The sequence below is a fragment of the Panicum virgatum genome, chromosome 2N (assembly GCF_016808335.1).
Source record: "Panicum virgatum strain AP13 chromosome 2N, P.virgatum_v5, whole genome shotgun sequence".
Lineage (NCBI taxonomy): Eukaryota > Viridiplantae > Streptophyta > Magnoliopsida > Poales > Poaceae > Panicum > Panicum virgatum.
This window is the reverse complement of record NC_053146.1, coordinates 2,144,499-2,214,383: the sequence shown is the minus strand read 5'-3', so window position 1 is coordinate 2,214,383 and position 69,885 is coordinate 2,144,499. Positions and strand designations below refer to the sequence as shown.

Here is a 69,885-nt window from a genome sequence, read left to right as displayed (position 1 = left end):
TTTACAACCAGTGAACTTTGCCCTTGCAATTTCTTTATCTTTCACCATAGGTGCTAAGCACAAGCATGAGTAATTCCATCAAGTTCTCCCAACAAAGCATGAGTAGTGCTATTTACTTGTATTGAAACATTACCATCTACGGTACAACATCTGTTTTTTGTTCTATTTTTTAACAAATCTATGCACTATTCTTCTATGATACAACATTAATCTGAATGATGATATGCAGGTAACTTATTCAGAAAGAAGCACTCGATGGTCAAACGGTGATTCCTTTTCAAACCTGAACACAGTTGAGATGGCAAATAAATTAGCTATGACTGTCACATATTGATATATATCCTAATCAGTCTGAACTTGCTACCATTTCATCTATCTCTTAATTTACAAAGCTGATATCCATGGGTTCGCTCCAACGGAGCGCGCGGCGCGGCAAAGCCGCGCGTATATTTCTAGTTTTCTTTAAACTACGTTCAGTTATTTTCCTGCATAGTTGATGTTCACATTTCAAATTCAGTCTGTTCTAGCACATAGTTCATCAGTGTGGAACGTTGAGTTTGACAATTATTCAAGAGGTCTGTGCACGGTATCTTTGTGGATCATTGCACATTGTTATTGAGCAAGACACTATGATCATTTGGGATTTTGTTGTTGAACTCATCTTAATCATACTGTCTAAAAGTTGTGTTTCAGTTTAGCATATCCGAAATATCTAAGTTACTGCTTGGTTAATACTCAATTCAGCTAATTGGAACTAAAATTATATTCAATCTATGTCATTTCTGTTTCCTGAAATTTTAATATGACTTCCATTGTTATTGTTGTCTTCAAAAGGCCTGCCAAGCAGCACTGTCAGACTTGCAATTTAGTTCCACCTTAAAATGCTTATCATTTGTAAATTGATTGGAAAACCTCTTCTAGCTGGTGTGAAACTTCGAAAGTTTACTAAAAACTTTGGAAAATGATGTTAAGATTGTGCATTGTAGTCATAAAAAAACACCTCTTGATAGAGTTTAAATCCACAGCTCACACCTGCGCTTGTATCTGTACCCACCATCCAAAGTGCAAAACTACCACACTCCCATTCCCACTACCTCTTCCAAAAACACTCCAACTTGAGCAGTTATACATTCAGACTCTGCTGTGCCTCAAGCATGGTTATTCTTCAGAATAGTTTCATCTGCGCCACAATTTAACGTTCACTTTCCATCTATACCATCATTTGATGCCTTAAAACCTTGTGCTATTAGTCCAAGGGAAGCAGGATCAAGTTGATTGGTTGAATAGTTGATGTTGTTGTTGATGATGAAGCATGAAATGGCTGCTATGCAAAAATGGAGATTGCTACTTTTTTTTGAGGGTCAACGGGAGGGAAGAGAATCCCCTACCTGATTATATTGATAGGGCTGTTTTCAAGCCAAAGCTTACATCTTACAAGTTCAGCAAGGAAAACTAGCAAGGGATTACAGTTTTAAGCTGGCAGCTGTACTACATGGCACACAATTCTTGGCACCAGGCTTCAGCAACGGGGCGATATGTAGCAATTGGGGATTGCTACATATTTGAGCAAACTTGTTGATCTAATATTGTGTAGTTGCCTTGCGTTACATAATGTTTGTTTGTAGTTGATCTAATATTACTGCCTTTGGAACTATTTCTAAATGTGGCTCATCAAATTGTAAATTCAGATTTGGGCAGTTGGTTATGAGTTTTGTGCATGGCATCTTTTCAGATCGTGGAAGATTGTTGTCGCTGGCTTGGACTCACTGATCTCTAACGTGGCGCTCCACTCAACAGTGATACATCGCAAAATGGACAAATCCATCATCTTGAGTCTGCTGCTGTTGGCTTCTTCTGGACTACTACTGTCAAGTTGTTTTATTTTTCTGTGGAGCAGTTTCAAGTCATTATGATCCATTGGTGTTGTTCTTGTTCAATTCATCCTACTCATGTTGCCAGGAAATTGTGCTTCAGTTTAGTATCTCTGGTTTCTTATCAGTTGGTAGTAGTATAAGTACAATCGGTACAAGTGATCAGGTTCAACGGTTCCCCCTGATCATGTCGACGACAAACTGTATTTCTGTTCGAGATGCTAGGAATATTTTAGTTACTGTTTGGTTAATGCTTGACTTAGATTCATGGGACTAATATGAACTCCAGATCATTCCATTTTCTGAAGAATTGTTGAAGCATTAACTTGTCTCGAGGAAGGTCGTCGAGTATATAGTTGTCCAACGGGCCGAGCCCGGCCCGACCCGGCACGGGCCCGACCCGGCCCGGCACGATTAGGCCCAGCACGATTAGCCCGGATAACTAATCGTGCCGGGCCGGGCCGGCCCACGTGTCGAGCGCTGTGCACGAGCACGGCACGGGGGCCTCTTTGGCGTGCCGGGGCGGCCCGATATGCCAGACGGGCTTCGTGGGCCGTGCCAGCCCGAGCCCGGCTAGGCATCTACACCAGACCGTCACTCCCTCAACTCAGAATGATTTCGAGATTTCAAATCTAAGATTCAAATTCACAAATAGATCACAAAACAGAAGCACATTTCATGATAACAAATTTATTAAATTGAGCTGTTTTGGGTGCTGCCTCGTTAAAAACCTTTGTAGGTAAAACCGCACACCTCGTGAGGACAAAACCCTACAAAGGAAAAGAGTACAGCCAGCTCTAAATGTTCAAATGTTCATCACAAGTTCAAGTCCATAGTCCACAGTTCACACTACATAGTTATACAGATTCAACATCTAGATATAAGTTTTCAAATGATTCTTCAAGTTCTTCATCCTCTATGAGATGCTGAAATCTTGCATCGGCTTGCTCCCAGTCCTTGATCAGAGCCAACATCTCCACGACCTCAGGGCCCAGACTCCGTCGTCGCTCCTCGATAATCCTGCTAGTCATACTAAATGCAGATTCTGATGATATTGTTGAAACAGGAACAGTCATTACATCTCTAGCTAGAATTGAAAAAACAGGATATGATAGCTTATGCTCATGCCACCAGTTCAAGATATTGAAATCATCATCATACTGGTTAACAGTATCACTGTCCATGTAGGCAGACAATTCAGAACCAGATGATAGAGAAGCACCAGAAGTTGCAGCTTGCAACAGAGCACTAGCAGAGGTTCTTCTATGCAAGGAGGAAGTAGAACCAGAACCAAGACTAGTAACAGAACCAAGAGTAGTACCAGACAAACTAGAACCAGAAGAAGAAGACTCACCACCAAAGATTCTTCCCCAAGCAGTTTTTCTCTTACCTGTAGGGCCTGGTTGGGCAGCCCTTTGCAACCTTACACCACCAAACTTCTCATCATACTTAGCAAAAATAACAGACAGCTCAGCCCTTACCTCAGTCAAGTAGCATGAGTAATCATTACCATTAAGCTGAGACAGAAGTCTAAGAACATTGGTGAAACCTTTCAGCTTAGCCCTAGGGTCTAGTATAAAAGCAAAGGAGTAGAGCATGGGTATGTCACACCAGTATTGCAAGAACTTATATTTCATAGAAATCACAACTGATCTTAAAGTCTCTATCATTTTCATAATTATTTAGATGGCTAGCTATCTCAAGAACATGATGCAATATTAATGGAGATGTGGGGTAATAAGCACCAAACATAACAACAGTGGAATCATAGAACTGTTCAAAGAATTCAAAAAAAAATTCAGCAACATACCAGTGCTGGTCTGTCAGGAGTGGCTGGCCATCAACTAAAGGATGCTGAGTAGTGATGAAAACAGAGAATGTGGCCTTATGGGGCAGGAGATGTTTTAACATAAGATAAGTAGAATTCCATCTCACATCCATATCCAAGCCAAACTTGCGAGGCCTTTCACCAACAGCAATGCAATATGACTTGTATGCAGCAATGCGCTGGTTAGATGAGTTTAGAAATGATATAGCAGATCTAAATGCACCAAGCATTGGCTTAAACACTTCAAGACCAGCCTTAATAATAAGATTTATGATATGACAAGCACATCTTTGATGCAGGAACAAACTACCAACATAACAAGACAAAACAGGATTAAGTTGATTAATAGCCCTAGTGTTAGCAGCAGCATTGTCCAGTGTAACAGCAAAGATTTTATCAGTTAACCCATAATCAGCAATAACAGAAGTAATACGCTCAGCAATATTCTCAGCATTGTGAGACACATCAATCAACCTGAGACCTAAGATCTTTTTCTCTAGTTGCCGATCAGCATTCACAAAATGAGCAACCACACTAAGGTAATCCTCCTTAGCATTGCCAGACCAGATATCAGAAGTAAGAGCAACAGAGGATACAGACTTCAAGCACTCAACAAGCTGAGCACGACGTTCAGTGAAGTACTTGGCAAAATCTCTAGTGGTTGTTTGCCTAGACACCTTAGCAAATTTAGGATTATGAGCAGTAGTAATGTACTCTTCAAAAGCATCAGACTCACCAATGCAAATAGGCAGGTCAAGACGAGCAATTAACCTACACAACTCAGTACGAGCTACTTCTGGTTTGTCCTCCCAAAGGTGCACAGAGCCATCAGGATTAAACTTAAATTGAGTTTGAGTCATGGCATTACGAGATTTCAAAACAGGGCATATAGTAATGTGTCGCTTCAAGTGACCAGTACCATGGGTTGATTTACCAGTGAGGTTTTTCTTGCAATGCTTGCATCTAGCACCAGTTCAACATTCCTTACCATCAATTACCTCATAGATCTCATCAAAGTCTTTCCAGACCTTGGAGGTGGACGCCCTCCTCTTCCTGGTCGCGCCAGAATCAGTGGCAGCGGCGGTGCTCGCGCTGCCAGTGCCAGATCCAGCGGCGGTCCCCTGAGGAAGGCCTTCTGGATCCAGGTCGATGGCAGCATTACTGCCAAATAGCTCAGCGGCATCCGCAGACAGGTCATCCTCATCATCTCCGCGAAAGTCCATCGACCGCAACTCATTGTTGTAGGAGTCGGTGGCGGCCATCGCCGGTCTTCGGTCCCTCACGGCCTGCACAAGGAGGAACATCTGTGAGGGGGATTCGTGAGGAAGAAGGAGAAGAAAGGCGAGTTCTGCCTTACCTTTGGCCGGAGCACCGAAGACCGAAGTTGCCGTCGACGCCCTCACCGGAGTTGTAGGCCACACAAACTCGCAAAGAGGGGAGAGGAGGATTCGTGAGGAAGAAGTAGAAGAAAGGAGAGGGGAGGAGGTGAGGGCCTGAGGGGAGCGGCAGATCTGGCCGAGCAGAGTCGGAGGAGGTCCACTGGAGCGGTGGATCTGGCCGAGGAGAGGCGGAGGAGGTCGGAGAGCGGCGGATCTACACCGGAGAGGTGGGGTGCAGGTCAGGGTGGAGCGGATCTGGCGAGGAGCGGGGGAGACGGAGAGGCGGAGGAGACGAGGCGGCGGCCAGGCGGGCGGGAATGGAGGGGGCTAGGGTTACCGGCGATCCGCGCGACAGGAGGAGGTCGGAGAGCAGCGGATCTACGCGTGGAGAGGTGGGGTGGAGGTCGGGGACTCGGGGTGGAGCGGATCTGGCGAGGAGCGCGGGAGGCGGAGAGGCGGAGCGCGGAGCCGCGGAGGAGACGAGGCGGAGGAGCTAGGTGGGCAGGGAAGGGAGGGGGGCTAGGGTTACCGGCGCCCGTCCCCTCCCCCTTATATGTGGCCGGCCGGCTCGGGCTGGCGGGCTACATGGGCTTCGTGCTCACGGGCCGGCCCACGTGCCGAGTCGGGCCGACCGCTAACCGTGCCGGGCTGGGCCGGCCCACGTGCCTGAGGCGCGGCCCAGGCACAGCACAATGCCCGTGTCGGGCCGGCCCGGGCCCGTTTACCTTCGTGCCGGGCCGGGCCGTGTACCGGGCCCAATTCTCGTGCTTTGGGCCGGCCCACAGGCCTCGGGCCTGATGGAAAACTATAGTCGAGTAGCAGGGAAGCCTTATTGGACACATGCTCTCATAAGAAGCTTCTCCTATTTGTTCGGACGTTTCTTGTTTGATTCAATACTCAAGTCTAGTTGTGGAACAATCATTGGGATGCAAGACCATCCGTTGAATAGTTGATGGTTACACTTTTTTTTGCGAAAGGGAAATTTTATTAAGTCAGCATACAGTACATCCCTGCTTTTTTGCAGGAAACACCCCGGTACAAAGAGTATTCATGCACGCATCCGGCAATGTCTCTGACATCGTCTCCGGCGACTTCCACAAATGGAAGTCCGGCAAGATCCTCCTTCCGCCGTTGTTGAGGACCCCAAGAGCTCAATAAGAGCTGCCAGTACCTTGGATCATCCCCGGTGCCATAACGAACAGAAGAGAAAAGGAAGTCCTCCTTCCGCCATGCTTGAGGACCCCAAGGGCTTGGTAGTAGCTGCCAGCACGTCGGAGCATCCCCTGCACGAGTACGGACAGAAGAGGAAAGAAGTCCACCCCGGCGACCAACGAACCACCGGTCGGACAAAGCAGCCGTCGTCGCCGGCCACGCCAGCAACCTGGCATCCTCCTCCGCCTCCCGCCGGACGAGCTGGAGCACCTCTTCCGCGCTGCCCTCGTCTGCAAGCCCTGGCTCCGCACCCTCTGCGACCCGGACTTCCTCCGCCGGTACCGCGCCTTCCACGGAGCCCCTCCCCTTCTCGGCCTCCTCCACGGGCGCCAGGTCGTCGAGGGGGACCCCGACGCCCACTTTCCCTCCACCACATCGATGCCCGACTTCCCCCACCCGGCCTCCGACGGCCGCCGCACGCAACCCCTCGAATGCCGCCACGGCCGCGTCCTCGTCCACATGCTGGAGGACCGGGCTGTGGATCTCCTCGTCTGGGACCCCGTCACCGGCAACCGCCATGGCCTGCGCAAGCCGTACATTAACTGGATGACCTACAGCGGCGCAGTGTTCTGCACCGCTGACGGCTGCGACTACCTCGACTGCCATGGCGGGCCCTTCGGGGTTGTCTTCGTTAGCAACAACGACGCGCTGGATTTAATATGGAGGGCGAGCGTATACTCTTCTGAGACGGGGGCATGGAACCCGCCAACTTCTATATGCAAAGGGTGTGGATGTCATCTTCGTGAGCACAGATGTTGGCTTATTCGCGATGGAGCTCTGTAACGAACATGGCACCTTTTATGCCATTTTGAGTGATTTTGGTGATCGAATGACAACACAACACTTGGACTAATATGATTGTTAAGATGACCATTCTCAGTCTTTTAGGTTCAAGTGATGACAAAGAGAAAGAGAAGATAGGCGTAGTAAGGCCCGAAGGGCCGCCCCTACGGGGGTTCCGACAACACAACACTTCGGATCAGGAGCACCGGAAGAACCGATGCCTAAGCATCGGTGCATCCGACGCTTGTCGGAAGAACCGACGCTATGAAGTTTGGTGCAGAAAGGAATCGAAGCCAAGTCAGCCTATAGGCACCGGTTGAACCGACGGTCCAAGAAAGGGCATCGGTGCATTGGGCGTACTGTGTACCAGAGATGATGTCAAGTGTCCAGGAGAAGTTTCTTCAGCACCGGTTCAACCGACGGTGCATCGGAGTATTGCGTCGGTGCAATGACGTCAGCGCCCAAGAGAAGATCCTTAAGCACCGGATGAACCGGTGATGCATCGGTACAAAGCATCGGTTCAACCGGTGGTCACTGCGTCATCTGTCAGAAGTTCAACGGCTACTTCGTGCTTAGAGTGACCGGATGAACCGACGCTACCCATGCCAGAGGCATCGGTTCATCCGGTGATACGCAGATTTTCTGCTGACCGTTGGAGCAACGGCTACATGACTTGGTGGCCTATATATACGCCTCACCCCGGCCATTTGAAGAATGCTGGAGTTGCTGGACATCCCACACACACCCAAGAACATCTCCAAGCCATACAAAAGCATCAAGATCATATCCTTAGCCCTTAGCACACTTTGAGAGTGTTATGTAAAAGTTAGCTCTTAGTGAGTGTGATTGCAAGGCTTTGAGCCTTTGTGCTGTGGTTCTCTAGTGAACCAAAACAAGAGCTTGGTGCGCTGGCACCTTGGAGCTTTGAAGCTCGCCGGCAACGTCATCGACCCTCCGACTTGGTGTAGAGCGGCGACGACACTTTGTGCGGGGGACGTGGAGACCCCCATCCTTTGTGGAGAAGCTCCTTAGTGGAACCCGGGGCCAAGGTGACCGTGATTGTGTTCACGGAAGAGACTTGGTGGCCGAGTAGCAATACTCTTAGTGAGTGCTACAACAACGTGGATGTAGGTGTGCCTTTGTGGCTAACCGAACCACGGGATAAACACCCACGTCAAGAGTTTGCTATCTCCTATCCCGCTCATTAAGCTTCCGCATTTTTTTCTAGCAATTTGTGTGCCTTTACTTTCATAGAATAGTCTCTTGATAGGAAAGGCTATATGTTGCTAAACTCTTTTGGGATAGGGGTTTCACCTAGAACAACCTAGTTGCACATCTAGATAGCTTGTTTCAGTTTTAGTTTTGTGCAAACTAGTTGGAGCCATAGGTCTAAGTTTTATTAGTGCCTAATTCACCCCCTCCCCCTCTTAGGTTAGAGCACCCGATCACTTTCAAGCTCAAATCTGGACGCGTGAGGAAGGTTGAGAAACCTGGGGGTCTACTACTACTATTCCGTCTTACTGTACATGAGCTTCTACACTCCTGGTATGGTACTAGCCCTTGCTTCTTTGTCCTGCATTTTACAGCTTCCATATGTCCCTGGTAAGGACCAGGACCATGCATTGGTCAAATTATAAAATATGAATTGAAACTTGTTCTGGTATTATCTAGTTATCTTTCTTCAGACTTTCTTGATACAGAATTCTGCTATTCTCTGGGATAGCCGAAGCTCACATCTCAAGCTCACTCTTGTAACCTTCGAAGTATGGTACAACCAAGTCATTTAGTTTCTGTATGTGGTTGTCTTGTTGAATTTATCTTGATCATAATGTTGAAAAGTAAACTCCGCCTATGCTGACTGGAAGACTCTCTCTCCTGAGTCGTCTCAACATAGCCGGTCCCAAGCCCGGGTAAAGGAGGAGGGTTGCGTTAGGTTTTGGCAAACCAGCATAAAAAATGCCACTCTAATGGATTTGAAACCCACAAGAAACTCGTTGGGGCGTAACCCTCTTAGCGACGCGCTACATCGGAACCCGGGTGTGGTGATAAATGGGCAAGGGCCGGGTCGCCATCCCCCCAAGGGCGCGTCGTATCATGACCTGGGTACGATGATATGTGAGCAAGGGTCGGGTCGTCACCTGAATGGCGCGCTACATCTACGCCCGGGTGTAGTGAAAAATGAGCAAGGGTCTTCGCACTTCCCTCAACGGGTGCGAAGGGTAAGGAAGCTAGCCGAGCCAACTAGGATTCGTATAGGTAGCTGGAACGTAGGGTCCCTAACGGGTAAGTTGCGAGAGCTAGTTGATGTAGCAATTAGGAGGCGTGTAAATATTCTATGCGTTCAGGAGACTAAATGGAAGGGCTAGAAGGCGAAGGAGGTTGAGGATACTGGCTTCAAGCTTTGGTACACGGGAGCAACTCCGGGTAGGAATGGTGTAGGCATCTTGATTGATAGGAGCCTTAAGGATGGAGTCGTTGAGGTTAGAAGGCAAGACGACCGGATTATCCTAATCCGGTTGGTAGCTGGAGATTCGGTTTTGAATGTGATCAGTGCCTATGCCCCTCAGGTAGGCCTTAGTGAGAGCACCAAGATGCAGTTCTGGGAAGATCTAGATAGCATGGTTAGTACCGTGCCTACCAGCGAGAAACTCTTCATAGGAGGAGATCTCAACGGCCATGTGGGTGCGACTAATGTAGGGTTCGAGCGAGTGCACGGGGGTTTTGGGTATGGTAGCAGGAGTCAAGAGGGGGAGGATGTGTTGAACTTCGCGTTAAGCTACGACTTGTTGATAGCGAATACCGTGTTTAAGAAGAGGGAATCCCATCTTGTGACGTTTCGTAGTGGACAACACTCGAGCCAGATCGACTTTATCCTTACTAGGAGGGAGGATAGACGTGATTGCTTAGATTGTAAGGTGATACCTGGGGAGTGTGTTGTCCCTCAACACAAGCTTGTGGTGGCGGATTTTCGTCTTCGGGTACGTGTCCACCGGGACAAATGTGCCAGGATTGCGAGAACAAAGTGGTGGAAGCTTAGAGGGGAAGCGGCACAAGCGTTTAAGGAAAGGATGTTAGGTGAGGGGCCTTGGGAAGAAGGAGAAGACGCAGATGACATGTGGCTAAAGATGGCAACATGTGTTCGGAAGGTGGCCTCAGAGGTGTTTGGCGTGAGTAGGGGAGGCAAACAGGAGGGGAAAGACACCTGGTGGTGGAACGACGAGGTGCAAAGGGCTATTAAGGAGAAGAAAGAGTGTTTCAAGCGCCTCCATCTTGACAAGAGTGCAGCCAACATCGAGGGCTATAAATTAGCGAAGAGGGTTGCAAAGCGAGCTGTGAGTGTAGCAAAGGGTAAGGCGTATGATGACCTGTATCAGCGGCTAGGCACGAAAGAAGGGGAGAAGGACATTTATAGGATGGCTAGGATCCGCGAGCGGAAGACAAGGGACATCAACCAAATCAAATGCATTAAGGATGGGACAGATCGACTGCTAGTGAAGGATGATGAGATCATGGATAGATGGAGAGAGTACTTCGACAAGTTGTTCAATGGGGAGAGTGAGAGCCCTACCCTTGAGTTAGATGACTCTTTTGACGATACCAACAGACGTTTTGTGAGGAGAATTCAGGAGGCAGAGATCGGGGAGGCTTTGAAGAGGATGAAGAGAGGTAAAGCGATGGGCCCTGATGGTATTCCCATTGAGGTGTGGAGATGCCTAGGAGATAGAGCAATAGTATGGTTAACTAAGCTTTTTAATCTCATTTTTCGGTCAAACAAGATGCCTAAAGAATGGAGGAGAAGTATATTAGTACCTATCTTCAAAAACAAGGGCGATGTTCAAAGTTGTACTAACTACCGTGGGATTAAGCTGATGAGCCATACGATGAAGCTTTGGGAGAGGGTTATCGAGCATCGCCTAAAAAGAGTGACAAGTGTGACCCAAAACCAATTTGGGTTCATGCCTGGAAGGTCAACCATGGAGGCAATTTTCTTAATACGACAATTGATGGAGAGATATAGGGAGCAGAAGAAGGACTTGCACATGGTCTTCATTGACCTTGAGAAGGCATATGACAAGGTACCGAGAAATGTCATGTGGTGGGCTTTGGAGAAGCACAAAGTCCCAACTAAGTACATTACCCTCATTAAGGATATGTACAAGGATGCGACGACGTTTGTCCGAACATGTGATAGCAACACCACTGACTTTCCTATTAACATAGGCCTACACTAGGGGTCAGCATTGAGCCCTTATTTATTTGCTTTAGTGATGGATGAGGTCACAAGGGATATCCAAGGTGAGATCCCTTGGTGTATGCTCTTTGCTGATGATGTGGTGCTAGTTGACGAGAGTAGGGCAGGGGTTAATAGTAAGTTAGAGCTGTGGAGACGCACGTTAGAGTCGAAAGGGTTCAGACTTAGTAGGACCAAGACCGAGTACATGATGTGCGATTTCAGCGCGACTAGGCATGAGGGGGGAGACGTTAGTCTAGATGGGCAAGTGGTGGTCCAAAAGGATACTTTTCGGTATTTAGGATCGGTGCTACAAAAGGATGGCGACATTGATGAAGATGTTAGGCATAGAATTTCAGCTGGCTGGTTGAAATGGCGGCAAGCTTCTGGCATCCTTTGTGACAAGAGGGTGCCACAAAAGCTAAAAGGCAAATTCTATAGGACAGCAATTCGTCCGGCGATGTTATACGGTGCTGAATGTTGGCCTACAAAAAGGCGACATGTGCAGCAACTGAGTGTAGCAGAGGTGCGGATGTTGCGGTGGTTTTGCGGGCACACAAGGAGGGATAGAGTCCGGAACGAAGTTATTCGGGATAGGGTAGGGGTGGCACCAATTGAGGAGAAACTTACTCAGCATCGGCTGAGATGGTTTGGACATGTCCAACGAAGGCCTCCTGAGGCGCCGGTGCGTAATGGGGTTCTTGAGCGGGTCGATAATGTAAAGAGGGGTAGAGGTAGACCTAAACTGACGTGGGATGAGTTGGTTAAAAGAGACCTTAAGGATTGGAATATCTCTAAAGAGATAGTTTTGGATAGGAGCGCTTGGAGACTAGCTATCAATGTGCCTGAACCTTGAACTTATTTCTTTCGGGTTTCATCTCTAGCCTACCCTAACTTGCTTGGGAAAAAAAGGCTATGTTGTTGTTGTATAATGTTGAAAAGTTGCATTTCAGTTTAGTATGTCAGGCAAATTTCAGCTACTGTTTGGGCAATGCTCAACTCAGCTACTTGGAACTAAAATTACTTGTAGTTTGTCTATGTCACTTCCCTTTCACGAAATTTTAATATGGCATTCAGTGCATATCTTATCTTCAAAAGAGGTGTCAAGATTATGTCAAATTTTTTGGACGAACAATTGGAGATACAATATCTGGGTTGTAATTTGCTTTCACCCAATATGTTATCATTTGTAAATAGATTGAAGAACATCTTCTAACAGGTCTGGAACTCAGATGTTTTATAATTTTACTAAAAACTTGGAAAATCGGTGTCAAGGCTATCCGGTAAAAAACCAAAAAGGCACACGTTGTTTCTATGTTTATTGTGAAGTCTAGACTCAAGTTTGATTATTTTTCTTATGCTATTATATGGAGCAGCCCATTGGATGCAAAGTAAATATCTCCCTTTCGTTCGACCCATTGATTGGTCGAATAGTTTCTTTTTTTTATCATTGTTTTAAAGAAGGAATAAAAATGTTCATACAAGCAAATCCTCAGAAAAGAAGGGTGGGGAGGTAAAGGAAATAGAAAGCATGAAATCACTAACTCCAAGCTCTGGTAACAGGCCACACTGAGAGAAAAAAACTAGTGACTGCAAAAATATGAAGTTGTGTAGTTAATAGTTTGTGCACTTGATGAAGCATGAGGTGGCTTTTAGGCTATTGCAAATATTTAAACGACCTTGTACTTTCCTGCCGCCCTGCATTTTCTTTAATGTGCCTATATGTTTGCTTGGTTTGTTGGTTCTGGGTTTTCAACAAAGTCATACTATAATTAGTAGTCTCTAAAGATTACCACATACCATTTGTGGGTGGTAGTGCAAACTGAATACATGGCATGAGAAAAACGACCTAAGACCCTATTTAGTTCTCAAAAATTTTTGCACAGTACCCATCACATCGAATCTTCGGACACATGCATGGAGCATTAAATGCAGTTGAAAAAATAACTAATTACATAGTCTAACTGATTAGCATGAGCTGAATCTTTTAAGCCTAATTACTCCATAATTGAATATTATTTGTCAAGTAACAATGAAATGTGCTATAGTACCAAAACCCAAACTTTTTCACATCTTATGGACTGCATTGGTAGAGAACTAAATATGCAAGCAAACCTGTTCATCTCATGTTATGCAGTTACCTATCTTTTCAGAATTACTCAGCTGTGTAAACCCTTGGCAGTAGTACTTGTACATAGACAATCAAATTGTAAACACTAAGTTGGAATGTTGGTTTTAATCTGTGCATGGTATCTTTTCAGATCGTGGTAAACTTTCATCGCTGGCGAGGTTCCCTGATGTCTGATGTGCTGCTCTAAGAGGAAGACTGCGCGAAATGGATGAACCTGTCATCTTAGGCCTGCGTCTGGTGCCTTCTGGAAGAGCTACTACTATGAAATCCTTTGTTTTCTATTGAGCTGTTGAAGCTCGACTGGTGCATGCCATTATGATTAAGGTAGCTGTGGATGTTCTTGTTAAATTCATCCTGAATGCCAGGCACATTTTTCAGTTATTGTTTGGTTAATGCATCATTCGGCTACATGGAACAAGATTGCGTGCTGTCGTTGTTGTCATGTTATAAAAATAGCATTGGCATTCACTGTTAGTTTAATGCACGCCAAGATGTTTTCAATTTACTAGTAAGGAGTTGTGTCCGGTTGGAAATGGTGGCGAAACAAACAACAATGGAGGTCTTCTCTCGCTTAGCTTGTAACATTGTGAGTTTTAAGCACCTGTCGTTGGCTCGTCGCAAGGTAGGCCGGCTGAACTGTTGGGCCTTTTCTCCACAGAGACTAAAATTGGGCCTTTCCTCCCCCAGAGACAAAAAAAAAAAAAAAAAAAAAAATCAGCATATCAGGCCTCCCAACTCGGATTTAGCCTCGTCCCAGTTTTGTGCCTTCGCATTAATATACTTCGAATTTATATTCGGTGATAGGAACCATGTATATTTAAAAGGGACTTTACCAGGAATTCGTTTGATTAGAGGGCTTTATTTCCCTGATTCAAACATCAGATTCATCTTTTTTTTCAGCAGAAAAGGTTGGGATAAACATTTTAACATCTACACATCTCTCATGTCGGGTCGTCCCTACTAATCCCTAAGGGCGTTTATTTCGCGAAATTTTTTGAATTTAACTGATATAATACTTTTATTTTTATTTAATAATTAATGTCCAATCATGATCTAATTAAGCTCAAAAAATTCATCTCTCATTTCCAATTAAACTATGCAATTATTTATTTTTTAAAACTATATTTAATATTTGATGTAACATGTCTAAAAATTTGATGTAACGGACAATCTTAAAAACTTTTGGAACTAGACCTAATGCTGTTATCCTTTTTCTTAACTCGCAATGGCAGCTGTTGCTCATTTTTTTAATTCACAATCACAACTGCCTATTCTTACAGTTGGAGCGTCTCCCGTGTCCTGGCGAGGAGCCGATTGGTCGGTTCTACCAAGAGACATTGTCGCAAAACAATCAACGTGTGGAAAAAAGAAGAAATTCAAGAAAAACTGTACCAAGAAAAGAAAAGGTTGGATCGTGTGCAGGGTGCTCAGATTCTATGGGTGTATAGGAGTCGATCACGGGGGATCTCCCATCAGGACGAGGAATGTTTTTATAATCACCGCACCAGAACAGCACAATCACCATCCTTGGCTTTCTCAACTCGTACTCAGCAGGAAACAATCCGGGCAAAATCAACAACAAAAAAAACAAATCGCCGAACACATCGGATGGTCGGTGAGAAATCACCAAATTTAGAGGCGAGCGTAACCCCTCATCCGACTGCGTATCAACGGATGGGGGCTCTAAAGCGCCACCGGGTTGCGTCTCGGGAGCCTCGCTTCGAGAAAGAGACCGGGACACGCCGAGAGGAAGCAGCGGCCGGCCATTGGGACAGTGCTCCCCCAAACCAAATCACCACCATGATCACCCACGCAAATCACCACCATGATCACCCACGCAAGAACAAACAGCGAGCGAGAGATGAGAAGAGAAACGGCAAAACGCAAGAACGAAACCAAGCTCTGCAACCCCTGGAGGAGGACAAGCGCTGAATCGTTGATCGCATCGACGAAGCGGGAAGGAAGAGGAGCGGCGGCGCGAGGCGAAGCCGTTCGATGAGGCTGGGGATGGAGGCGCGGCGCGGGGGTCGTTATATAGTGCGGGCAAGCGGAAGGGAAACCCTAGATTTTCCGATGGGCTGCGGCCCACGAACAATAGATGGATCGGGCTTGTTCACTAGCTTGGGGAGAGAATTTTGGGTCTCCGTACGGCCCAAAGCAGGAGGAGAGGAACTTGCCGAAAGATTTTTTTTCGTAAAATGATTATTTAAGTTTTGGTAAATGTTGAATCCATTTTCTTAAGATGTTGAATTAGTTTGTAAAAATCGTTCAAGGTAGTATTTTTTTTCAACATGTTGATGTATGTGTTTCTGAAAAATGTTGAATCTACTATTTTTAAATATTGATTGAATTTTTATAAATTGTTGAAATTAATTATTTTGAATTGTTGAATTCAGAGGTCGGATCGGATATTCGGATCCTCTCCTTTTCCTTTTCCACCTCCTGCTCTGCCACGCGTCTGCGATTTGTTGTAGCTGGTGACGACGACGACGGCGGCGGCTCATGGGAGGAGGATCATGGAGGCTTCCAGTTGATCAAGGTGTGTGCTCTGCGACAACCCAAGCATGTTTCAAGCATGCAGGAAGTGCTGCCATGGAGATGGCCGGTCAGATGGAGCCATCGAGATATGGAGCAGACCTTGTTCAACGGCGCTAGAGAATTGGCCTCGATTTCTGTCTCCTTGCTGAGACAAGGGGAAGTGGGGAACTGGCGTTGACTGAAGAAACTGAAAAAAAAAACTTATGTGGCCACCGTAGAGGTAGCTCGTACAGTAGATGACAGTGACACTGTCACACTGACACCTTCAAAACACAGGTAGGTATCACAACGAACGCTGCAGCCAAAATCAAAACTCCGGCGAGGCGTCACGACGTCATCATCCCCGCAGCGCCGCCGGCGGCGAGCTGCGGCGGCGCGACGACGCCTACCGCGCCCGGCCCCCGCGCCGCCGCGGCCAGGCGAGCGCGCGCCAGCGCGAGCAGCAGGACGGCCTGCCGCTGCGCCTCGCCGAGCCGGCGCCGCAGCGCGCCGGCCTCCGCGCCGAGCCGCGCGTTGTCGAGCCGCACGGCCAGGGCGCGCGCCGCCGCCGCGTCCCGCCTCGCCGCCAGCGCGCGCCCCTGGGCCCGGAGCGCCGCCGCGGCGCGCTCCAGCTCCTCCGCCCGCTGCCGCCGCCGCGCGCGGGACCGCCGCGCCGACTCCCGGTTCGAGATCTTCCGCTTCAGCCGCCGCAGCCGCTCCTCCGCGTCGTCGTCGGCGCCGATGCCAGCGTTCGCCGGCGACGTGGTGCCGGTGCCCGTGCTAGCAGCAGCGCCGCACTTCATCGTAGCATCAAACGTCGCCATGTGATCAAAGTCGAAGCCGCCACGGCCGGCACCAGACGTCGTCGTATCGAAACCGAGATCGAGATCGAGGTCGAAGTCGAAACCGAAGCCGGAGCCGACGTCCATGTCCGGCAGCGCGCCGGCGAAGTCGAGCTGCATGGCCTCGTCCAGTGACAGCATTGTGCGAGAGAACGCGTAGACGATGCTGTTTTCGAAGAAGAAGTAGTGTGCAGGGAGGACGAAGACGCCGAGCTTCCCAAATTTATAGGGGTGACACTGACACTGCTCTCGAGTACGTCTGGACCTGCGATTCTCCTCACCAAACGCATCGCGGTCGCGACCGCGAGACCGACCAATTTGAGTGGAGAGGTTTTTGCTTTCGTCTAGCTCTCGACACATGGCTGCGTCCGGGTGCGCTGCTCAAAAGCGCCAGTACTCCGCGTGCCTGTTGCCTGATGGAGCCATGGCACCGAGCAGGAGGGCTCGGGCGGGCGCCACGTGGACGAGCCGACCTGCTAGAGGAGCACGCCAGCTGCCGATGCCGACCTGAAGAAGGAGACGGGAAGCACGGCGAAAGGCCTCTTTGATTATTTTGCTCGTCAACTAAAACTAGTCCTTGATTATTGTGATGAAAAGAAAAGCTCGAAAGGTTTTTATTCCTATCAAAAGAAAAGCTCGGAATTATTATCTTTTCCTCGATCGAGCTGGGGTCTGGGGATATGCAGTTGGTTATTTGGGGATTTGGTCTTAGCTATTCCGATCGAGTTGGTGGGGATATACTGGATTGGTTCTTTGGGGGAATAATTGCCTCTTTCGATCTTCATTTGGTGCATGCATGAAGGCACTCCGAAGCTAGGGAGCTTCGATCAGCAGCGCAACTGAACCTAGCGCCGAAAGATATGATCCAAAACATCCAAGTGCACTGGCGAAAAGAACTCATATTATCTATAATTAACAGCATTAGCAGTAGTTAGTAGTAGTTTAGGACCGCAGGCATCGCCATCAGAGCACCGGCGGAGCTACATGTCGGCAAACATGGGCCGTGGCCCCCCCCTTGGCCCAAATGAAATCACATAGCATCATTTCAAGTTTAATTGGTTCAGTGATTTTTTCTTCTTGGTTAGAGTATTCAAAGAGCAACCACCGAGCATATTATCTTCTTTGCTTCATTTCCAGTAAGAATATAAATAGAAAAAGTGGTTTTGATGTCTTCGCAGTACAAGATTTTGGCACACTTGAATGATAGATTGCTTCGGTTGCTTCTCAGTCTACCAGTTTCAACAGGGAGCATTGAGTGTGCTTTTTCTACCTTGAAGATCATCAAAATACCAATACGATGAAAGACGAATTTTTTTACAACAGCTTGCTAGTAAATATGTTTATAAGTTAAGCAAAATGGCTCCCCTACAGCTCATTTCTAGCTCCGCCACTGCATCAGAGAGTGGCCACCCCATGGATGCAGCATCTATGAAATCTCACCATCTTTGTCTTTGCACATGCAGATCTGCATTCATATGAAATGCTTGAAAATAGCACCAGCAGCAAACACCAGTTTCAGAGTAAAAATATACATGCGGTTCTGATTAAGGAGAAAATACGCATTGTCCTCTAAATAAAACACGCGCCCACGCATGTTCTCGAAGAAGAAGAAGAAAAAGAAGAAGAAATATCCAGTTTGATGATCTTAGTCTGCGTGCATACTAAAAATACAGTAGTTCCTGAACGTTCAGCAATCTAACTTCCGGAGTTCTGGAGATCGATCGACCTCGCATGCTCTTGAGGGCCCTGCTGGAGTTTGCAACAGTCCCTTGGAGGGTGACAGTCCGTTCAAAGGCGGATTACAGAGTTTCATCAGGCAGTGGACACTCGCACATGGAGTGGCCGGCCGGTCGCCAATACAGCCTCGACATCGATCATCATCATGGCCACGCATGGGTGTCCTCTCTCCCGTTAGAACTTGCAGGAAGAAGCCATCGCTCACCGTCGTCGAGACAGAGGAGGAAGAAACAGCAGACCACCAACCACTAGCAGGAGCAGCATGCATGGAAGGTTCTCCGATGAAAAACGATCGATCTGCTACCTTTTTGCAACCCGTTGCTTTCCGTTCCTAGCTCCCTGAATCTTTTCCTCCATTGCCATCTTTTTCCTGACGCCGGCCGGGTGGCGAGGCGGAGAAAAGGCGCGTGATGTGGACACGCGACTGGTGGCTGGGGCGCGCTGCCCGGCGAAAGCCGATCGGGAGGGCCAGTCCATGTACTCGACGTGTGGCGCTGCGCTCCCCGGAGGTCGCCGGCTACCCATCGGTGGCTGGATCCTCCATGGCTCCAGCTCCATGCCTCCATCTTCCTCCCACTTTCTTCCTTCCAGCCAGCTGCCGCTCCGACACGCGTCTCCGCCGCGGCCTCTTCGCAGTACCCTAGCGACGGCGACGGTTCAGGGAGGCTTCCAGGTCAGGTGTGGGCTTTGTGTGCAACGAGGCAAAGCATGCTCCGGCGACCGATCACAGGTCGGCCGTCGACGGCCAGGTCGGCAGACGGCAGTGCACCTTTTTATTTTTTTTCCTTTTTTTCATCTTGATTTTTTTGAGAAACTTTTTCCCCTTGATGAGAGCAGAGGAGGGAGTTGTTTTTTTTTTGAGAGGAGGAGGGAGTTGTTGGACCGTCACGTCCTCCTGCTCCCAATGTCTGGCCCAGACGCGATCTGGGCCTCAATTTTTATGGGCCCTTAGTCACAGTACCGGGCTGGTTAGAATGGGCCTGCATAACCCCCTGCTGAGACCGCACGAGGCCCAGTTCCTTTGCACGGCCTCCCGCCTTCCCCCTCCCGGCATCCCGCCAATTCGGAGCCTCCCGCGCGCCGTGAAACCCTAGCCCCCCCCCCCCCCCCCCCCCATTTCGTTCCGCCACTCCCCCGGTCTCTCGCTCGGACAGTCCCTCTGGCTCGGTCGCTCTCCCTCTCCCTCCGCGCGGGAGGGCGGCGACGAGGCAACGGCATATGTGAGGTACGCTCCGCCGCGCTCTCTCCGGCGCCGCCTGCCATTTCTGATTTCTCTCGCCCTCCCTCTGGACCCGTAGAACCCGGGCCCCCATTTTCTCCAAACCCTAACCCCCCTAATCTCCATAAACAGTATCGCATTGTTCCCACTTTTGGTCGGACCGGCGAATCCTGTGTGGATTTTCTTCGTATTGGCTGGAGAATTAGAAATCCGTCTTGGGTTGGGTTTACTGAAGGTTGGGGTTGGGGAGTATCGGAGTAGCACAGGTCATGTTCAGGGGAGATACTGTGCAGGAAAACGCAAGCATTCCTTTTTTTCTATTGATGGAATCTCTTGTTCTTCTACGTTTCCGTTTGTGTGTCCTCAGTTTTAGTTAACCGTTGTGTTTGGTGGAAAAAACATTCAGTTTTCTTGTAGCTGGTTCAAGCATGGTAGGCGCATCTTTTTGTTTTTGTGCTTATTATTAGTGAAGAGAGTGAGAGTCACAGGACATCGGAATCTATTTGTTTCTTGTGCTACCATGGGCAAGCAGATTAGATTAGTGCATTTGGAGTGCCCTTGGAACTGGAATGGAGTTGGATTGATGACGAATTTCTATTTAAGGATGAAATGGATCTGCTTTTGTAGTTCCCCGCATCAAATTTATTTCTGGTAACTACACTGAGCTTACACTTCTTCTGGCAGGTCTCTTGCCTACTGTGAGCGATCAAATCCGAGTTTCCCCAGAATCAGTGGCTGCTGAGAATGGGGACGCTTTCCTTGTCCAACGCTAACTCCCCTACAAAGAATTGGGGACCTTCCCCTGCCACTGAGCCAATTAAGCAAGAAGAGGAGAGAGCCGATGATTTTGTGGATGTGAGCTTGTCTCTGCCTGTCAAGTTCGAGGCCAGCAGTGGTGACTCGCTCCCTGTCGTTAAGGAGGAGAAAGCTGATGATTTCGTCAATGCAAGATCATCTATACCAATTGACCTGGAGGCCAAGAATGGTGATGCGTCCCTCATCTCGGAAGTGATGAAAAAGGAAGAAGAGCAGCTTGAGGAGGCCAGGCTTCAGGCAGAGGAAGAGGAGGAAGCCCGGAAGAGGGAAGAAGCTGCAAGACATGCTTTTGATCCTGAGACACGGTATAACAAGTTAGATGAGCTGCTATCGAAGACGCAACTCTTTTCGGAGTTTCTACTTGAGAACATGGATAAAATCGCTGATGTATGAAAATCTCATTTTGTGTTGACTCTTTGTATGCTCTCATTCATGTAGTGATTTGCTTCTTTTTGCTGATGATGGTGTTGTTGTCTGGTTGTTAATCAGGAAAGTGTTGAAACTCCTGCTGAAGAGTCACAGGAGAAGAAGAAGAAGAAGGACGTGGCCGAAGAGGGAGGAAAGCAAGCCACAATTTAATGATGTGAGTGCAGGCTTATACAATACTCATCTTTTGTAGTTGTTAGCATGTGTTGTTCCACTGGTCTTGGATCATGGGGCCAGTCTGCTTACCTTGATTCCACTAATATAAGCATCTACTACTGCTGGACTTATGCTTAGGATAGTGCTGTGCTGTTCATCATTTTAATTATAGCGTCCTGTTGTAGTTAACAAATTCAAAAGGTATAGTTGAAAAGGTTGTTCAAAGATGGTTGCTGCATGGATGGAGTTGCATTCCTCAGTAAGGGTCACGATATGAGGATAATGCTCTACGGTTTGTTTCAGGTGTTTAGAGTTGGTGGCATCTACTGATTAAATTGATGTATAATTATGGAACTTATTCAAATATTTTTTGAGGATCATCCAAGTTAATATAAGGAAAAAAGATTGACAAACATTATTATTAATGGATACTCTATGTTATTAGTTCTGACTGGACTTATGCTTAGGATAGTGCTGTGCTGTTCATCATTTTAATTATAGCGTCCTGTTGTAGTTAACAATTCAAAGGTATCGTTGAAAAGGTTGTTCAAAGATGGTTGCTGCATGGATGCAGTTGCATTCCTCAGTAAGGGTCACGATATGAGGAAATGCTCTATGGTTTTGTTTTCAGGTGTTTAGAGTTGGTGCATCTACTGATTAAATTGATGTATAATTATGGAACTTATTCAAATATTTTTTGAGGATAGCATCCAAGTTAATATATAAGGAAAAAAGATTGACAAAAAATTATTATTAATGGATACTCTATGTTAGTCATTTATTAGTTCTGACAACAAAAAATACATGATTGTTCAGAAAAAGGCTAAGACAGCGGTGGCAGCCATGCTTACAAGATCTCGCGAAGATCGTCATGTGGAAGATTGTACTCTTTCAGAAGAAGAAAGGTGGGAAAAGGAGCAGGCCAATCTTGTGCCATTATTGACTGGTGGGAAGTTGAAGTCATACCAGATAAAGGGTGTGAAGTGGCTTATATCATTGTGGCAGAATGGGCTAAATGGGATACTGGCTGATCAAATGGGGCTTGGGAAAACTATCCAGACAATTGGATTTCTTGCTCATCTGAAGGGGAATGGCATGCATGGTCCATACTTGATAATCGCTCCTCTGTCCACTCTCTCAAACTGGATGAATGAAATCTCAAGGTAACTATCCAAGACATTTCTTCACCATCCATATCATTGATGTTCTAATGTCACGACACTTGATTTCAGGTTTACTCCATCTCTGGCTAGTATCATTTATCATGGAGATAAGGTGGCCCGTGCAGATATAAGAAGAAAATTTATGCCCAAAACTGTTGGCCCTGATTTTCCAATAGTTGTGACTTCATATGAGATGGCTATGTCAGATGCTAAATTTCTTGCTGTGCATAAGTGGAAGTATGTTGTTGTGGATGAGGTGATGTAAAAAGCTTAATCCCTAAATTATTGCTCATTTGTTGATTTTCTACCCTTTTTGTATTTATGTGTCAGTTCCATGCTTCATTCTCCAGGGGCATCGGTTGAAAAATTCTAAGTGCAAATTATTGAGGGAGATAAAGCGCATCCCAATGGATAATAAACTCCTGTTGACTGGAACACCCCTGCAGAATAATCTAGCAGAACTGTGGTCACTATTGAACTTCATTTTGCCTGATATATTCTCATCACATCAGGAATTTGAGTCATGGTATAATTCACCTAGCCTTTCCTTTTTGTACTTTTCAATCTTATATTTATGTACTTCAATTTTAGTAGCAACTTTCAGCACTGAATTGCGAATACAATACACTAGGGGCAATAGTTGTATTTATCAGTGACCAATTGCCATCGTGATGCATAATGTATTGTATAGGTCTTGATCAAGTAAACCCTTCCAACTTAGCATTGGGCCAGCTTTTATCTAGGTTTGCTCTGCCCATGGTACATATCCTCTCCATGTGTTGATAATTTGGCATGCCTGTCAAAAGGAATATCTTAAAATTAATAAAGTTGTTACCATCGCCATGTATTGCATCCATAAATTCTGTAATTGCACAATGAATGATACAAGTGCTGCTCTTGAAACAAACACTCTTTTGTTTGTCTGTTATGAAGCTGCTGCACTGTTCATTGCACCGGATACTTCTTTTTCCTAGTTAATGTGAAATTTTCAGGCTATATTCATGCTCTATCTGAAATGCAAGTATGTGGAATAGAAAATAAGTATTTTGCTGACTTAAATTGTAGATGGGCATCAGGATGTCATATTTCTTAAATATCTGTCCAAAATTAGCAGTGATTTATATTTGCATTGTTTGCTCTTGTATACTCTGTTTACTTTCTAAAATGCTATATAGATTGGGCACCATAACACATGTGTATTTTCTGTTAAACATTCCATGATTATTTTTATTTACCTTGACTGTGTTGTGCTGACAACTATGTTCTTTCAAGGTTTGATTTTTCTGGGAAAGGGAATGAAGAAAAACAAGAAGAAACTGAAGAGAAGAGAAGGGTTCATGTTGTTTCAAAGCTTCATGCCATTTTGCGTCCGTTCCTTCTAAGGCGGATGAAGGAGGATGTAGAACAGATGCTTCCACGAAAGAAAGAGATAATCATTTATGCCAACATGACTGAACATCAGAAGCAGATCCAGGATCACTTGGTTCAAAAAACATTTGATAACTACTTGCATGAGGAATCAGATATTGGTATGCTGGCATATATCACTTTAAACTTGCAGTCCACTACACCATTATGTTCCTAAGTAACCAAAATTGAATTGACCCATTTTTGTCACACTAGTATTGAAGAGACCTGGTATAAAGTCAAAGTTGCATAATCTAGTAATTCAACTGAGGAAGAATTGCAACCATCCTGATCTTTTGGAATCTCCATTTGAATCAACAGGTTTGCCTTATATTGGCCAGTGCCTGGTTGTTATATATGTGCCTTTATGTGCTTGTTTCCTGACATTTTTGTTCTGTGGATTTCTCTTTTTGTCTCTTGCAGGTTTATATCCACCTGTCGAAAAGATTCTGGAACAATGTGGCAAATTCCAACTTTTTGACAGGTTGCTAAATTTCCTGCTCTCACAAAAGCACAAGGTATATGGTCCTTGTCATATATATAGGCGCTAACTCAAGTCTGTTATTTTTATCTTTATCTCAACTGTAGTTCTGTTTGTAGGTTCTAGTATTTTCACAATGGACAAAAGTGTTGGACATTATTGAGTATTACCTAGATTCGAAAGGCCTTGACGTTTGCCGAATTGATGGTAGCGTTAAATTGGAAGAAAGGAGGAGGCAGGTAATGTGGTAATCTGACAGTGTGTTACTTTACAACATCTACATGACAGGAAGTTGAACCCTGCTTGGCTGTATAATTCAGGCTTTTAGGGAATGCGCATACTGTTAGTCTGTTACTTTCATAATTGTTTGCATTGACAGCAATTTGGCACTTGATCGGATAACATATGCTCACTTATATCTTAATTGCAAACTGCTGAAGGCATTATTAGATTGCAGTTTCTGAATATACAACTTAAAGCTCTCAAAATTGCATTTTTGGGGGATCAGGATATCTTGTAATACGCACTCTGTATTACTGTTTGCGTTTTTATCAAAGTTGTATTGGAGAGTTATCATGTCCCACCGGAAAATTGTTCATTCTGTCCCTATATCAATTCTTTGTCCCCTGCAACTGTCAAGTCTATTTATGTCATGATTTGTGCACAGTAGTGATGTATGCACTTTGAAGCACATAACTTGAGCGTTTATGGTAAACAATGTTTGTAAAAACTAAAAGGTGCTTTCCAACACTTTTGCACATCTTCAGTGAGGGAAACAATCTTCCTCCATTAAGTACTTGATAATTTTCATCTACTGCTGTTTCCTCACAAGTTTGTTTGTTTCTATTTTCTATGGCAGATAGCAGAATTCAATGACTTGAATAGCAGTATGAATATCTTCCTCCTGAGCACAAGGGCTGGTGGCCTTGGCATCAACCTTACTGCTGCTGATACCTGTATCCTCTATGACAGTGACTGGGTAATTCTTTTTTTTTTATAATCAATTACATAATGTCCATATGCTGAAATGTTTCATTAAAAAATGTAGCTGTTCTTCTTGTTATTTGCTGTATGTACATTCCGTTACTCATGATAGTTCTAACACAATGAACTTTTGCTTTACCCTCCAGAATCCTCAGATGGATTTGCAGGCTATGGATCGATGCCACCGGATTGGTCAAACGCGCCCGGTGCATGTATACAGGCTGGCTACTTCACATTCTGTTGAGGTGCAGTTGGATGATCAGTCATCTTCAGACATGTTACCTGGCTAAATATTTCTTGGTGTATAGGTTTAATCATCTTCTCATGTTTGCAGGGACGGATGATTAAGAGAGCTTTTGGGAAGTTGAAGCTAGAGCATGTGGTGATCGGCAAGGGACAGTTTGAACAAGACAGAGTGAAGCCAAATGCCTTAGATGTAATAGCTCGATGCATCCCAAGCTGGGCCAAGCACAATAGCGAGTAGCAAATCAGTTGTTTCTTATAGTGCAAATGGCAAAAAATTAAAAACTACACGAATATGAATGTTGGTCGACTGGAAAGGTTTTTTTGCTGATGTGCTTTCTTTCATTGTGGGAATGCAGGAGGCCGAGCTGCTGGCGCTGCTGAGGGACGAGCAGGCAGATGAAGACAAGCTGGTACAGACCGACATCAGCGACGAGGACCTCTTGAAGCTGATGAACCGGAGCGACCTCTCCGGCCCGCCTGGCGCTGCCGACGCGACGCCTCTGATCCCCCTGAAGGGCCCCGGCTGGGAGGTCGTCGTCCCTACAAAGAGCGGCGGTGGCATGCTCTCAGCGCTCACGAGCTGAGCACTCGGCAAAGCCGGCACTGCGGTTTGGTTCTTAGTGCATCTTTTGCTCGCCTTACGCCTTCGTGACGATGAGGTGTTCCTAGGCCGCGCTAATCACTAATCAGGCGATGTTTTGGATGCGTGGCTGTTTGAACTGCGCGTTTGCGCCTGCTGCCTGCAGTAGTAGATTAGGCCATGTAAATAGCCCTTGCAAGCTGCGCTCTGACGTGAGCTCTGCTGTCGTGTTGCTGCATTTTGTTTGTGGTTTAAGTTCAGCAACAGCTGCAGCTACTGGAGACTGCTGTTAGTCCATGCAGAGAGGTTGCTTTGCCCTGGGTATGGTAGTATTTGTATGGGTTGTGTTTCGAGTATCCAATCTGTAATGGCGTATCCATCTGCCCATCTACCAATGCTAAATGAATCGAAGTAGCATTTTGCTACCGTGTCACACTCACTGGTAGCGGCCGAAGGGCTGCAAAGCAAATCGGTCAACTAGACCAGGGTTTTATTTCCAAACAGGTAACCGCCGGGCTCCGGTTCCGGTTTACCGGACTGGTTTGATCGGTTACCGGTCGGAACCGGTTGAATTCAAATTCAAATTCAAATAAATTCAAAAGCTTCCGTGCAACCGGTTCTGGCCGGTTTGATCGGTTTACTGGCCGGTTTTACCGGTTTACCGGCCGGTTTTACCGGTTTACCGGCCGGTTTGACCGGTTTGAATTCAAAGCCAAATTCAAAAGCTCCCGTGCAATCGGTTTACCGGTCGGTTTGATCGGTTTACCGACTGGTTTGATCGGTTTATCGGCCGGTTTGACTGGTGGGCTTTAATGGTCCGGCCTATTTTTTTCTTTTTCTTTTTTGATTTAACTTTAAATCTTTGCAAACTATACTAAATGAACGAATTTTTGAGAAAATTTGATACCATTAGATTCATCGCAACTTGAAGTATTTTTAGGAATTTTTTGAGAGTTTTTCATTTTTTGAATTTAAATTTAAATTTTGAATTTTGGCCGGTTGGGTACCGGCCGAAACCGGACCGGTTCCCACCGGTAAGGTTAACCCTGAACTAGACACGTCAAAGGTTGTTGCGAATACAAAAGGCACTCAATGAGCCGGCCGGTCGTCGCTGACCTTCTTGGTACGTGTCCCAAACATACCATTTCTTGGTACGGGTTATGGATGGAAATGGGTCGGGTCGACCCATTGGGTAGTTGACCCGATCCACAAAAATAGGGCCAATGGGTTATAGGGGCCGATTCTAAATTCCAAAATGGGTCAATAGAGCCGGTACCTATTGACCCGATGGGTATTATGGGTCGACCCACTTGTCATATTAAAAAAAATTATTTCATTTATTGGTTTTCTTCATTCTTTTGACTAAATACAACTAGTTATAAGTTGTTAGATTCTATATACTTCAAAATATAATGAGGAATATTATACGTTGGAGGTGAAAATGGATAAAATTGAAATCATGGACCGCTAGTAAATATATTTAATTTGATGCATTGCTAACAATCTTAACGTATTATTGTGATATATATTAATCGTGAATCTTATCTTTTCTAAAAGTGTTCATAGTATTCATGGTTTATGATTATAGAAAAATATTTGGGTCGGCCCTGAAAGCATCTAGGCCCCTAATTCGAGTTTTGGTAATTAATGACAACGGTTTGTGGATTAACAATTTCATTTGAGATAATGAGTATAGGTTGATCCACGGATGAAAGATATTTGGTTGTGAACGTATGGAGTTTTGGAGATGATGAGCAAAGCTCGGGCTCAAGGCAAAGGTATAAAATAGGGCTTTTGTATTTTACCGGTCACAAGGCGTTTAGTGGATGAAAAGTGACTGGATTTGTTGGATAGTTAGCCGTACTATCAAGAGGGGTTGTGTACTCATGCTTGACGGGTCTTTAGTGCAATTTTGCTCAAAATGTCTAGTTGCATGCATGAGGGCTAACTGCGTTTTGAAAAGATTTGAAAAAGACTAAGTTTGAGAGCTAACTGAGTAACAGCGGAAAGTCCGCACCCGAGGGGCGGACAGTCCGCGCCCGTTCCAGAGAGCTTTGCAGAGGCACTGGTGGGCTGGCGGACAGTCCGACCCAGGTGGGCGGACAGTCCGCCACTTTATTTCAAAATTGTACGAGAAAGGGTGTCTCTCTGGTGGGCTTCAAAGTTGAACGGCGGACAGTCCACCCATGGGGCGCGGACGGTCCGCCGGCTAATCTTAAATTTGTACTAGAGAGGTTGTTTATCTGGTTTGGGCTGAAAAAGTGAACTGCGGACGGTCCGCCCTTGGGGCGCGGACGGTCTGCAGGCTAATTCGTTTTTTGTACCAGAGAACTTGTTTGTCTCTGGTCAGTCAGATCTCTTTACTGCGGACGGTCCGCCGCTTGGGCGCGGACGGTCCGCCGGGGTTTAACGGCTAGTTCTGACACTCATTAAATGCACTCTGACTCACTGGTTTATAACGGCGGACAGTCCGGTTCTTGAAATGCGGACGGTCCGCGATTTCGCAGAAAAGAGTGTAACGGCTAGTTTTTGGGGGATGTCTATATATACCCATTGCCCGGCCTTTGGGTGTCTCTCTTGGCCATTTGGACTGCATACTTGACATCTTAGAGCTAAGGCATCCCTCCCTCACACACACTTGCTTAGAGATTGCATTCTTGAGGGTGTGAGAGCTTCCTAGTACATTGCATCAAGAGTTTGAGCTTTGTGGCATTAGGGAAACTTCAAGCAAGCGTCATCAACTTGTTACTCTTGAGAGTTGCCGCTCCTAGACGGCTTGGAGAAGAGGATTTCGTGGAACACCTCCAAGGAGATTGTTGAGGAGCCTCGATTTCGGTTGTGAGAGGTCTTGTGCTCACCTCACCGGAGTGGTGAAGAGCAACTCTAGTGGAATCGAGGTGTGGAGCGGTTCTTTGATTCAATCCGGCTCAAGATCAAGAGGTTCTTGATAGAGAAGCGGTTGATTCTTGGAATCCACCTCAACGTGGATTAGGGGTGACCGGCAAGTCATCGACACCACGGGATAAATTCTTGTGTCAAGCTTGGTTACTTTTCTTGCTCACTTTAATTCTTATTTTTACTTTGAGCAATTTACTTTACTAGAGCTTGAATTGTGCCTTGTCACCCTAGGTTGCAAACCCATCTAGAGATAATAGTAGCATGACATAGGGTTTTTCTTTGTTACTAATTAAATTTCTCTAGTGTTATTGGTTTTAGATTTTAAACCGCCTATTCACCCACCTCTAGTCGGTGTTCTAGATCCTACAGGCCCATAATACCCAATGAGCCATCAAGGCCATAACATCTAGGAGAAATGGGTCGACCCATGACCCCTGGAATTGGCCTCGAGGCCATGGGGCCGGGTCCAAGGCCAGGGCCGGGTCGGCCCATTCCCATCTTGAGTACGGGTCCCAAACATACCAAACGCAACAAATCTAACAACGCTCCGAGCACAAGTTGTGTGATGAATAGCGAAATACCAACACAAACGACCCACTATGACGTAGTACAAGTATGTAAAACCACATCTTCACCTGGCACTGGCAGTAGCATAAAACTAGACAAACATAACTCACAATTAGTACACACTATTTTAATATCATCATAAATTTACGCCCTTTATACATGCACATATTCATTATGTTCGCTCGGTTGTGGTTGGTGGCTGATGATGATTTGTTATGAGAGAAATACTGCTGATTGGTGGCTTGTGCTGATTTGATGTGAGAGAAAAGAATTGCTAGCTGATTTACTGACAAACCAAGCGAGCAGAGTGATTGAAAATTTGAAATCGAGTCGTTGCAGATACAACAGCAACACGTAAACAGACAGAATCCTAGGTACCGTGCTGTGTGCGTACTAGTCCCACACTCCCGCTCAGGGTGGCAAAAATCCCCATGGGGGCGGATCCCTGCGGGGACCCGCCCCGTTAGCAGTGGGGACGGAGAGGATTTACCCCCCGCGGGGAGAACGGGGCGGGGCCCCGAAATGGAGCCGGGGCGGGTTCGGGCTCGATTTAGCCCCGCGGGGATCCATGGGGACCCGAAAAATTGAAAAAAACCAAAGAATCAGCTCCATGGCCCAACAATCTAGCCCATTAAACTCTGTGAAACCCTATTGGCCTGGCCCATTCACTCCACTCCTCTCGGTCTCTCCCCATCCGTCACCGCCTCCCCATCCGCCCCCATCCGCCGCCTCCGCCGCCGCCCGCCGGTCCTCATCTTCCTCCCGAGGTCGCCATCCGCAGCCGCCTCCCCATCCGTCGCCGTCGTCGCTCCTTGTTTTTCTCCGCCCCCATCCACCGTCGTCGCTCCTCATCTTCCTCCCGAGGTCAACATCCGCCGCCGCCACAGGTCCTCGTCTTCCGCGGTTCCTCCCCGTCCTAACCTCCCTATCCGTCGTCGCCGCCGCTCCTCGTCTTCCTCCCCGAGGGCGACCTCCGGCGTCGCCGCATCTGGAGCTGCAGGACCGCAGGCACGAGTGTTCGCTCGCCTATCTCGGTTGACACCGGCGCCAACGCGCCGCCCGCCCGCCCTCGCCGTCCGGTCGTGCCTCCTCCCCGACGGGCTCCATCGGGGATCGGGGATCCGCAGGAAACGGGGCCGGGGGGCAATTTCGCCCCGATAGGGCTTTCGGGGTCGAGACGGTGAAGGTGAATCGGGGATCGGGTCGGGGGCGGGGATTGTTCCCCCGGCCCCGCCCCGCCCCCGTTGCCATCCTGAACTCCCGCACATACCACCGCACCGCTGAATCGAACCAGCCACGCCACGCCAGTGAGGCCTGACTGGACTGACTGCTGGCAACAACTAGCTAGGGACGACGTACCGCAGGGGCAAATCGGTCCGCCCATGAGCAGCCGTACGTGTGGCGCGGCGTGCGTGACGCGCCAAGCGACGTGCGACCGCATGCCAAACGGCTCGTCGTCGTCTCCCCTCTCTCCTCTCCACACTCCCCCTACAAATACCGGTCCCCCACCCCTCCGTCCGTTCCGCTCCCACCATTTCAATTCTGTCCCGGAACCGACGCGCACGGCCAGTTCTCGCCTCTCGGCCCCCGGTCGGCCCCAAGAACAGCTAACAAGCGCGCGCGGCAGGCAAGACCATGGCGAGGGCGGCGGCGGCGGCGAAGAACGTGATGGTGCTCGCGGCGGCGCTCGCGGTCCTCCTCCTGGCCGCGGCGTCGGCTTCCGTGGCCAGCGCCGGCCGGGCCGACCCGACGACGGCGCCCGGCGGCGGCGCCTCTTCTCTTGACCAGGTACGTACGCGCGCGTGACGGCGGCGGCGGCGTCGGCCTTCTCATGTGGATGTGGCTGCTTGTGTTCTCCGGTCGATCGATCGTCGATGACGTTTGGTTAATTTTGCAGGGATCGACGGCGGCGGGGGAGCGCGGGTGCGAGGGGGCCAACGACGAGGACGAGTGCATGATGAGGCGCACGCTCGCGGCCCACACCGACTACATCTACACCCAGGAGCATCACAACTAGTTGTGCTCAATCCTAGTACCTACTAGTGATCGTATCGCAGCATGCATGTCTTGGTGCTAGTCATGTTCCTTCTGAATCTCTGATCTGTTCCTGTGAATTCAGTGCATGCTGCGTTGGATATATAAACAGTTTCAACTCTAGGCTTCCATGCCATTGCGATCCATGTTTTGATTTGTCCTACCCTATGTACATGTCCGGAATCAGAAATTTTTCAGTCAGAAATCTTCAGAACGAATGCACTTCACACGAATCAGTTCATTCGATTCTTTCAAGATTTTGCGGTGGGGAAAAAAGACCTTGTTCGGAGGGGCAGTACTGCCACGATTTGTCAGAGTTACAACATAGCACAAAATCTCTGGTAATCTCCATACAAACGAATCCCTGACTCGTGAACTTCTTTCCGGCCTTACAAAAGAAAAATGGTTGATCACTGCACGTAAACAAATCTCATAGATGCAGTTCAGAAACCTGCTGATGCATTGCCCGTACACATTCCGGAAGCCTGCGCAGGCAGGCATGTCTAGCGATGACTTCCTGACCACCTGACGCATGCAACAGGTCAAACAGCAGCCACAGGATTTTGTCCGAATCTTATCGGACACCATGACGAAGTGAGCATTGACCTTGCTCGCATAAAAGTATTCCGGGGAGGGTCAGATCATCAGTTTTATAAGCAGGAAGTTGACGACCACCGTACCTGCTTACGGATGGATATGCAGCAGATAAGCATGGCGTCCTCTAGAACACTTGATATATCAATGCCGTCCTCTTCGTTGCTTTATCCGCAGTCATCTATTAATACAGATGCATACCGGTTAAGCATCTGACTGGAGCTAACAGCCGTTCGTGTCCTCTCTTGTAGTACTGACGTACCCTTCTTGAGCAGTCAGCAGGGTGTCGATGCTGATGTGTATCGTCTTGGTTCTTCTCGTCAGTGACAGGTCGGAGTATAATCTGCATGAAGATATGACATATGGAGCCATCAGATTAACTGGGGTGATGGAGACGACAGAGTTGACCGCCAATCCGTGTGTGCCATGGCAGCCTGCGCTTTCTGAACCTCCACATCTCTTTCCAGAGCTGTTCAGGAGTGCATGCAGATGGAAGAGTGATCACGACCTGCGTGCATCTTCCCTCCCTCTCAGGACTGAGGCTCTTACCAGCGCACTGACTGACGTGGATCTTTGCAGTCTGTAAGCCAAGGAAGACCTTCCCTCAGATCAGGCAAGTGTAGAGATGCAGAAGAGAGAGACAGCATCAGGTCAAACAATCTTTAGTTATGAAAGGTAGGCCAGGAGCATAAAATTCTCCATGAAGAAACAAAAGGTCTTTGGTTCTGGAACTCTGTTACCTGTAGCTAGCCTCTTGACTCCGTACATATCTGAGTGTTCTAGAGAGGTGCTGATCTTGAAACGTGAGAAAAATAGGCAGAGTGACATGCAAGGTCTGTGTTCCCACCTGACATTGAGAAGATTCAGAGGCACAACGAATTTGACACAGTGATGCCGACGTACCATATGTGCTTCCAACCTTCAACCTGCGAGTTTTTAAGAGACCTGCAGCCACTGAGATTTTCAAAGGATCAGTTTCTCAACTATGGAATTTAATGCACTTGGACAATACAATTTGAAAACACCACCCTAATTGATGCTGCTCCAGACGAACCCAGCAGCAAAGCTAGAAACATCATATGAACAGCACATCAGCACTTCAGCAGAATCTTTTATGTACCCTCCTTTGAAATTCAACCGAGATATGTTTACAGAAATTGTAAAGAAAGTCAGATGCCATAAATCAGAGACTAGATTGTCAAACAGTACTAACGAACTGCACGCAGGACTAGTATGGACAAAGAATGTTTGAACTCTGAAGGCTATCTACCAAGTTGCCCTGAGGAGAAATACAGCTCTGCACCAGCAAGGATTTGATGAAACAAAATAAATCAATTCCTTGAGACGTGGTAGAGAGAGTTTCTTAAGTATTGATGAAACAAAATAAATCAATTCCATGTCTATCAGAAATACAATACAAAATTGGATTGATGAATAACAGTAAGTAGATATGCCCCAAACTATGGAGATGATACAAGCTTCAACGTGTTTCGTCCCCCATAAGTATACATGGGGAATCAAATAAAATAGATGACACAATGAATTAGGTGCGACTACCTACACAGATCAACATCTCAACGTTCATGCCATTATGTATTGTTGCCCTACATCTAGCTGACACTTGCTCACTCTGATTATATCATCAACAATTCAGCTAAATGTTTTTTTTGAGAAAATGTCCACTAGTGTATGCTCATATATGAGTCTCTTGATCAATTTATCATAAAACGAACTTATGTTCAGCATAACTGACTGCACGCAACCCTCTTGAGCTCCCAACCAACGTTCAGAGTGATTACAAACTGGACAGAGGCCTCTGCCGAGCTTGTCTAGTAGATCAGATAATTTAATTTTTTATCGAACAGAACAATTCCTTGAGACAAGGTAGAGAGAATACCCTAAACATTAACTGCTACATCTCAGTAAGCTAAACAGCTATGCCGCCTTACCTTGGTACAAGTAAGCTAAGTAAATGGAAAAAACTTTACAAATATGACTCAAAGGAAACCTAACAAAAAGAAATAGTAGTGTGTGAAAAGAGATCTCCTAACCATTTTGCAAACGAAGCTATAGAAACTCTGGTAGTGGTAACCTACTTTGACCCTGCAACCCGCAGCAACATGTACCAAACTAGGAAATGCATAAACCTAACTGATAATCAGTGGAAGGACAGAACCCCCTGCATCATCAGAAAAGTCAGTGCCAAATCACAGTTACTTTTATAGCAAAAAATATAACTTGCCAACACTATTAGCATGTTAGGACAAAAGTTATACCACAGATTAATTTTCTTTTAACTGAATGTATTGTCAGAGTTATTACATAACAAGGCTTGGAACCATTTACCACGCAAATTTCTTCCTAATTTCACGTTTCCACCACTTTGAATTTACAGCTTCCGTATACTGTATTAGTCGCACACAATCATTCAGGCAATGCGACAAAAGATACAACCATCAATCAAAACTAAGGCATATCCACAGGCTCAAGCTGGCACCGAGAGCCATGTGCTATTCAAGACATGCAAGCACAATGCTATGCAGATCGCGGTAATTACCATGGACCTATCACTCATATGCCTCAAGGCTCGCAATCCAGCGCAATTGTGGCATCACCTCCAGCCCTCACCCCAGCATGCAGTTTCCACAGCACAAACTAGGAACGACCGCCCTGCCTCAAATGTCGCCCTGCCCGTCAAATCCAGAACAAGTTTGCGGTTGCTCGGCACCGCCAGAGCACTTGACACAGTCTCCACCCACCCTTCCCCAACCCCACCATTGCTGCCGGAGTTGGCACTGGCATTAGCATCTCCGCCGGTACTGTTGGCACTGGACAGGACGCCATGGGATGTCTTCACCAGTGTTCCGACGGAGGTGCTGCAGAGTGCAACGAAAAGCTCTTGAAGCCTGGCACCGTAGGCAGGGTTGGTGGCGGCGGCGAAGAGCTGGTCGTAGGTGTTGATGTGGATGGTCCTGTCTATGAAGACGCCAACCGCGGTGGCCGTGAAGACCTCCACCCAGCTGCGGATCGCCCTCTGGCATCTTCGTGAGGTGAGGGCATCAACCCAGCTCTCCGGCGAGGCGCCCGTTGTCGAAGGCTGCGACGGGGCCGCCGAGTAGAAGGCGAGCACGAGGTGGCGCCCGAAGCTGCCGGCGACGGCGGACGCGAGGCGCTCCCCGTCGGGGGACAGAACCCTGTCCAGCACGCGGTCCGATAACGCCGCTTCGGTTCCCGGGGTGGCACCGGAGCCCGGCGTGGCGGCGTAGTAGCCGCGGAGCACGCCGGCGGCGAGCGCCCCGGACAGCGCGGATGCGGACGCGGAGGCCTCGGGCGAGGCGGCGAGCTTGGAGATCTGCTTCAGGGTCTGGGGGACCGCGTCGGAGTCGGATCGGAGGAAGTCCGCGAGGTCGGACGCCACGGCGGCGGCGGCGTCCGCGAGGGAGGCCATCGCGGAGGCGAGGCGCACGAGGCGGCGGCGGCGGGACGCCACGGCCGGGTGGCGGTAGATCAGGTAGCACCCTGCGGCGGCGCCAGCCCATAGGAGCCAGCGGCGCCGGCGGCGGGCGAAGGCGAGGACACGGCGGCGGTACATGGTGGATGGGGAACTCGGTGAGAGGAGTCGCCGGGCCGCCGGGAGCACGTGGCGTGTGTTTTTCAGTTTCTTTTTTTATTGCAAACCAAAAACCTCCGTAATCTGACTTGTAAATTTTTTGAAAGAGGGCGCTTCGAAAGATGAAGACCGTTTGCGACCCCCCCAGCTCCGGCGACCCGACCTCCCCGGCCGTTGCCGCCACCGCGCCACCTAGCCCAAGAACGCACTCCCGTCCTCGCCGTCGCCGCCGTCCTAACACTGCCTTCACACTGCCTCCTGGCCGACCTAACCCTGCCATTGCCGGCTTCACTTCTGCTAGCGCTCCCCGCTGGTCCCATGCTGGTAACCCCACTCCTGGCGCTCCTCTCTCGCCAAGTGATGCGTTCCGTGACTACTGCCTCCGGAACTTCCATTCGCCTGTCTTTGTGCCTCTCTCTGTGGCGTCGCCATTGTTCGAGCTCTCTGAGCTCTGGGTGACCCCCTACCCCAGACTCGCCTCCTGCAACCTCGCCTGGATGCGGAACACCCTGAGCTACTGGTTGGGTGGCCCGTCCTGCGTCTCCCAAGTCTCGCCGGCCCTCTTCCGTATCGCTATTGCTCGGCCGTCCATCGCCCGGTTCATCCTCACTCTTGGGGTGCTCCGCCATGGCCCGGTGAAGGTCCTCTTCTTCGCCTCTGCGGCGTCGGCCTCTGCGTCCCTCCCGCAACCGGTTGGTCCGGTTCCCGCCTCCCCCCTCCCGGGGGGTGGTGCTGCCGTGCCGGTCTCCCCCCGCGGTGCTGTGCCCGATGCGCCGCTCCAGCCGGTTTCCCCTTGGCCATCTGGCCTCGCCACTCCCGAGGGCGCGGGCGCGGTGGGGGTGCTGCCTGGGCGCTCTGTCGCTGCCGCTCGGTTGCCGGGCGGCTGGGCTAACCGTCGCGTCGTCACCTCGCGCCGTGTGCGTCCTCTGGTGGACAGCTGCGCCCACTGCACGCATGCGCTTGCCTCGGGTGCTGCTCCCCCTCTTGCTGCTGCCTTCCCTTCGGTGTGCACCGGTGCACGGGAGTTTTACCCACCCCCTGCGGTGTCAGTCCCTTCCCGCCCCTCTGCAGCGCTACGCCTTCCCCTGGAAGCCACGACGCTCCGCCTTCCACCGCCAGTCCGGGGCCAAGAACCCCTCCCCGGCTCTCTTTTGCCGCCGTCACCGCCACTCCCCCGCGACCCCATCCCCCGCCGGTCACCCCTCCACGCTCACCGCTCCCCTTCGCTCACCGCCGCTGCTTCCGCTGCCTTGCTTTGGACCACCACCGTGCTGCGTGCCGCGACCCTATCCGCTGCCGTCGTTGCTGGAAGCTCGGCCACACCACACGCCACTGCATGATGCCGGGCCTGCCGCTTGTTGGCTCTGGCGCTGTGCCCTCCTCCCCGGGCCTTGCCTCGCTGCGCACCTCCGCTACCTCCTCCGGCTCCTCTGGCGCTGATGCCCCTCTGGCTTCGCCCCCGCCTCCCGCTCCTGCTCTTGAGGAGGGGGAGATTCCCCCCCTTGCCGTTGATGATGTGCCTCCTGCTGCGGATGCTGCAGTGGAGGATGCCCCGCTAGCTGAGGAGGACCTGCAACGCCCTGATGCCATCGACGTCTTCATGCCGCCGGTGCGCATGCAGCGCTTCGCGCACCTCGCCTTTGGTCTTGTTGACTCCACCCCGGAGTCGCCGGCGAGCCACATCCGCCACGCTCTGGGCGGCCCTGGGGGTAATCCCCGCGTAACGCTCGCCCCTTCGTCCTATGGTGCTGCTCTCATCATGTTCGAAAGCAATGCTGCTCGTGAGCAGACCATGCTGCTGGCGCCGTTCCTCGGCCGTGAGCACACTGTTCGGCTGGAACGTCACACCGAGACCCCCAACCGCTTCCAGTTCGGCCATGAGGCATTCGCCCACCTCGCCATTCGCAACTTCCCCATGGAGCACTAGAACCGTGAGCGCATCGTCTACTCCGCCGGCCCCTACGCCAACCCGCATCTCGTCGATCCGGTTTGCATTCAGGGCACGGACTTCTCTGCCGTGCTCTTGACTGTCAAGGTGGAAGGCACGGCCGACATTCCTTTCGAGGAATATGTCAAGAACCATGCTGGTTTGGGCGCTGTGGCTCAGATCGAGATCCTCCATGTCGAGCACTTTGAGGACTCCGACGATGATGGCCTGCCTCCGGGTCCGGCTGCGCCACCACACCCCCCCCCCCCCCCGTCGCCGCCGACGTTGCCGTTCCTGGTGAGGCCCCGCCGCCGGCTGGGCTTCCCCTAGATGGGTCGGTTGCCGCGGCCTTGGGGATGTCGGCGGCTGGCTCTGCCTACCTGGGGGACCATGCGCGCCATGCTCGCCGCGCCTTCATGTCCCTGGGCGACTTGCTGCCGATCCCTATTGGCCGTGACCTGGGTCAGCTCTACTACCCCGAGGTACTTGCCGAACCTTTGCTTTCCAAGCCGGTTTCTGTCTCCTTCCACATGCTCCGTGGGTCCTTCTTTGAGATCCGCACGGTTGGTGAACGCGGCGAGCGGGGCCGGTACCGGATCCCCACCCAGCCTTTCCGGACCAACATTCCGGGGGACCAGGGAATGTTCGTCGTCAACCTCTGCACCGCCTCCGTGGGTTTCCTTCACCAGCTTGCAGAGGTGGGGTCCACCTGCTCTCTGTCCTGCTCCGTCGACATCATCGCCACTGGCTTTGAAGCGGCCCCGGCTCCGAACATCTCCATCCGGGATGCCAATAACCTGTGCAACGGCCGCCCCCTCCCCCGGGCCGCCTCTGCTGCTTCTCCGACTGCTCCACCAACCCCCGCTGTCCCTGCCGCCCTCGATGTTGACCCTGCTGTCCTGGTGCCACCGCCGGCTGCTGTTCCTGCCCCACCCCCCACTTCGCCAAACTTCGACGTCCTCGACCTCGACATCCTGCCGGTGGCTCCGGAGCCCTTGCGCAGCCTTGGGGACGCGGAGTGTCTCATCACTTCCGTGACCATCCCCTTGCTGCCGCTGCCTCTTGGTTCCCCGAAGCTCCCCGATGTCGACGTTGCTCCCCTGGAGCTCTCTGATGTTGCTGCCCTGCCTCCGCCTAAGAAGACCCGGCTCCCCGCTACATCTACGATGATCCCGACCCCTGCTGCCACTGAGGATGCGGTTGGCAAGCGTCGCAGCTCCCGTCTCCGTGCCAAGGAGGCCCCCCTCCGTGAGACGGTGGCTGATGCTGCTGTTCGTCTCAAGAAGCGTAAGCTGGGTGCCGCCACCTCTGCGGGCAACAACAACGTCAACTCCGATGCTGCTCCGGCCTCGGCTACTCCGGCCTGGTGCCTCCAAGATTTGCAGCTGCTGGGGCAGGCCTGTGGTGTCCCTGATGGCCACCTCCTCAACTTGGATGGCTGCCCCGTCCCTGCCGTTGATCCGCTGGACTGATGCGCTTGCAACTTCATGTTCATGCTCCTCGCACTTTTTGCTGCTGCTGGAGAGCCTGTGTTGCTCTCACTTTTGTAATGACCCTGTGCTTGGGTCCTGGTCTGTACTTAACGCGCCTTAAAACTCTCGGGAGATACTCAGTGCTGAGCGCTCCCCGGCTGCCGGAGCATGATCCCTTCATGTCATATTGTTGGCTTGCTTCCTGCCAAGGCCTGTCTAGTTGCCTTTCTTTGGGTTTGGTGGTGCTTGGTTTTACTTATGGCTAGATCTCTCACCATTCTCTCCTGGAATGTAAGAGGGCTTGGTGACAGGGGCAAATGCAACAATATTCGGCTCGCCATTCCTCAAACTACCCCTACCATCATCTGCTTTCAAGAAACCAAGCTTCAAGCCATTGATTGCTTCAAAGCCCGCTCCCTTCTCCCTGCTAATCATGCCTCTTCCTTCACCTTCCTGGCCTCAAATGGTGCCTCTGCTGGTATTCTTACCTCTTGGGACCAGAATTGCTTCAACCTCACCTCCTCCAGCCACACAGCTCACTCCTTGACAACCATCCTCCAATCCACTTGCTCTAATCTCACTGTCACTGTGACCAACTGCTATGGTCCTTGCCTGCATGGTGATAAGCAGGCATTCTTGGATGAGTTGTTTAGTCTCCAGTCCTCTGTATCTGGCCCATGGGTACTTCTTGGAGACTTCAATCTCATCAGATCTCCTGACGACCGCTCCAATGGTAATTTTGACTCTCTGGAGGCGAACTGGTTCAATGGTTCTCTGGACGCTATGGCTCTGCAGGAGCTCCCCTTGCTCGACAGACGCTTCACTTGGTCCAACCATCAGGAGGTTCCCATTCTGGTACGTCTTGACAGGTTCTTTGTTAACACTGAATGGAGTTTCTGCCTCCCCAACTCGACTCTTGCCTCTTCCTCGGCTGCTGTTTCGGATCACTGTCAGCTTGTCCTCACTGCAGTTACAACAATTCCGAAGCCGGCGATCTTTCGGTTCAACAATCACTGGCCGCGTGTGGAAGGTTTTACAGATACTGTTTCCTTTGCCTGGCTTAGTGTTCCTGGTCTGCTTGCTCCTCAATGCAATCATGCTGCTCTGCTCGCCAGAAAGCTCAAACGATGTCGACATGATCTCAAGCTCTGGCACCGGCAAAAACGCTCACCTTTCGACCTCCTGCAAAACTGCAACTTAGTCATTGCCATGATCGACCACATTGAGGAAGCCCGGCCCCTATTCCTGGCTGAATTCAACCTGAGAACCTTGGTTCGCGCTGCGGCCTTGGAGCATGGAAAGCAGCTTGCCATCTTCTGGCGCCAGCGAAGCAAATTCCGTTCCTGTAAACTTGGAGATGAGAACACCAAATTTCATCACATGGCCGCTACTGTGCAATGGCGACGCAACCAGATTCAAGCACTTCAAGCTGCTGATGGTTCTTTGGTATCTGATCATGCCTCCAAAGCTGCCATTCTTCATGCCTTCTACTCGGGTCTGCTGGGACAAGCTGATCAATGCTCTGATATGCCAGAATTAGCCCCCCTCCTCAGCTGCACTACTCTTACAATCGGTCAGGCTGCAGCTCTGGTTGAGCCCTTCTCTCTTGAGGAACTCAAGACCATCCTATTCTCCATGAAGACCGATACTGCACCCGGCCCTGATGGCTTTACGCCTCTCTTCTTCAGAGCAAACTGGGAACTAGTAAAGCATGATCTTCTTGCCTTCTTGAATGCCTTCCATGCGGGTACAGCTGACCTTGAACGTGTCAACAAGGCTTATCTTGCACTCTTGCCTAAGAAAGCTGCCTCCCTCCTGGCCAAAGACTACAGACCTATCTCCTTGCAGAATTGTGTCACCAAGATCTGTACCAAGGGTATGACGCTCCGCTTGCAACCGTTTATTCCTCATCTTGTGCACTCTGATCAGACCGGGTTCATCAAAGGTCGTTGTATTGCTGAGAACTTTATTTATGCTACTGAAGTTGTCCAATGCTGCCACAAGCGAGGTGCCTCTGCAATCATCCTCAAGCTTGACTTCAGGAAGGCTTTCGATTCTGTTGATTGGCATGCCTTGGATGCTATTCTTCTAGCGAAAGGATTCCCTGCTCGTTGGCGTACTTGGATCACCAATCTCAACACCTCCAGCCAGACTGCTGTTGTGCTAAACGGTGTTCCTGGTAAATGGATTCAGTGCCGGAAGGGTCTGCGTCAAGGGGATCCTCTGTCACCCTATTTGTTCATCCTTGTGGCAGACCTTCTGCAGCAAATGGTTCTGAGTGCCTCCATGCAAGGCCTTTTGCAGCACCCCATCGTTGATTCCCTGCCATGCCCTGTCCTCCAATATGCTGACGACACCTTACTCGTGGTCAAAGCTGATCCAGATCAACTGGCACATCTCAAGGCTCTGCTGGATCAATTCTCCTCTTTCACTGGGTTGCATATCAACTATGATAAAAGTACCTTTGTTCCTATTGGGGTTGAGCCATCTTTGGCTGCTGAGATGGCCCAGCTTTTTGGATGCCAAGTCTCGTCCTTCCCACAGACGTATCTTGGATTGCCTCTCAACTCTACTAAGCTCCGTCTCGCTGATCACCGTCCTTTGGTTGCTGCTGTTCAGTCCTACATCCCTGGCTGGTGTGGCAAGCTGCTCTCTCCTAGTGGCCGGACTGTTCTTGCCAATGCTGTCTTGGGCGCTCGTGCGGTCTATGCCATGTGTTCCACTCTACTTCACAAAGGCACTATTGAGGCTATTGATGCCAGGAGACGTGCTTTTATCTGGACGGGCGACATCACCTGCTCGGGGGGGGGGGGGGGGCAATGCAAGGCTGCTTGGGAGCTTGTCTGTTGGGATCGTGCTCGTGGTGGGCTAGGCATTAAGCGTCTAGATCTCCAGAATAAGGGCCTCCTGTCCAAGTTTGTTGACAAGCTCCTGCAGGCCCCGACCACCAACTGGCAGAAGTGGTTTCACCTTATGTATGGTGATGGTGCTGGTCGGGACCTTGGCGACACACATCACCTGGACACTGCCATTTGGACTACTCTGCGTCAACTGATACCTAATTTCCGACGCTGCACCAAAGTCCACCTTGGCAGTGGTCAGTTTACTAGCTTCTGGTTTGATCACTGGATTGGACCACAGCCACTCGCCGACTTGTTCCCTGCTCTGCTCTCCTTCTGCCCAAGACCAAACATCACGGTTGCTCATGCCTATCTTCAGGACCAGTGGATAATTCCTCTGCATCCGCGTCTGACCTCGGTGGCCTCCTCGCAGCTGAGTGCAATCCTGCTGGCCCTGGCGAATGTCGCTCTCCTGCCACACGTCCCAGATCGTCGTGGCATTGGCGTTGATCTTCAGCCTTTCTCCTCCCGGGGCTTTTACTTATGGCATATGGAGCAGCGACCGAACGATGGATTCGCTGACTGCATTTGGTCCAACGCTGCCATCCCGAGATGCAAACACTTCCTCTGGCTGGTGCATCACAACCGGCTGCCCTCTGCTGCCTTGCTCCACCACCGCTGTATTGTGGAATCTGCTCTGTGTCAGTATTGTGGCGCTTATGAGGATCAGGATCATCTGCTGCTGCGATGTCCCCTTGCCCGTGGGCTTCTCAACTATATTGGCTGGAACATTGCTCCGCACTTGACTTCTTTCAGAGAACTTTGGGACCTGCCATATTTCTCTGATGAAGCCTCCCCGCGAACTCGCTCCACCATCATCACTGCCGTGCTCTGGAATGTCTGGAAAGCGCGCAATTCTGTTGTCTTCAGTTCTCTGTTCCCCACAGCTGCTGATACTCGTTTGGCCATCCTCCAAGACCTGCGCCTCTGGTCCATTAGGATGCGATCGCCATCAGACAAAGCTTACCTCCACGAGTGGTGTTCTACTTTTGATGTAAATTAGTTTGCACATAGTTTTTCCCTCCCATACTCTTTTGCTGTAAATTCTGTATGTACAACCTCACATATTAATAAAACTTGTTCAGGCTGGTGTTTTGCTGGCCGTAGCCCCCCTCAAAAAAAAAAATTTTGAAAGAGAATTTTTTTCACTTTTTTGAATTTTGCATCTAAACAAGGCTCTAGATTTTGAGCTTTTTGTTGCAAAAAATGCACAGCATTTTGTTGTGAAAACGAAGCTTGTTTTAAAAACGAAGCTGCCAATATAGTCTTTTTATCCAATTTGATTTTATTCTTCTTCTTTAAAGTAGAGTCAAGTCATTTTTTGCGGATTCTACTAAAAGAACTCTTAAGGAGAGTTTAAATGTTGCCTCACTAATTTTTTTTCCTGTTTCCTAAAATTTTAACAAAAACACGATGAATAATTCTAGTCCTAATGCATGAATAAGTCTGGACTCGGGTAGCTTAGCTTTTTTTTTTAGCGCTACATTTAGCAAAAACGGACAAAATTAGTTCGACATGCGCTCATTAAGTTTTTTTTACAACATCACTTATGGGAGAACCTTGAATTTGACATATAAGATGCTTCATGCACTTTTTTCTTTAAATGTACTTCATTTTGCTTTTTGTAAAGGACATGATGTGCCATAACGGAATGGGATCACTTTTTGGTAGAATTCGTTTGAGAGCATAGCCCGTGATCCAATGGAGGCTCTAATTTTAGATCATGAAAAATAACCATAAGGGTGTTTCTGTAAATCTTATTTATCTTTTATATTCCTCAAAAAAAGTGTTTTTTACTTTTTTATGGCTTCTGATGTTTGAGATTCATCTAGAGCCTTTTGGAAGGTTGAGATCGCTGCAGCAAGAGCAGAATTGTCCTAGTATAGTAGTTAAATGCCAATATTTTTTATATGCTATTATAACATTTTTTTTCTAAGCAAATATTATACTAGCTTGGTCCAATATGTTGAATTAGGTTTCATGGATTATCGAATCAAGTGTTTGAAAAACTATTGATATGGTGAATTCAAAATATCAACTGTAGTAGCTTAGCTCAATAGTTCAAGTCAAATTGTTAATTGGATGGATATCAGTTGAATCAACTATTTTGAATTGTCGAGTGATTTTAAATACACGAAATAGATATTTGGCACGTGGGCTTCCACAATGGGCCGTACACGTATTTCCGTTGTCGGGCTGTGTTGCCGGATTTGAGAAGGACGAAAGGAGCCCAGCAGTTTCAGCCCATCGGTTTTGTTTGTTACATTTCAGCCCATTTGAAATAAGTCTCGCCATCAGTCCTGTTTGATGGTCGCCGGTGCGCCGCCCGCCGGCCGGCTGGCAGTCGACAACTCGACACTCCGGCCTCTAGCTCGGTTTGGATAGCCATGGCAGACCTTGCAAGGGTTTCGAGTCATGGTCAACCGGTAGAGAATGAGTTCATGGCCGTCCTCCTCGAGATCGACGCATGGCAGCGGCCGCGGCAGGGCACGTGGCGGCAGGAGGAGCCGCCTACCCACGGCATCGACGCTCGGGCCAGTGCCAGTCAAGTGGATGTTTTTACTTGCCTGTGCGGTCGCCGTATCGTAATCCAACTTGCTCTGGTGTCGCCCAAGTCAACGGCGGCTCCGGCCTCGTTCCAACGGCTTTGGCACTATCCGTGAATCGTCTCTTGCTCATACTACTGTTACATTTTGCAGTTTGTGTGCTCCTTTTTGCAGGCAAGCTTGACTTTCTATCACTTTAATTTGCCGTTCAGGAGAAGAAAGGAATATCTGAAAGACATCCCTATATATGCTCTGCTCTTTTTCTTTCTATTTCTATGGTTAAACATGCTTTGGTGCTTGGATTTCGGCTAAACTCTAGTAGTAGACTGCTAGCCCGGACTGGTCATGGATTTCGGCTAAACCATGAAAGCCTTTTGAGGTAATTTGGCTGTCCACAGTATAGTAAATGCAACAGGGAGGAAGCGCTCGCGCCGGCGGCGGGGACGTGGACGACGACGGGGCGGCAGCGGTGGAACCGGCCGGCCGCACGCACAGCGGCACACGGACAGAGGCAGCAGCGCCTAGTTTTGGACTCCCGAGCCTGCCGGTGGTGGGCGAGTCCCGCAAATACTCCGCGACACGCTCGCCGATCGCGCCTGCACGCGCATCGCAATAAAGGACAATGGCGATGAGCTTGCAGATGCAGCAGCGCCTCGACCTGCATCAGATTTACATTTACTACGTAATCCCCAAGTTGTGATTGTGAACAGCTCGATTACTATTTACTACTAGACCATTTGCACAGTAAACAAGTCGTGACAGCAAGAGCTTGCGGTGTGGTCAATGGTTTCGCCGAGCCTGATCCAATCACAATCACCTCCATGCTTTCTTTCATTTCAGCTGTCAACTGCTGATGGCGCCACACAGACAGCTGCTGCCCCTGCTCGTCAGCTAGACCGCACTCGCCACCAAGCCATCAGGATCAGGACCAGGCACACGCGCTCGGCTCGAACATCGCCGGTCGAGTCGCCACGCTGCAGGCCGCACCCCCCGCCCCACCACTCGCCTCCACTTTCCCCAACGCCACCCCCACTTGCCGTCCGCTTGCTGGTGCTCCCCGGCCGCCGCCATAAGTAGCGCTCGCACTCGCAGGCAGGCAGCTATACAACCTACCAGTACTAGCTCGCGCGCAAGCATCCCCCTCGGCAACCCAACCATGTCCCCGACCAAGACCGGCGTCGCGGTCGCCGCGCTCCTCGCCCTCCTGGCGCTGTCGGCGCCCCTGGCCTCGTCGGCCGCCGGCTACGGCCGCCCCAACCCCGGCGGCGGCCCGTGGTTCGGCGGCGGCGGCGGGATCCCGTGGTTCGGCGGCGGCGGAGGCGCGGGGCCGGGCGCCGCCGGCTTCTTCGGCGCGTGGGGCGAGGGCGGGCTCGGGTACCGGCGCGGCGCGGTGGTGCCGCCCTCCATGGTGTGCGCGGAGCAGGGGCCCTGCCGCGGGAAGCGCCTCACCTGCCCGGCGCGCTGCTTCAGGTCCTTCAGCTACAAGGGCACCAACGGCGGCGGCGGCGGCGGCGGCGGCGGCTGCAGCTTCGACTGCACCAGCCGCTGCGTCGCCACCTGCTGAGCCGCCGCCGGCGATCACATCAGTGATCACTGATCAGTAGCTTAGCTAGCTAGTAGCCTAGTACTAGTAGTACACTACTACTCCTACTACCAGTAGTGAGTGGTTGCTTGGCGATGGAGCTGTCGGTGCTTGATATTAGTGTGGTGCTCGTGATATTGTGTCTGTAAATCTCAGCTGCGTGTGTTTTGATCAATAAGACGCATGAATAAAACGAGGATTTTTATTGTGATCTTCAGCTTGCTGCTTTCACTTCAATTCTATTTATCTCTCTGAGAAATTGTGCCGACTCAAACGATCGATCATCTCAATCATCTGATGGGCAACACTGCCTGTTGGTTTGTGTTTGATGCCGGTGGGTGTGGATTCTCGCAGGCAGTCAGAGTGAAACGATCGATCATCTCAATCATCAGAAGCAGTCAGGCAGAGTGTCAGACCTGAAAATCTCACAGGCAGAAGCCCCGGACAGCGCTAATGTTAGGAGTCGCGCGCGTTGGTGCGATCCGACTCGTCGCACAGGGGTTTTTATTTTCTTCGCGGGCTGCCTACTCGTCCGCTTTTCTTGTCTCGGCCCAACATTTCGGCCCAGAGGGCGTATCGTTGCACAGGAGTTCTTCTCTTTCTTCTCTCTTTTCCCTTCTCTTTCATTCTCCAGCTGCATTTCCTTCCTCTCACTCTCCCGAGTGTTCTTCTCAGGGTTCCTTCCGGCCGCGCCCTCGTCGGAGTCCTCCCTTCTCTAGGGGATTCCGTCGAGTTTCGCTTCCTCCCGGTATCCTTTGTCTTTCGATTATCTAGGGTTTCCGCTTTCTTCTGTAGAGTTCATCTTCTTTCCCCCTTTATTTCTTAGTTCTCTGGTGGTCGTTTTCTTATGTAGGATTCGTCTTCGACTCCTAGTTACAGACTTACCATGTGCTTGCGCTGGAAGCAGAACGAGGGCGGCTCAGCGGCGGTGAGATGGACGGGGGCGGAGAGGACAGGAAGCAGCAGCCTCACCTGGTGCTGGCGCACAAGCTGTTCCTGCTGTCACACCCCGATGTCGACAACCTCGCCAAAGATCGACCTCCACGCCGACGTTCTCACGGTAGTCAAATCCGGCGATAGTACCAGCGCCGTGCCTCCTCCTTTCCTCGAATACGGCTTCTGATTGCCGATGGGATCTGGGATTCGATCTGATTGGTATGTTTGGTACAGACATGGCGGCGCTATACGAGTCGTTGGCGGCCGACGGCGTGCTGGAGATGGACGCGGCGCTGCTGGCCAAGATGTGTGCCAGGATTGACGAGATCCGGAAGTTCAACGAGAAGTGAGTAGATCACGCCACTTGCTTTTTTCCTACTCGATTTGTAGGCTGACTCCTAGGATTTCACGCTGTGAGTGCTAATGCATCTAGCTCTGTGGCCGCATTGTTCGTAATTTGAGCATTGTTATTGTTCGGTTCAGTAATAATTTAGTCTTGGAACTCACTGGGTTTGTGGTTTATGTGCTCCAAGGTGATAGTACTGTCATTGGTTTGGTGGTTTTGTTATCTCTGAGTAGCTGAAGTAAGAACATTGCCATTAGTAACTTTCTATGTTCTCGACCCTGAATTTGCAAATCATGGCTTGTTGATCTGCATCAAGGACAATACTAAATTGTGGTTGTTAATTTAGATGGTAGATAGTGAACTGGTGTTTACACATCACATCCAACTATTTACACCACAAGGAATTAATGATTGATGATGGTAAATAGTGGTCATGGTGTGTGCAAACAAATCAATGTATCATGGAAGGCTGTCATTTAACTAGCTTCTCATTTGGCTGTAACGATGCTCCTGACAGTTGTCCAAGTAAAATTTTAAACATGGCACCTAGACTCTGAAGTGTACTATCATCTTCTCTTTTTGGTGCATATCAGTTTTGTAGCTGTTATGCTTGAGTGTTAATGTTCAGTCAGTATCTTCTCTTGGTTAATTATATTTCTTATTTTATGAAGAAACTGTATACCTGTTCTTGTGTTTGTTTATGATTTGTTTGATTCGATTTTGTTCATTTGGTGCTCTTTCTGTATGTTATGATTACCCCGTTATCAAGTTTTTCTCCTAGTCATCTGTATTTGTTGTTTCTTAATTAATGATTTGCATTTTCCATACTAACAAATTGTTCCACACTAACAATTTCTCTCTTTTTTTTTCTTTTTCTTTTTTTCCCTCCCAAAAAGTTCTGGTGGAATTCTTTTTTTCCATTTGTTTTAAAGGAATAATTTTGTTCCAATAGAATATTTTTCCGTTCCACTGATAAGATTTGATCCAACTGAATAAATTTTAGTTTTTGTTCTGACGGAACATTTTTTTATTCTACTAGAACAATTTGTTCCAGTGGAACAATTTGATCCAAATGAACAAATTTTAGTTTTTGGTCTGATGTAACATTTTTTATTCTAGTGGAACAATTTATTCCAGGGGAATAATTTTGTTCTATTTTGTTCCAGTGGAACAATTTGTTTCAATCACAGGGGGCGTTAGCCCAAACTAATTATCCCAAATAATTATTAAAATGTTCTTCAAGACTGCAGTGTATACAAAATTTCTTTCTTTTTCTTTTTTTCTCTCCCAAAAAGTTTTGGTGGAACACTTTTTTCCATTTGTTTTGAAGAAATGACTTTGTTCCAATAGAAACTTTTTTCCGTCCCAATGATAAGATTTGATCCAACTGAACAAATTTTAGTTTTTGTTCTGACGGAACATTTTTTTATTCTACTGAAATAATTTGATCCAACTGAACAAATTTTAGTTTTTGTTCTGACAGAACATTTTTTATTCTAGTGGAACAATTTGTTCCATTGGAATAATTTTGTTCTATTTTGTTCTAGTGGAACAATTTGTTTCAATGACAGGGGGCGTTAGCCCAAAATAATTATCCCAAATAATTACCAAAATGTTCTTCAAGACTGCATCGTATACAAAATTTCTTTCTTTTTCTTTTTTCCCCTCCCAAAAAGTTCTGGTGGAACACTTTTTTCCATTTGTTTTAAAGAAATAATTTTGTTCCAATAGAACATTTTTCTGTTCCAGTGATAAGATTTGATCCGACTGAAAATTGTTCTGACAGAACATTGATTTTATTCTAGTGAAACAATTTGTTCCGGTGGAACAATTTGATCCAACTGAACAAATTTTAGTTTTTGTTCTGACGGAACATTTTTTATTCTAGTGAAACATTTTGTTCCAGTGGAGTGTAGTGGTGGAGATTGCATTTTCCTCAACACTGAAGTTTTAGGACATTTAAATCAGTACTTATACTGTACTCGTGAAGATTGCGGTTTTTATACTATAGCAAAGAAGAACAATGGGAACTAATTACCAAATCTGGGGCACTCGTTCTATTCGTGGAATCATATACTTTTCATAATTTTTTTAGTTTGTTCGTCACGTTGAATCTATTTTTGTTTTCAAGGAACCAGTATGTACTGTTACTCCAACATGTCTGTTTGCAGGAGCACTTTAAATTTTAAGTAGACCTTTTCTTCTTGTTTGGGGGGGTGTTGTTATTTAATTTTGTTGTCAGTTTCCATAATTTCACGGAACTTCAAATTTCTCATTTCCCGTTCTAGAATGGGAACAAAATGTTTAACGGGAACACGAACGACGAACGGTTGAGAACGGCAAAAAAAAAACGAACGATGAACGAAACGGAAAGACAAACGTACGAATGGAATTTGAAAAGAAAGCAGCGTGCACCCACTCGGACACGAGAACGAACCGAGCGAAGCAAACTCCCACATTGCTAAATGGGGCCGAAATTGACGGAAGGAAGGCCCACGACGAAAAAAAACGGACGGGGCGGCGGTTCGCCCTTTTTTCTTTTTTATATTTTAAAAAATAAAAATTTCAAAAATATATGTCCGTTTTGCAATATTTCAAAAATACCCCCGGTCGCCCCCCCCATAGGGCGACAGGCCCAAAGTGTAATTTTTTTTCTTCAAATTCGCAACGAGATCCCTGGAGAAAAAAAGGGGCCTGTCGCCCCCCCAACGGGCGACAGGGGCCTGTCGCCCACCCCTGGGGCGACAGGGGCCTGTCGCCCGTTGGGGGGGCGACAGGGTCCCCTCCTCTTTTATAAGCCCTGGCCGCCATATGCCGCCATTCCCTTTGTCATTTGAGCCTAAAAATTCAGGAAAAAAGCTGGAGTGCTTGCCGTGTTGTCACATCTTTTTGAAATGGTGGAAGAGCATTACTATTGGGTCACGTATATCTGGGCAAAGAATGCGATATTTGGGAAACTCGTGATCGCCGTGCTGAGTAGTGGCAACCTGTGATCTCGTACTCGTAGCTAGATACACTATGGTTCCTATTTTGAGCTATTCGAGCGTGTAGTCGTCATCTACGTCGGCAGGATCTCGGCCGCTAACTCCTACCGCACCTAACTTGTCCCTCATTAAATCACGGAAAAAAATCGCAAGAACTTCCCTTATTTCACGAGCATTATGGAACCCATAAACATAATAAGTTCACATCAATGGTACCTATAGAAACAAATGACAAGTAAACTAGCACAATCATAAACATCAGATACAAATAAGCGGTCCGCAGTTATCTCATTACAAATAAACATCAGAGATACAAACATCAGATATATCTAACCACCCCTAGGGCGTCGGACCCTCTTAGCCCTCTGCTGGTCACGGACATGGCCCTCGGAGTAGGTGAGAACATCCGGAGACCTCACCTGTCGCTCAGGACGCGCAAGGGGCTGCGGTGTCTGCTGCTGAGAGATCCCAAGTGGTGCTCCTCCTAGCTGTGAATACCCCAAGACATCGGGGTCACCTTGCGCGGCAGGCTCTTCTGGAGTCAAGCTGTCGAAGTCGTCTAAGGTAAGGCTGGCTATCGAGCCGGCTTGGCTCGGCTCGGCTCAGCTCGAGCTAGCTCGTTATGGTAACGAGCTGGCTCGGCTCGGCTCATTACCAGACCGAGCTGAAAGTCAAGCTCGGCTCGGCTCGTTTAACAGCTCGAGCCAGCTCGTTTGGCTTGTGAGCCAGCTCGAAAAAAAACAGCCAGCTAGCTGAGCCAAAGCGTAGAGCCACCGGCTAGTAAAATGCATGCATGAATATGATTCAGATACAACAATATAAATTACAAGTATCCAATGGACATTAAACAAACCAGCCAAAAATCAAGTGCCCACTGCCCAGCACGGCAACACACTTACACACATACACAGCCAATACATATGAGCATAACAGATTAATACTTAACACTTTAACAGCAAGTCCAAATGAGTTCTGAATGACCCATTGTTCAGGTGGAGCCACTGAACCAGGTCCAGGTGCCTAGGCAGCCAACAATCCAACATAGGAGTTCAAGTGCAGGAGTTCAGGAGTTGACACAAACAAAATTTAACAGTAACAACCAACAAAATAATAAGGTCTAATAAGGTCTCCTATTCAGGTGATCAGGTCATTGAGTGTCCACTTCTCTCCATCTCTCCATCTCCCCATGACTCCATTGGCAAAAAATAGTCTGCAATTAATATTAAAAGAGTTCAGCAATTATTTTCAGAAATGTACAATTCCAAATGTAAGATAATGAGTAGCACATAATGGAAATATCATGGCAGCATAAGTGTACTACGTACTGATACATGGCAATACCAAGTTACTAGTTGTCTAGTTGCTTGCGACTACGCATTTTGGAAACTCCACAGACTCAATGTCACCATCATCACCTTCTCCCTTAAAAACACAGTCCAATGTTAGTATCATATAGAACAAATTAACAGTAAATAAAATTAGTTGAAGATAAGCAGCACACGTTCACATACCAAAATAATAGAACTCTGAGAACCCCGTATCCAACTAGAAGCACAAACTAATGCTTGAACTGTTGATGGTTTCAAAGAGCTCCTATAGTCATCAAGAATTCTTCCTCCAGTGCTGAAAGTAGACTCTGATGACACACTACTAGCAGGGACAGCCAAGAACATCTTTGCCATACTAGCCACCACAGGAAATCTATGAGTGTTGACCTTCCAATAATTGAGTAAGTTGAAGTTCTTCTCTTCAACGGAGACATTTGGTTCATCTAGATAGATAAGTAACTCTGATTTTGAACTTTCTGTAGCACTAGATTCTAGAAAGGTTTGGAATCCACTTGGAATAATAGATGCCAATGAGCTGCTAGTATCTTTTGTAGAAGAGGATGATTGAGCATTGCTTGGGGTTGTTTCACTTTCACCCAACTTGCGGCGATATATAGTCTCATACTTCTTGTACAACCTTTCCAACTCCTGATCAATGTCTTCTATCTCTCTTTGAAACCTTAAGCTGCCATAAATCTTAGCAAAGCACCATCTAATGTACCTCATTTTGAACCTAGGATCAAGAATTGTAGCAATAATCATGACATTATTTGTTTCCTCCCAATACTTATCAAATTTATCCAACATTGCATCAGCCATACCCATCACATATCCATCACCTGACTGTTGTGCCTCTTTCAATGCAATCTTTACTTGAATTATATATGGATAAAATACATTGGCAGTGGGATAAGTAGATGCTGAAAATGCAGTTGTTGCTCCTGCCATTGTTTTCAATATTGGTCTAATTTTGTCATACAATTCCCATTGAGATTGTGAAGGTTTCCACACATATGTGTTATCTACTTCACAATAGTAACCAAATGCATCCTTATACACATTGCAACAATCTAGCATTTTGTATGTTGAACTCCACCTTGTTTTCACGTCAAGAGTCAACCCTTTTCCTACTTTGATAGCATATTGGTTGCAAACTTGCACAAACTTGTACATACGGGCTGGAGACCTCTTAAAGAACTTCACTGTATTTCTAAGATCACTTATCAAAGACTCTAGTGGCTGCAGCCCATCATTAACAACCAAATTGACTATATGGGCAGCACAACGAACATGAAAATAAATGGAGTCAAAGTTTGTGTTCCTTCTAGCAAGAAGCTTTGCCTTCAAATTTGTGATAGCAGTATCATTGTTTGAGGCATTATCAAGAGTTATAGTCATCACCTTATCCTCTATTTTCCATTCCACCATACACTCAAAAACAGCTTGAGCTATTACAATCCCAGTGTGGGGAGGATCCAACTCCATAAAATTCAGGACACGACATTGCAAGACCCAATCAGCATCAATGTAATGTGCCACTAAACACATGTACTGAATATTTTGATTAGATGTCCACAAATCAGTAGTTAAACTTATCGATTCAGCCTCTCTCAGACTCTTTTTGAGCAGTTCTTTCTCAGACTCATAAACCTTCATACATTCATTCTTAATGGTCTTCCTACCAATAGATTCATAGTTGCTGTTCATCCATTTCATCAAGACATTAAACCATTTATGCTCTACCATCCTAAATGAATACTCATGGACAATTATCATCTTAGCAATCAAAAGTCTAGTGTGATCATGATCATATTCAGTAGGATTAACAACAATAGAACTGCCATCCGGAGAGAATGTTAGTGTACCTTGAGCAAGATTAGCCGTAGCCTTAGCCAACTTGTTCAAATATTGTGTGCACTTGGTTAGGTGTCGATTCAGCTGTGATGTTGCCCCCCCTTGATGGTACACATAGCTTTTGGAACAGAACTTGCACTTGGCCTTTGTTATTTGGACCCCAAACTCTTTTTTTGATGCAACACTGATCAACTTAAAATACTTCCAGCAATCAGCCCGCTTTACTCTACTTGCCTTGCTCTTGGAAGGAGATAATTGAACACCAGCCTTCGATCTCTTTGCTCCTCTCTTTCCCTTCTCTGCCTTTGACACCTCATCACCATCCCCCTCTTGAGTTATAGTGACACCATCAGCTGAAGGTAGGCTAACAGATAATTCATCGTCATGGTCAAAGCTATTCTCTTCCTCATCCTCCTCCTCCTCCTCCTCAGACAAAACCTCTAATGCCACCTGCTAACCATAAGACATAAAACTGAATAATGCACTACTGCATACAGTAAGAGCTAACAACGCATTTCAATTTTCTATTGCACTACTATCTACATGCCTACGTGGCTATGTATAACAGATCGAGCAAAACTTGCACAATAACATATCAATCAAAACTAGCAATAGAACACTAGATGCACAGAACGAACAAATACCTTATCTACAGATACAGATCCAGCACCAGAAGGAGTTGCTGAAGGAGTTGCAGCAGATGATGGGTGGTCACGGTTGCCTGGAATCACCCTCCGCACTTGGATCCGAGTTCTCATGCGCTTGGATCGTGATTCAGAGCTTCGCGGCGGTGGTGGCGCAACTGGAACGTGTTCAGGGTCTTCCTCCATGTCCGCGAGGGGCGAGGGCGCAGAGCGGCAGAGGCGCCAGCCCCCGGGCCGTGGCTCCCCCGCGCGCGCGTTTCTCCGTGTCGCTGTCCCCGCGCGCGGGCCGCCGGGCGCCGGCGCACCACCGTCGCCTGTCGCCTCTCGCGCGTTCCACGCACGCGGCACACCCGCTGTCACTGGATCTGGATCACACGCCCGTGCGGTCGTGCCCCCACCTAGCACCACCTAGCAAGCTAGCTAGCCGGCAGGCCGTGCCCCCACCTGGTCCACCTGCCCCCGTCGTATGGCCCCGGGCCCCGGCCGCGACCTGTGCGAGGCGCGCAGGGGCGCCGGCGGCGTGGCGCTGCCTGCCTGCGCCGGGCGGGTAGGGCCGTAGCCCGTAGGGGCTAGATCCTGGAGGCAGGTGGTCGGAGGGGCGGGTCGGGCGCGGCCTGGGAGGCTGGGACGGGCGGACAGGCGAGGCAACGGGGGGGGCGATGAGGTCGGGGGAGGCGGAGGCAACGAGCCGCCGCGAAGGGAAGGGAGTGGCCGAGTGGGAGAGTGGGAGTCCCTGGGAGAGTCGGAGAGGGAGTTTAGGGTTTCATCGAGTCCAAACTGGGCCGTTGGCCCGTTGCCCGTTGAGCACTTGCACGTTGCACTTGGGCCGGCTTTAGATTTGAGCCTTGGCTCGTTTCGGCTCGCGAGCGGCTTGCGAGCCGGCTCGAGCCAGCTCGATAAAAGACCGAGCCAAAACTCCGGCTTGGCTCGTTTATATTTTTCTACGAGTCGAGCCGAGCCGAGCCACTACTGAGCCGAGCCGAGCGAGCTACCGAGCCACGAGTTTTTTGTCCAGCCTTAGTCTAAGGTGAAGGTCTCGTTATCTGGTCGAAAGTAGGAAGAAGAAGGTCCGGCGCCCGCATCGGGGTAGAATCCTACGCAAAAAATGTGGATGTTAGCGTACGCTCGTATATTTCGTAATGACATGTAGAAACCGAAATACGAAACATAAACTAACCTGTGTAGACTGGTATCTGTGGCCCCGGTACCATCCCTGGATACGGTCCGCCAACTGGTGCTGTCCCTCTAAACATTCCAGTATGGCCGAACGCAGTAGCTGGATCGTATCCTGTATGTGATATTAGTAAATATGTAGGAACACTTGATCTAATTTGAAGAGATATGTACGTTACCTGCACTTGGGAAGAACTGCGACGTCGGCCCGTGCACGGTCGACGGACACGGGAACGACGACGAGGCCTGGGACGACCCGTGGCTGTCTTCGTACTGCACACGGCTTCCCAAGTTGTGCACTACCTGACGCAACTGATCACGCTGCCTCGACCATGCCTCTGTCTGCTCAAACTGGGTCATTGGGGATCCGGCACGTACCCTCGTCAGGTAAGTCGAGCAGTCCGTCTCCATCATGTTGCAAAGGCGAAACTGCATCCATTCAGTAAAGGTACAGTTAGAAACACATGAATTATCTTACGAATATGAATATATATATATATATATATATATATATATATATATATATATATATATATATGCAAATATAATCAAGAGACTCACCGCGCCAGCTAGTGCCTCCACGTGGTGCCGGGCATAGCCATCCTGAGTCCTCGCCTGGTGTGGCTGCGGGTGAGTGTCAACATAAACCAGACGAGCCCGAGTCCGGGGTAAGTACCAGGTGAGGTAAGCCCTAAAGGAGCTGTCTGTGTGTGGTCCTGTTGGATGGACCAAGTGCTCGTCTGCCTGTTCCCATTGGTCCACCCACGACTGCATTTTGGTGAGCCAATCATTAGAGCACGGCAAGCCACTCCTTGACAACCTACAAAAGTGGACCACGAAGAATCGTTAGATTCGACACGAATGTATGAGCCAAGTTCATTCATAATTACCTATGGTCCTGGCGACTGACAAGCTCCAACGCGGTGGGCACCGGAAACTCCTGGCGCTGCCCAAACTGTCTCCTGACTCTCCAGGGGCAATATGCCTCAACCGCGATGTCATAAACCAGGACGGCGGTAGTAAGCCACAGGCTCGCATTCGCGGAGCAGTGCGAAGACAGGCCTGCTAGTGTACGGGTAGCCACAGCCTCTGGGCTGCAAGGCTCCCAGACAACGTCCTCGGGCGTCAGCATGTCGAGCTCCGAAACATACTCAGGATATGCGCGTCTAACCTGCGTATGGGCCCAGGACCTCTGCATTCCGAATAAGTAAAATTAAAAGTGCGCTAATGCATCATGTAACAATGAATAACAAAATTAGATTTGTTGCGAACGTACCTGACGCCAGATCCAGATAGTTCCCATAGTGGGCCTCTCGTCCTCCTCGTCGCCGTACATGGCCCCGTGGTAAGTCTCGTGGCTGACCATGGGCCGACCAACGGCTAGCCTCTCGTACGACCAAAGCTGTAGCAGTAGTGGGCACCCTGCCAGGATAGCGTTCCCATGTGTCTTCATGCAGCCGTCGCAGAGTCCACGGTAAGTGGCTGCAAGTACCGCCTCACCCCAGCTGTAGGGCGGTACGTCCTCGTCCCTATCCGCAATCTCCCGTGCATACAGAAGGAGAATTCTATCGACCGAGTTGCTATGAGTGTTGTTGAACATGATGTAACCAAACAACCAAAGTAGGTACGCCTCCAGCAATCTGGTCACATTGTACTCGTCGGCATCCGCAGCCAACAGGGCAGGCTGCATAAACAATTAAGATTAATGGTTTCAACTGACAATACTCGTCGGCATCCGCAGCCAACTGGGCAGGCTGCATAAACAATTAAGATTAATGGTTTCAACTGACAATAGAACATGTGAATTGTAACAATTAAATTTAAATATGGAATGAATACGTACTGTAAACTGTAGGAACCAGGTCTTCGAAGGACCTGCTGCTCGCGGGTGCGGGTTGATCGGACCTGCTTCTTCCACACGGTCAACCAGGGCAAAACGGGCCTCCAGGTCATCCTTCCACGAGGCCGCCACCACGCGCGGACCTACAGCCTCCCCGACGATAGGGAGGCCGAGGAGGTAGGCCACGTCCTGCAGCGTAGGAGTCATCTCCCCACACGAGAGGTGGAACGTGTGTGTCTCCGGCCTCCATCTGTCAACGAGCGCCGTCAGGAGGGATCGGTCGAGCTGAATAGGCCCAACCTCAACAAAACGGCTCAGAGTCAGTAGACCGGCCTCACGTAACCTGCAAAAAAACAAAATTGTCGAAACAAAGGAATACTGACGAATACATAAGTGATAAACAATAATATTTCATTACATACCGGTCACACCAATCGTGGTGTATAGAGATCGCCTCCCCGGGTGGACGAGGACGTAGCACCTCTAGGACTCGGTGCTCAACAGCTGCAAAGTAAGACCTGTGGCTCGAGTCGATAACTGGGTCTAGCAAGGAGTCCATCTCCATACCTGCATTCAAAAATATATGAGAACACATATGTAAATATATATTTCATACAAACTGGACCCATAGGTACAATAATAGTTCATTATATACCTGCAATATTTCATTACTACATATTACAAATAATGAAATACAATTGTGGATCATGACACCGAATGCCTTCCACGAGCTCGTCTGAACGTAGGAGGTGCTTCATCTCTGGGATTTCCGGATGGACCGACGTCAGCAGCATCGTGAAGTGCATTCTGAGGACACTTCTTGTAGTAGTGACCCAATGCTCCACATTGGCTGCAACGCTTTTGTGCCTTGCTTGCTTCCGACTCGTCCATACCATTCCGAATACGACGCGTCTGACGACGGCCTTTGCCTTTCTTAGTGGCTGGATCAGGAATAAACATCTTATTCTCATTATCCTGAGTGAAAGGCCCCACAATTCCAATCCCGTATACCTCATGTCCCCAGGTGGATACAGCTGCTTCCTTGCTGAAGTACGGTGAAACAAATACTCCTGGCTGCAACGCAGACTCTGCACATGCCGCAATGAGATGGGAGCATGGCATATGCAATAACTTAGGCTTCATGCAGGAGCAGAAGACTTTGCCATCAACTGTAATCAAACTCTCCTGTACCACCCTATCTCTACGGATACCACGACCACTTCTATCCTTGCATAGAACCTCAAATCTATGCTCCATTGTACCTGTGGATATGACACGGTGCAGTTTGGCCTTTTCAATCTTCTCTTGCATATATTGTCACTGCTTTGCAAAACTGAATTTGGGGGTTGCTGATGTTTATGCTTGCAGCCGTGTAACGCTCTCTGAAATACTTCATGCACCCATACATGATGAACTCAACAATTCCCACAAGAGGAAAGGCACGACAAGAACGCATAACCATATTGAAACACTATGCATGGTTCGTTGTCTGAATATCATACCGTATTCCGTTGGTATCATAAAGAAATGACCATTTCTCCTTAGGTGCACCTCGAATCCAGTGTGAAAATGGCTTCTCAATTGAATCCCTAGCCTCTGCAGCCTGACTCGTGGCTGCTCCTGATGCCCTTACCTTTACTAGCTCTGCAGTCAACTGATCAAGCATCTGCCATAATGCATTGAATTTTCTCTGTTGATTTTGGGTGCACAACCTCTTAAACAGGTTCTTAAGATCCTTGTTCTTGAAATGGTCATAGAAGTTTGCACACATATGCCTAATGCACCACCTGTTTTGGACATCGGGCCATAATGGAGGCGTTGTCGCAGTTACACGTTGCAATTTCAGTATTGATTGCAAGATACCTGCATGTCTATCACTAATAAGGCACACATCTGGACGTGCAGCAACAACATGAATCTTCACTCGTTCAAGGAACCAATACCAACTGTCTAAGTTCTCATTCTCAACAAATGCAAATGCGAGCGGAACTATTTGGTTATTGCCATCTACCCCGATTGCGGTGAGTATCTGACCTTTATACCTTCCAGTCAGAAATGTGCCATCAATGCAGATCACCGGAAGACAACTGAAATGCTCTAACACAAGCACCTATGCAAAAGAAGGCTCGTTGCATAATTCTTTGTCCCCTAGTCAAGACTGGTACAAGGTATGTGTCATAAAAGCTTCCAGGATTTCTAGCAGCAACCTGGGATAACATACGAGGTAGGTTATCATATGATGCCTCGTATGTGCCGAACCGCATCTCGAACACCATTTGTTTAGCCCGCTATGCCTTCAAATAACTGATGGTGTACTGGTAAGTTTGCTCAATGTGTCGAACAATCATTTTTGGCTCATAATTTAGATTGTCCATAATAAACCCATACATTTGCTTTGCAACAAAGTCGCATGATATATTGCGATGCGAGGGAAGAACTTCTGACAGCAAACAAGTGTGCTCTGTGACAATGTAACATTTCCAGTTTGACTTCCATTTTCCCTTGAATGCATGTACTCGCCATGGACATCCAGCATTCACACACTTCACCTCATATTCTTTACTGCCAGACTTTACGACTCTGAATTCTCGTTTCAACGATATTGCCTATAGTCTCACAGCATCTTTTACGGCTTCAATGTTTGGATATGTTGCATCTTGCACTACCTCATTCCCTCTGTACTCTCACTTCTGATTTCGTACATCTTCTGCGACATGACTGCCAAAACCATGCTCCTTCCACTCTTTTGGCAATGAGTATTGCTCATCATCAGATGAGCCCTCATATTCTTCCATCTCTATTGCGGTTTGGTCTTATGCCTCCATCTCGTCCACAATGCTATGTATCATTTTTCCCTCATCAGCAAGGCCCTGTGGTCCCATGTTTTGGTTCTCTGTCTCTTCTGACTCATCTTGCTCAACATAATTGGTCTCTCTTCGAATACTCGGAGTTCCTTGATCTGCACAATGTTGGATTTCATTTTGTGTCTTCTCCCGGATTTGAACAAGAATGGCCAGAGGCCACCCACGCTCTAGAGCTGCTTGCATGTACTTCTGCCAGTCATCAGTGCTGTGGATCATCATCAATTCCCATAATTCACTTTCTATCTCCCAATTAATAAGAGACTGAACAGTGATCACATGTGTCAACGGATCAACATGGAATCCACGCTGCAGCCACTTACATATGGAACCAAAACTCCTTTCCAGAGGTTTATCTATGCCGCTAGATGTGCGCTTAAAGGCAGAAAGATCTCCATTTGGCCCATACATAACATTGTATTCACCATAAAATACTTGAAACTGCATCTTGCTCGACATATCTGTATATCACATAATACTTATCGATTTATACTTTTTGCTTCACTACCTTATTCAATAATCCGTAAAAACTAAGTATGAAATTCAACTACAACGTATAAGTATTCATAACTACGTGATGACACTCAAATTCTATACTGCATATGCCAAATTCTATTCTAAATCATAATTAATTTATAAACACGTCTCTAATAGTACTGCAATTGTAATAATAAATGCGTAGTACTAATTTTCTAAACTAATTTACTACTACGTAACTACAAACTAAAGTATCATTAAACTCATACTTAAATGGTTCTACTATAGCACTAATTAAATTAAATTACTCACCCCTACTTAAATTACTCATACTTAAATACGTAGTACTTAAATATAATAATATATAAACTAAATGTACTAACCTGCATATCACAAGTGCTGAATCCGGCAGGGCTTCGCCGCTTTCCTTCTCCTCACTCCTCTCTTTTTTTTTTGGATTTTTGGTGGAATTTTCGGGCTCAAATGAGGAGGGAAAGGGAGGGTTGGAGCTTATATACGGGGCATACCCCGGTCGCCCGAGGGGGGGCGATAGGCCCCCTTTTTTTCCAGGGACCTCGTTACAAATTTAAAGAAAAAAATTATACTTAGGGTCTGTTGCCCTTTGGAGGATGACCGGGGGTATTTTTGAAATATTTCAAAACGGACATATATTTTTGAAATTTTTATTTTTTAAAAATATAAAAAAGAAAAAAATTCCGGCCGTTCTGCGATCGGTCGCATAGCAGTAACGCGCATTACTGTCAATAGCCCCCTGAACAGCGTCTGTGCAGCTAGGTTGGGCCGGCCTGCAAAGGATCCGGCCCGCACCAGCTTTCAAGGCCTGAATCCTCCAACTTAAATCCACTCATACAGATGGGCCACAATTTGGCCCATTTAAGCGGAAGACAAAACCCTCTAGTATTGTAACTGCAAATATATCGCAGAAGCGATTCGTCCGCCAGCCCATCGTTCATTGTTTTGTCACCAAGTTATCGGCCCATATTTCTTTCTTTTGTCTCTTCTCGCTTCTTCTTCCTGCTTCATTTCTAGCTTCTCCTTCATTTCACCGGCCCAATAACGTCTTGTATGGGATGCATCTAAAGCCAACTATACTATTCTCTGAAATTCACAATCTTATTTTTCTATACTGAATTTTTACGAAGCTTTATGATCTCTTCCACCCGTTTACAACTTCTATTCCACGAATTCAATAAAAATTACCATGTATCAATTTTTTTTTGTTCCATAAAAAACGAGCATTTTTGTTCCAAGTGATTTCCATATATGTTCCATCAGTTCACAACATTGTTCTAATATTTGTTCCGATGGAACAATTTATCTGTTCCACTTATTCCAATGGTACTATTGGATCAACAAATTCTAATATTTGTTCCAATACTCCAGTTGGATTTAACAAATTATAAATTTGTTCCATTGTAACAAATTTTTACGTTATTGGTTCCAGTGAAAAATTGTTGTTCTCATCTGCGAGGCAACAGAAATAAACGTTCAACAGTATATTAGCATTTATTCCAGTATTTTTCTCTCTTAAAAAAAACTTGCCACGTTTCGAACGTAAAGTAGTAGCACAACCTCTCCGATCCTGTTGTTACAAAACTGTGATCTCACTCCATCCTTTACTACGACTCGCACCAACTCTCCAATTGTGATCTGTGATCAAAGATGAACTAACTAATACTCGAGAATCTACCGGCTCAGTCTCCTGAAGGTGCTCATAGAGGTTGGGTTGTGTGCGTTTATTCATAGAGGTAAGTTTGCATGCGTCTGTAAGCGTCTGCGCTTGTACTATGTTTCACAAAAAAAAACTAACGCTCGAATAAAAAATAGCACTCGTGTTGTTTGAATATATATGTAGACAATAAATAAAAGATTATCGTCCGGTTTGTCAGAGTTGAATTTTGACCGAGAGATGATGTATGTGCTAATTGAGTAGATGTAGTACGTGTCGCCTGCTAGAGCACGCGTCCATTGTCTACACCACACGCTTGGTCAGGCTCCCATTTCTCTTTTTTAGCATTCTCAATCGGGTGTTGCTTCGTTTTTTTTTTCGATGAAAAGAGAGCTTTATTGATTACATAGAAATAACGTTACATTACGGAGCAACAATTTGCCTCCAAACACCCTGAATGTCTGGTTCTTTTTGCCAGTCGTGCAAGCTCTCTGCTCACTCTTCGTGTGGACAACCTTCCACTTAGGGGTGGTAAAAGATTTTAAATTTTTGTCTATATAATTTAAGGATCGGGTCACAAAAGGATTGTGCTCTAATTTTATACAATTTGAGGATTAAATTGGATTGTGAAGAGAGCATTAGAGCCACCTCTTCCACTCAAGCAGTTTGTCTGCTGCCTCCAGGATCTCCTCTAAGATGAAGATAAGATATGATCTTTGTCTATCTCAAACAAGGCCTTGGTCAGAATGGTAGCCACAACGCAGCTACTTAATTGATTATCGCATGATTAATTAATTATCTTATTAATAATATATACTCCTGCTAGTACATAGTACTAGTGTGTACATGTGTATGCGCGCAGACGTCACCGCGTGTGCTCCGATCCGCGGGATCCTCGTGCACGGAAATTAATTAATTGATTAAATGAATTGGCCGTAACAAAATATTTTAGCCGCGTATCAAATCATTCTTGGATCTTTTTTCTAATTATTAGACATGCAAGATAAGATATGATCTTACTAGTAGCTAGTAAGAGCTACTAGCTAGGCAACTGCAACTCTTCGACTCCGTTTCGGAGGGTTTCTGGAGCGGCTTCACGAGTGGTTCCAAGTGAAGCTCTCCCAAACATTTGTTTTGTAATCGGTTTTATGTGAAGCCGGTCCTGAAGCCATCGACGGTTTACACAGGCAAGGTGAAGCCATGAAATAGTGGCTTCACGCGGCTTACACATCAATCTAACAAGTGAAGCTGTTTTGCCAAATATTTTCTAAAACGGCTCCAACTCCACCAGAGAAACCGCTCCATCTGAGTAGCCGGAGCCGGAGCTGCTTTTGGAAGAGCCGGAGCCCTGCCAAACAGGCCCTTCATATCATTTTTGATCTTTTTTCTAATTATTTTAGCCGCGTATCAAATCACATCTCCATCGATCATCCACGTCATCATGATATGCATAATTGATCGAAGCAGTCAAATCTCAGCTCCGTTTTTTGTTCCGGGGCGAGTGAGCAACGTAACCCTACGTCGCCACGTGTCAACGTGTGCAGGTGCAGAGAGACGGTCATGGTCTCATGGTCATGGATGGGGCCATGCAGAATCAAGCCCGGCCGGCTAGCTAGCATTAGTTATCCCTTGAACAATTCCTGATGATGTGTATAGTATAACAAAGTTGCCCCTGACACTGATTTGTGTGTGTATATATATGTATATATATATGTGCGTGTATATATGTATATATATAGGTATATATATGTATATGTATATATGTATATATATGTATATATATATATGTATATATATGTATATGTATATATGTATATGTGTATATATATGTGTGTGTGTATATGTGTATATATGTGTGTGTATGTATATATATGTATATATATATGTATACATATATATATGTATATACAGTACGGGAAACAAAAGGAACAAGCGCAGGAAAACGGATTTTTCGAAATTCAAATTCAAAATCACGAGTTACTATTCACGACACTATTCAAATTCAGCAGTTACTGTTCAAATTCGTGGCACTATTCAAAATATCAGGTACTATTCAAATTCAATATGAATAGCGCTCGAGCACTTCAACTGAATGGCTCAGACACCCAATTCACTTACTATTCGGTGCACTATGCAGAGCACTTCTTGTGATTATGCAAATTATATGGTTCTTGATTATGTAGTATGGGTGTGCGATACTATTCAACGATAACTACTTACGTACCTGGTGGATATGAGGGCGAGGGTTTTCGCCCCCTCGTGCTGCCCGGTTGATGGGATTGCGTGCGTGCCTACACCAAACAGAGACGGGCACGCACGTTGAACACGACGCTGCGTGCTGTGACCAACAGGTTCAGACTTCAGACCATGTGGGTGCGACTAGTATATATCTGAATTATTCCGGTATCAAATGACGAACCGTCTACCTGAATTCCGCTGAAGATCGAGTATGACGAATCGTCTAATCATCAATCGTAGTCTGCTTCTTCCTTGAGGTCTCTGCCATCTGCGCTCGATCGATATCTTTCGTGCCGTGCCCTCCATCTCCGCCGCCTTGACACTGACAGTCGGCAGCGACATGTGCCGACGGCTGTAGAAACAATGCAAGCAATCAAAAGGATGGAGATCGACCATGGATAACTTTACAAGTCCAATCTCTCCACCGTTTGCTGTTACTTTCAGACCCACCCGCAGGGGGGGAAAAAGTCCAAAGCTAAGCCTGTAGTAATGGACCATGGGTGAAGATCAATTCACGGGGCCGGGGTGTGACAGAACCGCCAAATTAAAACTCAAATTAAGTTAAATGGCCATCATTTGAACACATCAGGCACACTTGGCTTAACGGTTTAATTTGACAGTCCTTTCGAAACCGACATTCCGATCGAAACAAACACCAGTAGTCCCACGCGAAGGTGAGCGCAGGCAGTACAAACATGACGAGTACATATGAATACGATTACAATACCGAGTAGCGTACATTAAGTTCTACAAACCTATTTTGAATACATAAATAATATACAAGAGCAACTTTACTTTAAAACAGAGTCCGATATAGGACACCTGACGTCTATAATACATGAAACGCAGTATCGAATCACACACTCAGCCCACGGGTATGTGATTTGGTAACTAGCAAGGGCTAAACATCTGGCCCAGCCACCTCCCAACCATCCGCTCCAAGCTGGATAAACTTAGCACAACAAGGACAGAAGTCGATCTCATCCTGACCTGAAATAGTTTGAGCCACAACCCTGAGTATACTAATACTCCGCAAGACTTACCCGACTATGGGTATACATAGCCCATTATCTAGACATGCATGGCTTTCTGGCTGTGGGTTGTTTTGCGGAAAAGCAATTAAGAGTGAGTCCTTACTTTCAATATTTTAGTTCAAGATTAGGAATGATATCTATTTTCTATAGTTTGCATATCTATACCAATCAGTGTGGAAAAACAATTGATTAGGTACAACTATACTGATCATCTCATTCACTTCCATAATCTTACTACGATGTGACTCGGGGATCAAGGTGCTCATGTCCGAGAGCGACTGACGGCGAATCGATCCGATTTAACCTTGCAAGGTGGACCTAACCAACACGGCACGTATTTGCCCCGTCGGACAATACAAACCAACCATTTCCCCTCCTCGCCTCAAACTACAGGACCGCCCCACCAGCGTATAGTCAGCCGAGCTCAACGAGAGACCACCAAAAGTAAATACATGCATCCCAATTCTCCGCGACTACTCGACTCGCCCTAAGGGGTGGGAAGGAGTCCTGTACTTTCGAAGTAAGGCAGTACTCGGCTTACCGGTTTCGACTACCTCCTACTCCCGGTATGCGGTTAGTACAATTCAAACATGATCAGCAGGGCCGACAACGGTACGGTCCTTAACCGACACAGACGGGGCTAGACAATTTCCGTCCGGTCTCCACTTCTTTCCCTTTCCTTCATATTCCAATATTCCATAATCAAATCATAAAGACATTCTATATCTCGCGAGTAACAGGACATTACTCGACTTCTACCGAATCCCAATTTTAGCATGACACGGATAACGACATATACATACTAGTATTCCGACCAATGGAACCTAGGAATCATGCAACTAGGGTTTCATCCAACGCCTAGAAACTTAATGCATAAGCAAGTAACTGCATATATAACATCTCATAAGTTAAAATAATAGGTTATGCTCCGGGGCTTGCCTGCGGGCTGCGGCTCAGTGCTGGTGTCAACTGGGCCTTGGGCCGGGTCGTCACGAAACGCCTGCGGGGCTGGCTCCGTCTGCTCCTGCGGCTCCGCGATCACCTCGTATACGACTTCCTCGGTCGCGGATTCTATATATATGCATATGAAACAATGAGGGAATGTCATGCATATGAGACAATGAGTAAATGCCAACATGACTTTGCCATTAGATGACAAACATTAAATAAATTAACAATTTACATAAAAGGATGCAAGTATGCCCTAAGTGCTAGGAACAATTAGAGGCCAAATTATCAATTAGAGCATGGTTACTATAAAATAAAATATGACTAGCAAGGACATTATTATTTGCCTCTTATAATTTGTATAAAATCTATATGTAAAATAAATATTATTATACCTATACACATATTTAAGTTTGGTTACACATTATATTCATATACTAAACTAAGTCCAATGAGTATGAAAATTTTATGGTGGATCACTCATGTTTAAAGTAAGCTACTGCAAAAATTTCATAATTTTTAGATTAACAGATCTATAGAAATTAATTAAGCAAGACTAAACACAATCTAAATTATTGCAGGGGTAAAAAGGTCATTTTTCCACTGTGGATATTTTTCCTCCATAGATCTTACTCTAACAAATCCAACAAAATTTATTTCATATTTTTCCAATTTTGCCTTGAATTTATATGGAATTTACAAGCTACAGCCAAAATTAACACAAAAACAAAAGAAATCCCCCCCTTGCCCCACTGACCAGCGGGCCCCACTGGTCAGTGGGAGGGGCTTCTTCCCCGCCCGGCAGAGCACGCCACGGCGCGCGGCGGCGCAGCAGGCGCCGGGTCGAGCGGCCCGCGGCGGCGGCGGTCGGCGGCAGCGCAGCAGCAACCGCTCGGTGGTGGGGCCTGCACGCGCGCAGCCCTAGGCAGCAGCTAGGGTTAGCGGCGGCGGCACAGAACAGGGGAGGCGGCGGCGCGGCTTGTGCCGGCGGCGGCGGGGCCAGGCGACGGCGGAGTGAGGCGGCTCGAGCATCAGTGGTGTAGAGCGACCCTGGTGCTCGCGCCAACGTGGAGGGTGGCGGCTCGAGCGTGGCGCTCAGCGTGCGGCGGCGGCGAGCATGGTGGCCGGCGGCGGCATGACGCGGAACGAGCGCGGAAACTTGGCGAACGTGGAAAAGTAAGGGGAGCATGAGCTTCAGTGCATCACCTAGGGCCGATTTGAGCTGCTGGGCGAAGAGAACGGTGGTCGGAGGTGGGTCGTCGGCGTTGAGGCGGAGCTCGAGCTCACTGGTGACCGACGGCCGCGAAATCAAGGATTCCCGGTGCTCTGGTCGAGGGGGCTCGTGAAGGAGAGGTCGAGGAGGATGCTAGAGAGGTGGAGGAACTTCGGTTGCGAGGAATTTGAATTCCGTGGAGCGGAGCTCGCGGATTCGATCGATGAACGCGAGTTGCTTAGACGCCACCCATGGCGAGCTCAGGGAGGAGAAGGAGACGAAGGCGAGACGCAGGAGGGAGGGAGGCAGGTGGCGAGCTCGGGAGAGGGGCGTGGTCGACTTGGTGACGCCACCGACGGCCGGGAAACCGGGATCGGCCTCCACGACGACACGCACGGCGGTGGGAGGCTTCGGGAGGCCTCGCCTCCATTACTGCGGCCGTTGTGCACAGGGAGAAGTATGGGAGAGGGGGAGAGAGACTGACTGTGGGGCCACGTGTAACAAAATTTGTTTATTTGAATTCAAATTTTAGGATTTTTACACGGGGCGCCGTAAGGTGACGAGATCCTGACACCGACCGAACGGTTCATGACTCAGCCGAAGCGGTTGGTCGCTACTCCTGGATGATGGGTTGTTATTTCGAGCACGCGATACGCGCGCGACCACCACCACATGCAGATGGCTTGTTACCATTGCCAAACTACCACCTGATGAAACCGCGCATCAACTACCACCAGAAAAAGAAACATACCACCAGAAACCACCCAAATCCCCTCATGAATCCGACATCCCCAGCCTTTTTCTGAACCCCCCGGTTTCAGACACACCCAGCCATTGGAACAACTAAAGTCAGGTGCAAGCAGATAAGACCGAGGAGACAAGACAAGGGATAACAATGGCAAAAAGAGCGCAATATCTTGTCTGTTTTTCCAAAAAAAGAAAAAGCAAACATGAGCACTGAATGCTTCAGCATCCAGATCCAGCCACGATATTGCCATTGATCAAACGTCATCTGACGTGCACCGAGCAGCAGCTTCCCCGTCCCTGTCTCCACCATGGCCCATGCACAAAAAAGAAAAGTATTGCAGCAAAGAAGAAAGGGTCAGCATTCAGCAATAGCGTGCTGCACCTTTTAATTCCCCGGCGGCAATCCGTTGTTTTCCTAGCAATTCTTCCAGGGAATAGAAAAACAGAGATCAGATTAACAAACACGATGACAGTATCTATATAAGCCTAAGCCTCCTCCTCGCACATCATCTCCCTGTTAATCGCTGCTGCTGATTAGTCGCCTTCCCTGCTCGCCAAGTTGCCAACTCGCCATTGCCAAGAAGCGGAGCAGCAGCAGCAGCAGCTGGGCGCCATGAGCCGGGGCGGCGGCGTGGGCAAGCACCTCCAGCACGTGCGCTGGCTGTGGCGGGCGCCGCGGCGGGCGCTGAGCGCGGCGCGGGACCTGTACGTGCGCAGCCTCACGGGGTGCGCCGGCCACCTCCCGGGGGACGCCGCCTTCGGCTACCCGTCCTTCGCCGGGGCGCCGGCGGGGTCCCGCGTCGACAGCTTCGCGTCGTCCCGCCGCTCCTCGGGCGCCGGGGACGAGGACCTGCGGGAGCTCATCCGCGCCGCGTCGCAGCGGAGGGCGGCCGAGGCCGCCGCCGCCGCGCACCCGGCGGCCGTCCCGCGGAGCCAGAGCGCGGCGGCCATGGCGCGGATCGACGAGGACGGGCCGTGCGACTTCGCCGGGCCCCTCGTGTTCCCCAGGAGCCGCAGCTGCGCCGTCGGGGCCGCGCCGAGGGGCAGGGGCAGGGTGGCCGCGCTCGCCGCCTGACGGTTCTTGCTCGACGGCGACTGCTCTGCAAGGAAGGAGGTCCTCGTGAATGATGAACAGAAGAACACTAGTGTATTCGTGTCAGCGCTGTTCATAGTGTACTCGATTCTTTCCTCTCTTTTTTTCCTTGAAGATTTTTTCGGAGGCTGCTGAAATCTGCAAACTGCAGCTGCGTTCTGTAAATTTGTCCTGGAATAGTTTCTGGACCTCTCCTGTGTTACCGTTGTGTTTGCGTAATGCAAGTGTAAACACGGCATGATGAAAGTTTCACTTTTGCTGGCTTAAATGGACTGAATTTCTTTTCGACGTGATTTTGAGGCCACTTCAGCACTTCCTGTGGCTGAATTCTCCAATTTTT

General features: G+C 48.1%; 5 protein-coding genes, 2 long non-coding RNA genes, 1 other non-coding gene and 3 pseudogenes across 14 annotated transcripts; 7 read left to right on the top strand and 4 right to left on the bottom strand.

Annotated features, from left to right (window-relative positions):
* The window catches only part of LOC120659099, a 4,764-nt pseudogene extending 2,704 nt beyond the window's left edge, over positions 1-2,060 (top strand).
* Positions 2,061-6,178: 4,118 nt separating this feature from the next.
* LOC120659098 lies at positions 6,179-7,073 on the top strand. The gene is made up of 2 exons (XM_039937158.1): positions 6,179-6,331; positions 6,456-7,073. The coding sequence occupies exons 1-2, from the start codon at positions 6,179-6,181 to the stop codon at positions 7,071-7,073; spliced, it is 771 nt and encodes a 256-aa protein (XP_039793092.1).
* A 7,784-nt stretch (positions 7,074-14,857) lies between these two features.
* LOC120663194 lies at positions 14,858-14,944 on the bottom strand. Its single transcript, XR_005670412.1, has one exon. It is a non-coding gene; the product is annotated as a small nucleolar RNA snoR8a (small nucleolar RNA).
* Positions 14,945-19,633: 4,689 nt separating this feature from the next.
* LOC120662994 lies at positions 19,634-26,434 on the top strand (annotated as a pseudogene).
* A 4,556-nt stretch (positions 26,435-30,990) lies between these two features.
* On the top strand, positions 30,991-31,668 carry LOC120662991 (phytosulfokines 4-like). The gene is made up of 2 exons (XM_039942030.1): positions 30,991-31,262; positions 31,372-31,668. The coding sequence occupies exons 1-2, from the start codon at positions 31,110-31,112 to the stop codon at positions 31,489-31,491; spliced, it is 273 nt and encodes a 90-aa protein (XP_039797964.1). The 5' UTR covers positions 30,991-31,109; the 3' UTR covers positions 31,492-31,668.
* A 64-nt stretch (positions 31,669-31,732) lies between these two features.
* On the bottom strand, positions 31,733-34,123 carry LOC120662993. The gene is made up of 2 exons (XR_005670244.1): positions 32,189-34,123; positions 31,733-32,033 (listed from the first exon to the last, which is right to left on the bottom strand). It is a non-coding gene; the product is annotated as an uncharacterized LOC120662993 (long non-coding RNA).
* Positions 34,124-34,360: 237 nt separating this feature from the next.
* On the bottom strand, positions 34,361-35,765 carry LOC120662990 (annotated as a pseudogene).
* A 9,774-nt stretch (positions 35,766-45,539) lies between these two features.
* On the top strand, positions 45,540-46,356 carry LOC120662989 (protein FAM98B-like). The gene has a single exon (XM_039942029.1). The coding sequence runs from the start codon at positions 45,714-45,716 to the stop codon at positions 46,119-46,121; it is 408 nt and encodes a 135-aa protein (XP_039797963.1). The 5' UTR covers positions 45,540-45,713; the 3' UTR covers positions 46,122-46,356.
* Positions 46,357-46,619: 263 nt separating this feature from the next.
* On the top strand, positions 46,620-49,527 carry LOC120662984 (26S proteasome non-ATPase regulatory subunit 6-like). 7 transcript variants are annotated; one of them, XM_039942022.1, is made up of 4 exons: positions 46,620-46,887; positions 47,047-47,199; positions 47,310-47,421; positions 48,093-49,037. In XM_039942022.1, exons 2-4 carry the CDS (start codon positions 47,073-47,075, stop codon positions 48,172-48,174), a joined length of 321 nt encoding a protein of 106 aa, XP_039797956.1. In that variant the 5' UTR covers positions 46,620-46,887; positions 47,047-47,072; the 3' UTR covers positions 48,175-49,037. The 7 variants fall into 7 exon arrangements, with proteins under 7 accessions (XP_039797956.1, XP_039797958.1, XP_039797957.1 ...); XM_039942023.1 differs by lacking the exon at positions 48,093-49,037 and adding an exon at positions 49,310-49,527 and having other exon boundaries at positions 46,628-46,887; XM_039942028.1 differs by having other exon boundaries at positions 46,631-46,887; positions 47,013-47,199.
* Positions 49,528-51,326: 1,799 nt separating this feature from the next.
* Positions 51,327-51,875, bottom strand: LOC120662986. Its single transcript, XR_005670243.1, has 2 exons — positions 51,731-51,875; positions 51,327-51,615 (listed from the first exon to the last, which is right to left on the bottom strand). It is a non-coding gene; the product is annotated as an uncharacterized LOC120662986 (long non-coding RNA).
* Positions 51,876-68,747: 16,872 nt separating this feature from the next.
* On the top strand, positions 68,748-69,833 carry LOC120659296. The gene is made up of 2 exons (XM_039937375.1): positions 68,748-69,570; positions 69,604-69,833. The coding sequence occupies exon 1, from the start codon at positions 69,066-69,068 to the stop codon at positions 69,525-69,527; it is 462 nt and encodes a 153-aa protein (XP_039793309.1). The 5' UTR covers positions 68,748-69,065; the 3' UTR covers positions 69,528-69,570; positions 69,604-69,833.
* The last annotated feature ends 52 nt before the right edge of the window (positions 69,834-69,885 follow it).

Bases quoted from the DNA above. Each gene is read 5' to 3' on its own strand.
- LOC120659098 (XM_039937158.1), top strand. From the start codon at position 6,179: ATGGAAGTCCGGCAAGATCCTCCTTCCGCCGTTGTTGAGGACCCCAAG. The intron at 6,332-6,455 runs GTAGTAGCTGCC...CGGCCACGCCAG, and splicing joins TTGAGGACCCCAAGGGCTTG to CAACCTGGCATCCTCCTCCG.
- LOC120662991 (XM_039942030.1), top strand. From the start codon at position 31,110: ATGGCGAGGGCGGCGGCGGCGGCGAAGAACGTGATGGTGCTCGCGGCG. The intron at 31,263-31,371 runs GTACGTACGCGC...TTAATTTTGCAG, and splicing joins GCGCCTCTTCTCTTGACCAG to GGATCGACGGCGGCGGGGGA.
- LOC120662989 (XM_039942029.1), top strand. From the start codon at position 45,714: ATGTCCCCGACCAAGACCGGCGTCGCGGTCGCCGCGCTCCTCGCCCTC.
- LOC120662984 (XM_039942024.1), top strand. From the start codon at position 47,026: ATGTGCTTGCGCTGGAAGCAGAACGAGGGCGGCTCAGCGGCGGTGAGA. The intron at 47,219-47,309 runs GTACCAGCGCCG...TGTTTGGTACAG, and splicing joins GGTAGTCAAATCCGGCGATA to ACATGGCGGCGCTATACGAG. The intron at 47,422-48,092 runs GTGAGTAGATCA...TATTTTATGAAG, and splicing joins ATCCGGAAGTTCAACGAGAA to AAACTGTATACCTGTTCTTG.
- LOC120659296 (XM_039937375.1), top strand. From the start codon at position 69,066: ATGAGCCGGGGCGGCGGCGTGGGCAAGCACCTCCAGCACGTGCGCTGG.